Genomic DNA, 71,332 nt, shown 5'->3' with positions numbered 1-71,332 from the left:
ATGTTCAATTGTTAAAAGCAGTAAACTTACAAGTACTTTTGGTTCACGAATCTTAACGTTAACATTTAAACTAGTTAACCAAAGACAAGTCTTAACAAAACAAACATAGAACAAAAATTCATACAATGAAACTTATGGATGACGGCACATAAGCTCTTAAGCTCTACAATTTCATCTTATTCATATGTTTCATTAACCGCTGAACCTCTTCCTCCACACCAAAAATTCATGGTTGGCGAAAGTGGAGCCCATCTTTCTGCAAGTAAAACTCAGAATTTTGTTATATCCGCTCTAATGGAACATAATCTAAAATTAATTAAAGTTAGTCATATTACCTCGAAGTCCTTGCAGGTCAAGTATATACTCCCAGAAAAAGTATCAAAATATGTTGGATACTTTGGTTTTAGAGAGACCTCGTCGATGACTCGTTCACTACATAGGCAACGGTTTAGAATCCCGTAGTGGACATCGGTTACGTACAAAATCATGTCGAAGTGTTCATGCATCTTCTCCCTCTTGTTCATTTTCTCCTCCCATAGATCCATGACGCGAATTCTTAGATCTCAGTTCGTGATGCAAGAGGAGAGAGAGATGGAGAGAGAACCCTTGAAAGAGAGAAGTAAATGAAATGAACCGAAGAAGATAGAGAGGAGCAAGAGATTCTAACTTATGGGTTTCTTTTTTTGGGCACCAATTCAAATTTTCAATTCCCCCTCGAGACATTTTTTTTGTGGTAGAAGTTTTACAAAGTTTGCAGTTTTAAAAATATTTTCAAAGTTTCCCTTTCCAATTTCTTTTTTCATTTTTCTTAGTTGTATTGAATTCAAGAGAATTATTTTATGGTTATACCACATATATTCAGATTGATACAATCATTTCTCATCTAATCATGTAATAATATAGTTAATTTCATGAAATATATATATATATATATATATATATATATATATATATATATATGTTTTATAACTTCTAATGGCCAATATTCATAAAAAAATAACTTGTAAACAATCAAAAAAGTATCACAATTTTTAATATAATTATTGTTTTGAATTTAAATCACAAATATTTTTAAAATTATTAAAATTATATGTGTATACATACTTGTAAACAAGCAAACAAGTTTAAAACTTTATCTCTTTTTCAATTTTTTTTACCAGTTTTAACAAATTTCACTCAGTTATACAATCATAAAACACAACACATTAATAACCCCCACTAAAACATATATCATGAACTGCTATGTGTTTTCCTATCAAAGTTGTATGAGGAGCACTAATTTTTCTTTGAACTTACTATTTTTAGGAGGTTTTTGCACTCTCTCTCTCATCTTTTGACCTTGAGCCATCACCATCTATGTATTTGTTTACCTCTCCGGTGTGCAGTGCTTCTCACCATCACTGGGAAAAGATTCACATTTGTGCTCTTGTGTTTCCTCACTTCCTTTTTCTGTGAGATTATCAGTATTTTTTATAGATCAGGCATATTAATTCCATATTGTGCGGTTGTTTCTTACGGTGTTCTATGTTATTTCGGTCAATATTGGTCATATTTTTCCTTAGGTTTTGGATAAGGTTAGGAACTACATCTCGTTGGGTTGGGTAAGAGTTTAGTTGTCATTGATGTTGTTTTCCTCGTCGCTGGTTTGCCGTCAATAGTCTCTGCCCGTCTTGGTTTTCAAGATCGGAGTTTTGGTGATCCGACTTCTATGCTCTTTTTCACAGCTCGAGGATGGCTCCACGGTTTCTTGATTTCATTTTGTCTCTTTTTTTCTCTTTGTTCTCTCATCTCGTTGCACCTTTCATCGCTGATCACATCTCTTGTGGCTCTCTCTTTCGCCATATTTGCTACTCCAGGTTTGGATAGTGTTTTTCTTTGTGTACGTTTTGTATTTCTGGAAAGTTGTTCTCAAGCTTAAGTTTTGGTTTCTTGGTGGTTGGCTTGTATTCTCCCCCACTCAGATGTTTTATCTTCTTCTCATGCATCGCTTGATATGTTGGTGTGCAGAGTTAGTCTTTTGGAGCTTTGGTTTCTTCTATTCAGAGCTTTGTGGTTCTTCGTTGGCATGAGTACCTTGTATGTGCTTGTTTAGTTTGCGAGGTGATTCTAATCTCTTAGTTGGTGGTAGTGTTTTCGGTGCTTTAGACATGCGTCTTTTGTTTTCGTTGTGACTTTGTTCTTCCGATGATTATTCTTTTTCTGACCCGTTTTTTTGGTTTTTTGCGCTGGTGCTTGATCGCGATCCTTTGTGTTATGGGGATTGCATTGTCTCTTTTTTTAATCTTTTTACTTTTTTTCTGACATTTGCTTTTTTATAGTCAAGATATTCTATGGTAAGATGAGATAGGTTAGTCTTCTTTGTTGAACTTTTTTCAGCTTCAAATCTTTACTATGGTAATTTACTTTTTATCTTTGACTGTGGAAGTTTTATGTTTAGATTATGTATTGTACTCTAATTTCTTTTATTAGTTTGGTCATTTTATATTTTTAATAGTTAAGTAAATATATAATTTGTAAATTAAATAATAGAAAACGGTAAAAAATAATAAAATAACAAAAATTTATGTTATGTTTAGTTTTGAATAAATTAAATATGTAAAATATATTTCTATTATTTTATTTATTTCTTTATTCATCTTGAATTTTAGTGACCAATAAAATAGATTATCAAACTTCATACGATAATAGTTAGTGCAAAAAGAATTAGATAGTTCACGATTAGAGAGTATTTGGCCAAATTGAAATAATCTAAAAGAAGAAGAACCTAAAATGTAAAAAAAAAATACATGGATGACACATGTCGTAAAAGCTTCTTGGCACTTGTCAGAAGAAGGGAAAAAACCAATTTTATATATGTAGATATATAAGTTTTGTAATACAATAATTTCACTTCATTTCATTTTTCTTCTACAATTTTACTAATCAAGTTATACAATTTTTACGGTTTTATGGTTCAACCAATACTAAGACTAAGTTATACCAGCTGTACTAACATAGTTGTGTCAATTTATACAAAGTTATACCGTAAAAAGTTATACCAGTCGGAGCCTGATTATAAGAATATAATTGACTTTAACTGCATTTTTTAAAAGTATACATTAAATGAAGTGTATTATAGATTCATTAAGAGCATATTACTTCTTTTTTCTTTTGTCTTTAATAGCCTGAGAAACTTTTGTCCAATATAATATTTGATTTCAGCAAAATACTTCTGTTTTAGATCGACTAGTCTTGTTTCCATTTGATTTGGATTTCTGTAATTTACACATGTGAATTCATTTAGACAATTTTTAAAATTACGAGAACCGGATCAATTGCATTATTTCGACTCAGTTCTTATCGGATCAGATCGGATTATCAAATTTGGTTTTTATCATATAGTTTTGGTAATGAAAATTGAGGATAATGTACTCTAGCAGCAACCACCCATAACAATGTACTCTTAAGAAAACCGAAAACACAGATACCAGTTTCAGATTCACACAAATCAGTCATGAGGCCTCCCATTTCAACTTTGATTTTCTTCAGCCTGTTGCAGACGACACAGCATCATCCGAGTCCACCTTCAGCTGCAACAAAAACAAACACCAACCAACCCGAAAAAGAACATTCATTAAACTGATAAAAAACCACACAACATGACTTTCACTTCCCATAGCCCTATAATTGTTACTAGCAAATGTACCAGCTTTAAGTGATTGAGTAACGCTTGTTGGAGTTGTCCCTTAAGCTTCTGGCACTGCTCCAACATCCGTCCTGAGTTCATCGTTTTCTCTAGCGCCCACCATAGTCTTTCCACTGTTGTGTAAGGGAACCAAACCCCTGATACCTTTTTCCTTTTCAATACCTCTGCTGGTTTCTGTTTCACAAGAGAGCAAATAAAATATACATATGTGAAAACTCATGCTTAGTCATAAGAGAGCTTTTAAAGGGGTGAAATTTGCATCAATATGTTTTATTGATTTGTGCAGGCGTAAGACTCTAGCGACTAGATGTTTCTAACCTTGAGAAGCTGGAAACACTAGTGAACCTACATATCCCGTTATGGAGAAAAAACTATCCTATAGCGAGATACTTATAATCCAATAGTCTCTCTACAGCTGAAAGCCATAGATCATATAACTCACCGATGATGCAAATGATTCCATGTACTCCAATAGCAAATTAGTGGCCTCTGTAAGACGCCCATAGTCAACATATAACTGAAACAAGGAAGCAGGACTTGCTTCTTGCCCACCCATTCCCAAAGCTTTCTCCTTCTTGCCGTCCTGTCGAACAAACAAGAAATTGGTCAACAAGACTTGCATGAAACCAGAAGAGAACAACCTTCCTTATGATTGTTTCTTTCCATGGTGTAAATGAAAGCGACCAACCTAGTTATAGATTACAATGCACAGCAAGTATTGTACAGAGAGATTATAAACATCTTCAACATTAGAGTCATGCAACAGGAACGCATAAATAAAATCTACTCTAGAATCTGTATCTCAGACCTACTAACAGTGAAACAAAAGCTTACTGATGAAGCATTCTTCATGCATGCCAGTTATCTTTATCAAAGATGTAGGTATACTATATCATATACCAAAATAAAAATAAAAAATCAACTCAAATATCCCAAAATATTATCGAAAATTTACCTTGAACATGTGAACCAACCAAAGAGGCAATTCGATACAAGAATCTGCCTGAAGAAGGGTTGAAGCAACAGTAACTGGCAATCTAGCGTGTATATCTTTGTACCTCTTCTGCATTTATACACATAAATTGTTTCACAACCAAACAACGATTAAAACTTTCAATACCCTAAGCTAATCAATACTCCTAAAATCCAGAGTAGTAAATACTTCGATACCAATTAAAACTAAAAGTGAACTCCAATCAAGAATTCAGAAATTACTCACAAGATAAACCTCAAGAATTTCCCAGTCACCAGCCAAGTTGGAGCTTTGAGCAGCAGGGCTTCTCTCAGGCGAATGAGTGACTTCGTCTTCCGTAGATGTTAGCAAAAGATTAGGCCTGAGATAATTTCTGTAAAATGAACAAAGGTACATTTTTTTGGATAAGTCAGGCAAGTCAACAAGTAACCAAATGAAATACCAAGCAGCTAAGGTACATTCACTCACGATGACCACAGCGTTCCTTTAGCAGGGCAACATCTAATTGTCATATTCTCAAATATCTTTTCCAGCTCCCTGAGAATAAGCAGTATTCATTAAACCTATGTAATTCTCAAGAACCTACGTAATTCTCAAGGCATGTGACACTAGGAAAACAAAGCAAGAAATTTAACCTTTTCAAAGCTGAGCCTCTCCAAAATTTTAAAACAACAGTGAATGCCATGTCATACAAGTCTGCCTGAACAAGAAGGTCAACCAAGTCCGGTGGTGGCTTTTCGAGCCCTGGAGTGAAGACAAAACAACGCATATTTATAAGACATGATTGTATAAGATTACTTGGAAACAGTCAGTAGTGTCTATGAGATCCTTCTGAAATCATGCCTTAACGAAATTGCATAAAAGACATCAATGATGCACAAAACGACAACCAAATAAAGGAGACTGCCAATATATAATCCTTTCAACGGTTGTAGTACATCAAGCTCTTAATTTCCTCACATCCCATTCAGGGTGAAGATACCCTAGTTCTAAAGCACGGATTAGTTAAAGTTCCAACCGCCCCTATACTGCAAACTCAAAATAATCCATGGAGGAAATAAGAGACAGCTTACCTGAATATGTCCACTCAAAGTTTTTCAGAGAAAGCAAATATTCTGCTGTGGTGAAAACATACTCGTTTTGGATTTTCTCGATATCAATGCAACTCTGATACCCTTTTGGCTGGTCACTACTCCTTACTGCTGCAAAAGTAATTCAAATGTCGCTATCCATGGGATAATACATCAATATAACAAAATGACGCCACAGGGTTTAGAGATTGAGAAGACTAACATTGTTGTTCTTCTACTCTTTTAGCCTTTTTTGCTGGATAATGCATGGATTCTTCTGGTAGTGGATCAATCCAAGCATGCCCAGGATGCACAAGACTTAATGCATTTATAGCAGCAGAAAGTCCATTTAGCCTCTCTTGCAAAACTAGGGACTTGTGTTTATAATCCGTGGATGCTGCCTCACTTCTCAGACGAGCAGAAAACTGATACATGTAACTTGCCGCCATTCGCCAATTGTGTCGTCTCATCTCGTAAGCATAAAGCAGCTTGTATGGATTTGGCTTTATCATTATCTCAGACCGCCCAGCCTACAAATCGCAGAAGAAAATATAGTAAAAATAAAACAAGTGCAGAAACAAACCGACTCTGCTTCCCACAAAATACCTTCCAAAAGAGCTCTTGGGTGATATTATCCGATAAGCCGATGAAAGGCAAATGTCCCTCACTGAGGATCTGAAATAAAAGAGAAATATTATAAGAATTTGCTTTCTAAGTCATGGTAGTACAAACATCTTTGTGGAGGGCTGAACATTAAGATAGCACCCACACTAGCAGAGTCATTTTTAGTTCCAAACAAACTTACATCTAAGTACTAACAGCAAAGAGAAATTGCACATGAATTACACTATTTATAACAATTATGGAGATGATGGCCAGTCAAATGTTCTCGTTATTTGCCAAACACAGAAAGAATAATTAAGGAAAATAAGAAAATAAGCATTCTTGACCTCTACCTTGGTTTTGCCACATTCAAATAGAACTATGATGAAGCGCCTCAAACAGATGCGCTTAATTTCCTCATCAGGGTTTGAAATAATAGCGCAGTAAGCATCATTCAAGAGATTCAGATCTAACGTGAACTTGAAAACATTTGCCCACAGTCGTCCTCTACAGTAAGTGGCTGTTACAGGTGGATGGACGTTCTCGCTACTCTCCATGAAATTAATGGCCTCGTCTACTTGCTCAAGGGCTGCATACGCAAACTGACAAGCTCCTTCACTTATATTATACCGTTCAAAAATTTGCATAGCCCATTCATAGTAATGAAGTTTCCATGTTGCACAAGACTTTTCACCATCTGAAATACTGGCACCTGCTTCAACCAAATGGATGGTAAAAAAGGGATAAGGAATCAGAAAGACACAAAGCCTAGTTTTCGAGAAAACAAAACTGGCAAAGAACCAGAGCAAGAACAAACTTCTTGAGGAGCTCACCAATTGTGGAATGTGAAAATCCTGCTTCTTTAGCCAAACTGTGCAAAGCCTTCCAAGATCCTTCACCTGATGAAGCTCTGCATCGGTAACCAGGGTCGATACCATGAGATGTATGTTAAAAATACCAAGACAAATGTTCTTGAAGTGAAAATATTAGTAATTAAATGAACCAGAGACGTTGGCAAAAAAATAACGAGCTTGTCTTCTATGAGATTAGGATAAAACCCACAAATTATGTATTGGCACGATATACAATTTAAACATGAACAGGCTACAAAATTATCCGTGAAGAGACTCCAAATGATAAGCACCTGAAGAAGCAGCGGATGGAATCACTAATCTTCCTCTCTCTTGATATCCCGCATGCTCCACGTTGTACTTGATCAAGGAGGCAACAACCACGGAGATGTTGAAGAAGACACCAATCTCCGTTGGTATCTTGGGCATGTCCAAATGTTTTCTCCCCACGTAAACTTGCCTCCACAACCAAGAGGATTCGCTTGAAAATGGTAATTAAGAATATACGAAAAAACAAAACAGAGGAATCAGCAGTTAATTTTAACTAGCAATTAGCTAAATACTTTGTCACTAAGGAAACAGAGATAGTTGTTTACCTCAACCGCATCAGCCTGTCCATTCCTGATCAACCTAAGAGTAAGCTCAGTTGAGCGTCTTAGCAAAGAAGAAGCGTCTTCTCCTGTTTTACTATAACGAATCCAGCTGATAAAGTTTTGAACCAAGCTTGTAATGATTTGTGAACTTGGAAGATATCTTAAGTTAAATCGGCTATCCACAATGCAACTTCGGTCACTGAAAAGAAGAATATACGCCAATGAGAAACCGCATTTCCCAAGCATTGTGTTCCATGATCTTTTGTCAATGCTGCTATCTACAATGATAAGACGATTGTGTCCAGTGAGAAATATTGGATATAGGTATGAGCTTTGGGGAATATTTGCGAAGGACAAAAACCTACCAATCTGTAGAGATGAGAGCTTAGAGCTGAAATCATCCATTGAAGTCAATTGAGCCGGCGTGGTAACAAAGAAAAGAACGATGAGCCACTCTGAGACAATATCTTGGATCATCGGAAGCAATTCAAGCCGTAGCTTACATATGTCTTGCTGTGACATATTTACCTGCCAAAATAAAAAAGCCAAAGAAAAAAGAGGAAAAAGAACGTATGACTGCGTTTAAAATATAAAAAAAAAGTTGCAAGAAGTAGAGTATGTAAGATTAGCATCGAAATGTAAACTGACCTGCCCAGAGATGTTAAGCAGATAGCTGACGAGTAGGAAGATGTCAAAGGCAGACTCAAACATCACCTGTGCAAACTGAGAAGTCGCTTGAACGAGGATAGAACAACAGATATCAGATAATGTCTCGCCAACATTGTTATGCATAACTTTCTTAGGGACCAGATACTGCAAATAGTGCTCCATGATAGTAAAAACCTTTCCCCAAGATCCAGCCCTTTGACATAGAGCAGAGAGAGACAATAACATTTCAATGGAAAATGTCCTAAGATTTTTTTGAGCTTCCAGCTCTTTTTCCCATGCTCTATCAGTACCAAGATCCGACCAAGTACGCTGACCTATGGATATCGCATATCCCGACTCAAGGATGTTAACTAAGCGAGGAACAATTTCCTCGGATGAGATAACTGGCCTTCCAGTAACCGATTCATAATACATGGCATAAGGAGCAGCACCCCACTGCTTATTGATCTTCAAAGTACATCTTAGTACCTCCGACAGAATCTCATGTTCATTGATAGACATCCCCAAGCCTAAGTTCGTCAGGCTGCTGTGTTTGGAGGAAGATCCTATCAACAGACAGACACCGTATTAAATAAGTGATTATAAGCAATACAAGGAAACTATGGTCCTAGATAATAGATCAAGAACATACCTCCAAGGCTGTGCTCAACGTTCTCTAATCTAGAGAACAGTGATACAGAATTGTTTCTAACTAAACCAATAACATCTGACTGAACCAGCAACGTGCAAGGTTCATTATTGTTGCACCAGTGATCAAGATAGCACGAACAAAAGTTTTCCCACCAGTGAAAAACTGAAATAGAAGTCTCACCAGTAACCTGACATAAGCAGAGGCATATTTCAGCTTGTATGACCCAGAATAATGCCAACGAGCAGTCAAATGCATTGTATCTATAAGGTACTATAGAACTGTGCAACAAAACAAACCTCTTGCTCAACTAGTAAAAGAATCTCGCTTTTAAGCTCATCAAGACTTAAGGATTGAAATTCAGAATCAGTCCAGTGTTTGTTGTGGTCCCGTAAAGTTAGACGCAAGGCAACATTGTGATAAATTCCAGGACAAAGAAGCCTACGTACGAAGATTGATGAAATGAATCCCATAATTTGATCCTGCAAAGTGCAATAAAAGGTTAAGATGGACTCATACAGCATAAAAGGGGAAGCAGATTGAGTATATAATTTTTTTCCAACAAAATGACAGCTATGTTTTAGAATAAAGACCTTCGCGGATGAAAATAGTGAATGTGAAGTCAAAAGAAGGTCATGCGAAGAACTCCTAGCACTCAGAAATAACTGCTCAGAAATGTATTCCTCCTGTAAAGTGTAAGACCGTGCTTCCCTGGGTTAAGGAAAACAATTTAGAGTAGACCATTATCCACCATCAAGAAACAAACATCAAAGCAGTGAACACAAGAATGTCGGAAGTAATAAATAGCACAACCACTACTATAAAGATACACCAGAGTAACAAATCTCAGAAATGAAACCTCTGGGAAGGGTTTCGCCTAGAGTTCTGCACTTTTCGAAGAGGATTCCATCACCAGGAATTGTAACACAAAAATTCGACTACTATATATGTTGAATCAATGTTTCCAAATAGTAAAGGTTCCAACAGAAGAGGACGAGAAAAAAAAAGACGTGCACATATGTACATAACCTCCTAAAACATCAGTATAATGCCATTTTTACATGGAGTATAAAGATTCAAGCAAATCAGCAGAAACTTAAGTGTTCTAGAACTTACATGGTGCTAGATTTGTGGTACAACATGTGAGATGTCAATTCATCAGCCTTCAGAGTCCAGATCTTGTCGGATGTAAATCTGACATCACACAATTCCCCCTGCGAAATTCAGGAATCAGGGAAAACATAGTTATGAGCTAAAGAAAAACAGAATAGCATAGCATAGCATGCGTCACAACCAAAATACATACCCCTTCCAGTGAAATATTCTGTAGTCCAGAATCCAGAGACAAGGCTATCCCCTCCCCAGAACTAAAGTGCAGGCCATATACAGTGATCACGTCCACCACGTTGACATCCTTCAAAAATTGGGAAATGGTTATCACTTCAGAGAATGCAATAGAAAATGAATAACATAACTCCAGTCATTTGTTGAAATGCGTGTAGTAACAGCTTACCAAAGTATTTCTATACAAGAGAGCTAAAGGAATGATGCCAGAATCGTAATCAGGTTTGCCCAACCATAACCTGAGACACATAACCCCTAGTGAAAGAAGCATGAATAAAAGTTAATCAAACAAACTAAATTAATGGTCAGCGATGGAAGTAACAGATATTACCCTCAACGTTTTTAGCAGCTATACTCTGACACAAAACCCTGCGACAGGTAAAAATGTCCCAGACACGTAACGCCCCATCGGCATGAAGCACGCATATCAAATATCTTCCATAAACTTCTGATATAAACAAATCTTGCACAGCTGCAACAACTGTGCCCCTACATTACGCATTAAAAGTGGTTATATAGATGATGAAGAACATCGAAAGATATCACTCCATTAAAGTCAAGACAATTGTTTTATAATAACGGTACTACAATACGTGCCTTACAAAACCCCAAAGACGACCAAGTCCTGTATCATCACGTAGCTCCTGGTGGAAAGTTAATCCACGTGGTGGTCTCTGAGGCTGGAAGCAAGAGACACAGCCATCAGACCTCCCAAGGAAAAGGAACCCAGGCGATGCAGCCACACTAGTAACATGAGTTTCGTTCAAGTAAGGTCGAACATCCAAGTGGGTCAGATGGTCAAGCGGGAAGACTGAGCCGGACTTATAAGCTGAAGTATTATCGAGTTTAAGGAGGTAGACAACACCAGAGGGCGTGAGAGCGTAAAGAAAGAAGACGAGATCATTACCCTGCAATTCAATTTCGTAACTTCAATTCCAACATAAACTAAAAGTGGAGAAGAGAAGAGGGTTTCAATCTACCTCGTCGGCGAATAGAAAAGCGAAAGGGGAGAGGGTATGAGCGAAGACGAAGCGAAGCCCAGTTAAAGGAAATCCAGATTCAGAAGAGAGCTGAAGAAGCTCGAGAACGTTTGAGCTCGTTTTGTTGATTCTCCAAACGAAAGAGATCGGAGGTTCGCCAATTACACAGCTCGAAGCGTAGTCTTCTTCCGACCAAGGAAGGAGAACACATCCATTGTCCGGAGAAGGAGGAGCAGAGACTGATATATCGACCCATTTGACAACATTTCCGCCGCCTGCGACTGGAACCTCCATACCGGCAGACGAACTCAGACGATTCCTCTCCATTTTTTTCTTCTTTCAACCCTAAACCTTTCCTCACTCAGCAAAATTGTTAACGGAAAAAAACAAAGAATAGGATGATTCTCCGGTTACATGTATTTGGTCACTCAGCCCATTACTGATCTTTAATGGGCCTATAAATTTTTCAGCCCATTAAGTATTTGGTAATGTAAAACTCATATTGCTAGACTTCAATCGGGCGATCGATCTTATCCCCTAACGAGTTAAAATATCAGAGATTAGTCGGGGATGAGTCTATATAAGCATATATTATGTATATACATATAGAAATGTTAATTATGCGAATAAATTCGAAAGATACAAGCTACCTCAAACGGTAATTGGCTAAACGGTCCGGTGACTCAATGTCTAGCGCTTAGAACGACTGAACATACATCTACATTATTGGTTAAGCGGCTTATACGTTTACAAATTATTAAAACATACTAAATATATGTAATTTTTTTATATTAAAGTAGGATTGTGATTCATGCTATGCAAGGGCATAATAATGTTTATGCTATCCAAATCTAAATTGGAGCTAAATGAATTTTTTTATAAGAATATTATTTAAAAAAATTAACGATAAAACCCCTCAACTAAATTTGTTTTGGGTATAAAACTATAAACTAAATATTTAGTGAAATAACCTTCAAATTAACTTTATTTAATGAATTAAATTATTTGTCTACATTGTCGGTCATAATTACCACTACTACCAGTAAATCTTTAGTTTAAGGTTTTACATTAAATAAACACAGTTGAGGGGTTTTTCCTTTAAAAATCTAAAAAATTAAAAAATATGTAAAAATATAAATATATTATCTTAAAGTTAGTAACTTAAATTTTCAAAACTAGCATTTTGAAAGTTTTTATTTTGAAATCAATATTTATACATAAATTAATATTTTTTATTAGAAAAAACAGAAAATATAATAAAAATTATCTAAAGATTTTCCAGTAGTAGTGGTTCTTCTGACCAACACTACAGATAAACTAATTATTTAAAAATTAGTAATAAACATTTTCAAAATTAGCACTTCAAATAAATTATGCTGGATCGATGAGATAGATTTATTTTAAAATTCATATTATATATGACTTGATCACTATATTTATTTGAGTCAACAAATGTGTCTGGCAACTGCTTTACTAAGCACTATAATTGAATTATCTTTTTGGACTTCTATTTGACATTTTCTTTAATCCGAGGATCAATGATAACTCATATCAACTTATTTTATTTTCTAGCTTTTTATTTTCTCCCTCTCATGTTGGAAATACTAATTCACTTTTAGCATTCATATAAAGCCTTACTTATATCCTTCGGAGATGGCTTTAGATATTTAAGTAACAACATAGATTCATATCCAACATATATCTCCAACCTTATTAACACATCTTAACTAAGCTCTATGGTGGATCAACTGAAATGTATATTGCACATCCAAAATTCTTAGATGGAAAATGGTTGGTTTCTGACCCAATACCAATGATGGAGAGAATCAGTGATCACTTGTTGGTTTGATGCGAATCAGTGTTGTTCAAAATGTTTAACACTTATCCGAGTGATTTTTCTATAATCATCAAAGACGTGAATTCACCAAGATTATAAAGATGGATAGTGGGTGATCAGTCCACCAACATTTCTTTTATTCATGCCAATAACTGCCTTTGGCTGGTGAAAACTGTATAACCATTATCTTGTGAGCAAGCAACATATGTGAAATCATTCGTTACAATAAAAATATTATAGTCACAATATAGATATTATGACGAATTAGTGACCAAATGTTAATGGTTACAATACAGTCGTCACAAATATGTTTTGGTAACAACAACGTCACAGTTTTTGTGACAAATATATTCAGTAATGAATTCGCCATAAATGGTGACCGGGTGAAAAGGTAACAATAATGTCACAATTACTTACTAACTTAGTTGTCTCAACACTGTCATAATTTATTACTATTATAATGTCTCTAATTTGTCACTAATTATGACAAATATATTGTCACAAAACGTTATAAATAATAACAGAAAACTGTCTCAAATCGTGGTACCAATAATGGTCACAAATTACCAATACTGTTACCATACATTTTGATCACTTTATAAACCAAATTTATTTATAAGTTCAAATTAATTAAAAAGACTGAAATCATATTTAAAATTGGAAATTATTTTTATTTTGAATAATATTGTAATACTTTTTTTTGTGTCCACTAATAATATTGTAATACCATACAACAATATAAAACTAATTATATAAAAAACATTCACGAAATAAAAAAAATCATCTAAGTATAATAGCCTCAGCGACCACCACCACTGAAGCTTCGCTTTCTGCCAACATCATTCTCTTTCACTGTATCTTATTACCGATCATAGAGCTCTCTTTGACATCTTAACCGCCTGGATATTCTCGGTTAGAAATCCGATTTGGTATACCTGTTTGTGCATTAGCCAAAAGATTTTATTAAGATTTTCAGGATCTTAAAAGCTGACATTCCTGTGAAGAATAAGGTGGTGACTGATGATATTACCTTTAAAAGAAGAGCACTGCAAGAATTTTCATTCATGGTGTTTTCAACTCATGGAAGACACTTATACTGCTCGGCAAGTGCTGCAAGACACTTATACTGCTCATATCACCTCAAACGTTTCTCAAATCTTCAGGAAGTTGGCGAACGTCTCATCCATTCCTTTGTGTCAATCTAACAAAGAAAAAAGCAGAGACCTTTCTTCCTTTTTAAGAATAAACTTTTACAAATATCAAAATTTTGAACCTTATTTATGAAAGAAATCAAGAATCCGTACCTGGATATTCCCAATGAGATGTACAAAGAGAACAATACCAAAGATTGATATGAGCACATAAAACGTGATCTCACATGTGCTCATAGACAGTTTCTGCCTATAAGAACTGGGATATGATAGTAACATAAATAGATATCAGATTCGAAACAGAAAAGAAGAGAATATGACATCTAGGCTGAACTTTGATGATCTCTGTAATTAACTTAGCTTTTACACAAACAGTAGAAATATCTCTCGTTAAAGTTTGAGGACACTACCATTTTCATGATTGTGTTCTCGAACATCCCATACTTGAACTCCCCTTCCGTGAATAGTTGGAACCACCTCACGGTCAAAAACTCCAACGGACATAGTTGGGGCGGTACTACAAGATTGCCGCCGCATCTGCCCCTGAAGGCCAGAGTAATGAGATTTATGGTTCTGAGTCATCTCTCCCAGTAAGAAACATTTAATCACAATGAGACTAAGATGTTTCAATAAATAAGAACAAAGATTGAACGAACAAAAGTATACAACAATATCATTAGATCCCTTTTCTGTATAGATTGAAGAAACACACGACTCATCCCTGGAAAGCAAAATATGATAGCAGATTCTTTTGGCAAAATCTGCTTTATGTAATGCTCCTTCCATGTTATACTAAACTTTGGTTTATAATAGTATACCGTTCAGAAGAAAAGATTAATAGATTTTTTAATAATGTATTACAAATTAAAGTTACAACTTGTTTTGTCATGAGTTCATATCAATCAGTAACTAGCATTTAGTCTTTCTATCATCACAAACTGAATCTTGACTTTCAGTCACAATTGGTAACAATTGCCACGGTAAACATTGTCACAATTACGTTACGCATATTACGCTATATATTTCTGTCACACTTATGTCACTAACCGTGACAAAAATTGGTTACGTCTAAATGAGTCACAATATTGTGACAAACCAGTTACTGATTTGTGATGTATAAATTTAGTCACAAAATCGTCAATGATAAGTCACAAACTTGTTACGGATAATTTTAGTCATAAAATTTTGTCACAATATGTCAATTTTCTTGTAGTGATGATTCATCGATCTTCGTTTTAGTGAAAACATAATCTTCTGGATGTTTCACTTATCATAAAATGTGAGATTCTTTAACTCTTCCCCTTGAGATGATAATACTACATGTTTATCAATCTCGAATGAATCTCATTTTTTGAATCAACAACATACCCTACATGGGTTATGTTTTTTTCTTAGATCCTTCTAACTTTTGAGACTTATAAGAATACAATACCTTAAGAACTTTAAATTGCATTCTTAGGAATGTTAAATTGCATTTTAATGTGCACTAATACTATGTACTCTTCTGGAGCATCATATATATCCTCTTATTAAACATTCTATAAGGTTTTACTACCTTGTATTGTACTCACAAAAAATTTTCTTTCATCTTCAGATGAATGAATCATTTCTCTTCTTTATTACCATATTTATTTTCTAAATATCAAGTGAGAGTATGAGTTCTATAAGGAAACTATTTGGATTTTGACCTCATTTATATCCACGCTCACGTCTAAAACCACTTTTATGTTCATTTTCTTGACCAACACTATTTTGTGGTATAAATATCATATTCTCTTCAGGAGAATGGATCATAATCAACTAGACGTAATTTATCATCTTACGTCAATAGCTCATTATTTTTCTGAGTCTGAAGGAGACAAATTACAAGTATAAACTTTTTTTTAATCTCTTTTCTTAATCATGTGTCTGCTGGACAATATTACTTGTGTGAAAAATATATTTTCTAATATATATGCATCATTAAAAAAATTATTCAAGAAATTTTGCTTTTAAACTTAACATTCAACATAGTTGGCTTTATTTACAGACTTGAGGTCTTGTAATCCTTATATGCAAAATACAAAATGAGCTTTAGGTAATCACTTTAGGTGATAATATCTTTCTTTATATTATTCTCCAGGACTTATGGATCTTGTAAGGTCAAACCTTAAACTTTAAACCCTCATATATATACAATGGTAATTAAAAAAAAAAATATATATATATATATATATATATATATATATCATCTTATATATTACAAAGCTAAACATTACCATTAACTTTACTATGAATGAAAGATACTCATATACTATTCATCCGTCTTTCATCGTACATATGGATGTCGAGTTGTCGTCTTGGTTTACAGAGTTTACATGAGTATGTGAATGTTTGCTGTAAAAAAAAAAAATTCATCACATTCATTAATTCTTACTATCATCTTTATAGTGACTAACTTTCAAACCGTTCTCGAAACAAAAATTAGATGACATGTGTAAATTCGTTTATCTAACTGAACCAATGTTTTACTAAAACCAAAGAATATATATTGCATACTTTTATAGTTCTATGCATGTTTATCGTATTCAGTATTAATTTAGCAAAACTAACCTTTGTGGTTGCAGAGATAAATGCTACAAGGTGTCACCGCTGAAGACTGGAGATGATCTTTAAAGAACTTTATGTTTCTTGGCTAGCTAATTAGTATCTCAATATATAAAATATAACCCTGAATCATTCAAAAATTTGCTCATGTAAACATGGGAACATAATTTCTACTTTTCTTTCATTAATCAATGACTTCGTACAAACATAAGTTGACCGGTATGTACGGAAAGTAATCTTTGATTCATGATTCCACAAAATTAATATGGGGTTTATTATGTTTAAATTTCATTTTAATTTTTGTATTGCTTTCTGCATTTGTTTAAATTTTAATACAAAATAAAAATTTTAAAGTAATTTATCCTCCAAAATAAATATTTTTCATTCCCACCATTACTTTTTCATAACAATAATATAAAAACAAAGCAAATACATTTCAAACGTAAAACAAAGCTAAATGTCTAAATTTAAACTTCAAATGCTGAGGCTATAACATACAATTCACCATTTCCTTCCAATATATCTTCACACTACTAAACCTAATAGAAATTACCTTCACTCCTAAACCTAATACACATTATTCACAATTTTTACCCTGAATCTCATATACATTACAAAAAAAACAATATATTAAAAAACATAATTGTAAAATAAAAGTCGCACAATTAAAACAAAACTTAACATCATCGTGTATAGCAAAATGTTGGCTGCTGATTTCATGAAAAACTAAGCACCAATACTAACCTCCATAGTAAAAATGTACAACATAAACAAAATATTTATAAACACAATAAACAACCGCTCCGCACGTAGCACGGGCAAACCACTAGTATGTTAATAAATTAAAAGGTATGCTTTTAAACATAGAAACTAGACAACATGGAACAATACTAATAACAATATGCAATTGTTATACATGAAAGATAGAGCATTAGCTTATCAATGTCAACAAGATCGAATGATTTTCTCTCCTTGAAAGAAGGCCAAATCAGTATTGTCGACTAAAACTCTTAAGCTCATAATGTATATGAATCCACTCATACAAACCAAGAATTGATGATAAACATGATTTGAAGAACAATTAGACATATAAACTATAAAATAAAAATTTATACCTATTAGCTCAAGATCGTTAGAAATTCATGTTGATAACGTGTTATAAAGTAGAGAAGAGATAAGAGAAATTAGTGTGTATTATTCAATGAGTAATGATCTTTTATATATGATTACAATAGCATGGAGAAGAAGTAGAACTTGGAGAACAAGTAAATTTGACAATCAAGTAAATCTAATACATTTATAAGGAACATCACATAATATTCATAATAATACCCCTATTGTTAACTAATCTGTAATTAAGATTTATAGTTTAGAGCATCCCACTCTCGGAGAGACTCAAAATGCATATCTAAGTATATAAATATATCTTGATTATATAATTTAGTTTTAATAATTGTTGGAAAAAAAAACCAGTAACATGCGACCAGGCAAGAGGAGTTCAAAATCGGTTCTCAAAAAGTCTGGACAGAGAAATCCTGACACCTTTTTCTTATAACTCCTACCTATTTTTTTTTTCCTTAACTGTTTTATTGGTTGAGAACTCCACCTAGAATGTAATCGCTGGCTATGCTCTAAGAGCATCTCTTATAGGGGTTCTTCCCATTAGAGCTCTTAAAATATATATTATGTATATTTTAAGAGCTCCAATGGGAAGAACCTCTATTGGAGGTGATCTAAGATATAGAGTTTTGGAATGGAGTTTAAATTTGTTTGAAAATATTTAAAATTTCAAAAATATTTTTTTTAAGAAAAAATTTACAAAACGTTTGAATTTGAAAACATATAATTCGAAAACTTTTAAAAAAATTGTTTTCTATTATTTACTTAAATATTATTTATATTTATATATCTAAAAAACAATGGGTAGAGGGTCTTTTGCCTCTTTAAGGAAATCTCATTTAATGATTTTTCTCTTTAGGGGTTTTTTTTGGTGTCAAAATTTTTTTGAAAAATTATTTGACAGAATTGTCTATTAATAAACACACTAAATTAATAAAAAGGTCATGTGAATCGGGCCAATTAAAAATATGACACAAATTGATAAAATAATAAGATAATAATTTTTAGAAAATTCTATGTATATATATAGTCCCACTAAAATCATAAATTAATAATTTATATATAATGTTTGTATAAGTAAAAACAAAACATCACATTATTTTTTATATTCATAATGAAGTTAATCTCTATTTTTTCTTAACTTCAATATATTTTGATAATATTTAGTAAAGTTATATCTAAAACTATATTTAAATTTTGCGAAACATAATGAAGCATATTTCCTATACACCAAATATTATAACAAAAATGATATCAAACTGAATTTCTAAAACTTAATTAATATATGTATACGGAAAAATCAACTACTTTTATTTTATAAAAAAAATATGTTCTAAAATAAAGAAATCTAAAAAAAAAGATTTTATAAATTAATAACTCTATAAATTAATAAAATTCTATAGTTCCTACATTATTAATTTATAAAGTTTTTACTGTATAGTTGTATAGTCGATGAAAAAAAAAAAAAAAAATACTGTATAGTTGTATAGTGATAACTAAACTTATGTTTCATAACTAATCTTAACTGTTTCTTTCACCTATTTAGTATTCTACCGATTCAATTGTATCTCAAAAACCAAATATTTAATCCTGCTCTGTTTTTCTTCTCGCTTCATCCTCAGCCCCCTCCCTAAAAACCAAATATTTTTTCCCTTTCTTGCTAAAAAAAATGAAAACCGAGAACCACCACCCCCCCCTGCTCTAAGGAGAATTTTTTAGGTTTACCATTTTCACGGTACCACTTTTCATCTTTACTACCACTAAAGTGATATTTTCAAAAATACATTCTTCATTGAGTGGCAAAAGACTCTTATATCTTTGTTATATATGTATATATAATAAATAATTATTTAAATAAATAAAAAATGAATGACAAGCTCTTTAGGGAAATATACAGGGATCCATTGGAGTTAGTTGGTTATGCAGAGAGTGAATGTCAAGCATGGTTTAATGCAAATGAGAGGGTGCTGTCAATTGTACAAGATCACAACACTGAGGAACCTCAAGTCTTAAACTTGAACAATATTTGCATGATATATGGGTCATAGACACCCACAAATCAGTTCAGTGGATGTGGATGGGTATGGATGGACAACATTAGAAATGCTCAACTTATGGGGACACGAAAACACGTTCGACGTGAATCACCCTTGCATTCAGAAGGAAAAGCACTGCGATGGGCGATGGAGAATATGCTTCAACATTCGACATGTCAGAGCTTTGAAACAGATTGTAAGGAGCCCGGTGCATGGCCGAGCTTCGCAACAGAATTAGAAAGGATTGAGACTCTGCAAATATGCTTTCCGGACTTCAAGATCACCTATGTTCCCCGAACGCAAAATCAGATTTCAGACTCTCTAGCTAGCACTGCTAGGTCTTTTCATAGGGAACTTTATTTTATTGGTTGTTCTATTCCGGTTTGGTTACCTAGACCACCTCAAGTTTGAGTAATAGAATAGCCGTTCGTTGTCAAAAAATAATAATAATAATTTTTTTATGTTTTCGAATTATAGTTTTTCAAATTCGAATTTTTTTATAATTTTATTTTATTTTTTCAATATTTATTTTTGAAAATCAAAAACTATGTTTGAATTTTTTGAATTTTTTTTTTAAAATAAAAATTTATTTATATATTTATTAGAATCATAAATTTCACATTCCAAAAACTCTACTCCATCCCTCAACTCTAAACCTTAAGTCTAATTTAGTTAACCCTGAGGGTATAAATGTCTTTTACTTTTCATTAAAAGTAAGGGTAAAAATGATTAGTGGAAACATGAAAAGTGATATTATGAATGTGGTATTTGTGGCAATTTCCCTAAAGTCAATGGTCATCCCCTATATATTTATAGAGAAACATTAAAAAAGTTATAACATGTAGTTTGTACTAATTAAAAAAGTGTTCTCCTGAGTTGTCATGTAATTTGAATGTTAATTTTGCTTACGTGGCGGCTTGAGAATCAATTGATAATTTTGTTAGTTTAAAATTAAATTGCTAGGGAATTTTATATTATATAGTGTATCCATTATGGATCATTCATTTATCAAAGTGAAATTATTATATATTATTGCCTTAAATAAAACATACGGAGTTACCTAATGTAATTAAGATATATATGATAATTAATGATTTTAAATAATAAATATTTACTTACAATCTGTATACTTTCTATCATTTTTATTTAATTTTTGGTATTAAAATAAATTACACAATTACATTAATCATATAATAAAAATTTAGATTTTTTTGTATATGTTTATTTTGAATTTTTCAAAACGAGTATAAATTACTAAAACTGTTAAATTTTTACAGAAACTTTTGTGATCAAGGTTTAAATTTTTTTCTATAATAAGATACAATGATTATAAAATCATATGAATAAATAATTTTTTTTTAATATGTGGTTATGTTAATATATATATATATATATATATATATATATATATATATATATATATATATATATATATATATATATATATATATATATATATATATATATATATTTCATATCGTTTGAATTAAACTATACATCATGTGAAAACACATACTTATATTTTGATATATGCATTGAACATATATTGAAAAGTTAATATTTTAAATCTTCATTGTTTTTTTTAAATGATCATAAATTATTGAAACCACTAAACATTTCACATTGAAAAAAAAAATCATTGGTGTAAAATTTAGTTACACAAATATGCAAATAATCATAAAATCATATGAATAGAAACCTCGTTTAATAAATATTTATATTAAAAGTATATTATATATCTATGTTAATATCATGTAAATTTAATTATATATCATATTTGATAGATAAGATTGATTGTTTTGATTTATTTACTCTAAAATGATTGCAAATAAACAAGAGTGGTCGTTTGTTTTATATATGCACGCCAATTTATTACATAATAGTAACTAGTTATTTAATATACAATTATTATTTTATTATTTCATAATATGCAAAAAACATAGAATAAGTAATAAATATAAAATATTTATTCTGCACAAGGCGCATATCTTAACCTAAGCATGTATCTCTTTCATAATTTTAAATCTTAAACATTTTATAAATCTCAGGTCAAAACAAAATAACGAAATGAGAATAAACTCAAAAATCAATATTTATATCGAGCAGTAACCAAAATGAAAAAAACGACACAAAAAATGAGAAAAATATTGAAGATAGATAAGATTGGCACGTGAACGTAAACTTTTCATAACCATAATTAATTTTTAAATTTCTAAATCATGATATAAAATCGAGCTGACATAGTTTCATTGTAACCAAATAGTAGGCTTGAGATTCTTTGGCCTAAACGTTAGGTTTTTATGCAATAAGTAATTTTTTTGACCTAAAATATTTTAAAAAATGAGATCAGCTCATTAGTAAACAAATTATGTAATTAAAAATTAAAAAAAAAATATGTGTAAGAGTCAAAAATATTAATTCGATCAAAAATATAAATTTTATTTTTCCATACGATATTTTTTAAATAATTTTCATATAGATTTACCATGCATGTCTTATCCTAATAACCAATTATTCCACATCAACAAAAAGATCATTTTTATTACGTTTTGCAACGTCTCCTTATTCATTCCACAAAGCAACCAACTCAGATGAAGAATCGAAAATTAGAGAGAGGAGTGTCTCCTTCCGCGCAAGCGCGGTGCACACGTGTCATCCGGTCAACCGACTTACAAATCCCACTGCATGACCAATCGAACGACGCAGCACACACGTTCCCCGCCTGCGCTTTCCACTGACAATCCGGTGGCGTCCCGCAACACATTGACCTCTCGTCCACATGCTCCACCTCTAACCCTAGCATCCACGCTCCTAACGACACGTCCTCGTTCGCGTACCTGTGCAGTATTCCCCTACGTCCACACAAACCATTACTTCTAGCTCAAGAAAACATGAATTAATAATACTCTTATTATTGTCACTCACTGGTTAGTAGAGATGTACGCTGCTAAGTCCTTAGAGATTGCGTAGATCTGCCCTGTCGCATGCCTGAAGTACTTGTTCCCTTCTTCTCCGAACTTCCAAAACTCTGGCTCGTGGTACTTCACTCCCCTGGTTTCATACACTTTTCAGACATCCAAAGGTGTCAATTTTATATATTTAAGATTCTTACTTTTGTGAAAGAACTGGACCGGACTTCATGCATCCAATGTAAACCCTCGGCCTTGATTGATATCTTGCTAGTGTTGTAACGAGCATTCCTAAGTTGACATGAACATCGTCGTCTACCTTCACGTAGAACTCTGCGTCCCACATTGCTGCTGCTGTTGAGAAGTAGAGTCTTGTCTTTGTTGAGAGCTGATGATATCCTTCAATGTGTTTTAGTCTCAAGAAATCTTTATGCTCTGAATCTTCTTCATCTATGGCTTTGTCTAGTACTCCTCCTGGGGTTGCACTGTGTCCTATCACAAACCTGACAACAACAACAACAGCAAACTTTAGATGACTCGCTTTTTGATAATTATTGTCTTTTCCTTGCTTTACTTCACAACCTTACAACAATCCCTTTCTCTTTCTCGATTTTCTTCAGCTTTTCTCCTGTTGGCATCCATGTCTGCCTCACCGAGTCACGTCTTTTCTTGCTGCTGAATGCTGTGTTGATTCCTATCACTGCAAACGCTTTCTGCAGGCTCTGGTTTTTCGCGCTCTTTTCACTCCAGAACTCACTGTTTCTATGGCTGGTACGTCCTGCTGCTAACTCAAGCTCCAACGTTGACATTGTTCTCTCCAATGCTCTACACATTTTATTAACACTTTAAGTGTTGTTACATTGTCTGTCTTAATCATGTTTTAACAAAAAAAAAAAAAAATTGGACTATTACTTTACTGCTTGGTGGGTTTTTGATACTTCTCCTATTATGTCTCTAGATTTGCTTTCTATCAGTTTCTAATCAACAGAAGTAGAAAAAAAATTGTTATTAGTAAATATATATACATGAGCAAGTGGTTGATTATGTTTAGCAGGGATAAGTACAGAAGGGGTTATTACGCGTTTATGTTCATCGCAGTCCTTTTGAATTTCTAAACGTTTGGACAAATGCTTTGCGAGATGTTTATCCTCTTCTTCAGACACGTATGAGCGACTCAAAGATCGACTCATGAACAGTGAGCCTGCAAGAAAGCTGGCGAGGCACAGCACTATAATGGCTTTCCCTGAAGCAGCTTTAGGCCTCATCTCTAATCCGCCTCTTTAGTCCTAAATCTTCAGAACATCATATAAACTGATCATGAGGATGTATGCTTGTCAATGCATTTACATACACGCCGAAATGATCATGAAATTTGTGTATACATATGTTATATGCTCATGAGAATGCTTGAAATATTTAACTAAAACCATCTCTACATTTCTAATATGATCAGATACATGCCATTAGCATATTTTGTCATAGTCGAGAACATTATGGACGAAAAGCTATACATCAAGGAACTCAAAAGGTTAGATAAAATTTTATACAGCTTCTTAGGTGAATATATAGACTCCGGTTTCATAAACAATAGACGATCAATTTAACAAACTCAAGACTCTTAAGGTCGATGACTGAGAATCATGAACATACCTCTATAAGCGCCTGTGAGGCACCGAAGGGACTGAAGAGGAGAACTGTCGGATTAAGAAACAAATTCTGAAAGCTCATGAGATGTTATTTATATAAAATGAGCCCAAGAATGTAGTTGCTGAACGACAACGGCGTTGATGTTTTGCTTCTCTCTCTCTCTCAATCTCTCTGTCTTGTCATGCAATGTGCATGTCTCAACTACATTATTCCAACAACTTAGGCGCTTAGTGTGTTGTGTTCACAACACATGACTCAAGTTCTTGAACAGAATGTGGTACAGACGTTACACCATATGTAAATGCTTGTAAGGAATTACGTGAAAACTGTAACAATTCTCTCCTAAAGTTTAATGTAATTGTGAAATAGTAATTACAAGTATTATATATGCTGTAACATCGAGTTACATCTCTATAAAAATATAAGCTGTTACATCAAGTTACATCTCTATAAAAATATAAGCTGTAACATCAAGTTACTTCTCCAATTGAAACCAATACGTAGGTCTGTTAAAGTGGGTCGGTCCATTTTGTAGAGGTTTAAAAACATTCGTGAACCAAGCTGCAAGAAAGTATATCAAACTCAAGGAACACGTTAAATATGTCCTGTTCAATGAAGCATAATGAACATACGGAGCTATATATGATTTTTCTTCATCTTATCAAAGTCAATGTTAATGCTCAAATCACAATAACAGAAATATTTCCAGTGGTGACACCCGTCTCACGACTCACCTAACAACAATTTATACCTCAAAACTCAAAACACATTATAATAATGTAATAATTCCACAATTCAATAATTGAAATAGCTGAAATGATCATACGTGAAATCATAAAACAAAAAGTCTGAAAACAAAAATAGAAAACGTCTAAAAACACCATCCGTTCAATCAAATATCCTACTCGGCTCCCACCTGCAAAAAGAGGGAAAAGAAGGATGGCTTACATGTAGTCACTCAACAAAGCAGGGGCGGAAGTAGCTAACAAGGACGAGGGTCAACTAACCCCACTACTTTGTGAAAATAATTGTTTTGTTCACGTAAAATTTATATTGACCCCACTAAAAAAAAAAATTGACCCCTTTTTAAAACTTTAGATTTATATTAGTTTTAACCCCATTTTCTATAGTTACAAAATAATTAAAACTCTAGTAGAAGAAAATTTTTTTTCCTGATCCCGATACAAAAACTTTATGGTTCCGCCACTGCAACAAAATATAAAATGCTAATCACGAAATACATAGACTCGGATATATCAATTTAAATCTAACATGAATCAGCCACGTACCTAAAACACCCAAAGAACAAAAACCATGGTTCTAATCACATACTCGCACACACCAACACCCCCACATTGGATGGCTCATAAAGTCGGGAGAGTTTCCTGTCACCTATGATCATGAGAGTGCCTGGCCACCAATAGTCAGGAAAGTACCCGGTCACCTATAGCTGGGAGAGTGCTCGATCGCCTATAGTTTGAAGATTACTAGGCCATCAACACTCTGAGGATTTTACGGTCACCTATAGTATGGAGAGTGCCAAACTACCAATAATCAGGAGAAAGACCAATCAATTGCCGGGAGAGTGTTTGTTCACCTATAGTTTGGAGAGTACCAGGCCACCAATAATCTGGAGAGTGCAATGCCACCCTAAATTTGGATGAGTGCCCGATCACATACGGTCAGAAGAATTCAGCTAAAAGGTATACGTGCTTAAATATCCACATACAATTACCGTATTTAAATGAAAAAATAATGCTGAATCCTCTAACCTCCTATTTCAAGTTTAGCACAAACACTAACAACCTAACCCACATACTCCAAACAGATACAATTCAAGAAGACCGGACATATTAGAATTAAAATATATATATATTCGAAGTCCTAAACCGTATACAAGAAATGAAAAGAATAAAACTTACCTTTGCAACTGACTGGAATTGACAAACGGAAACATGCAGTTAAATGTAACACGAGAATTACCAATTAGGTTCAGAGGCTCCGGAAATAAAGTTTACAAAATGGAGACTTTCCTAATATTTAAACTTTCCTAAAATAAAAACTTCCTAAAATAACAACTTCCTAAAATATAAACTTTCCTAAAATAAAAGTTTTCCTAAAATAGAATCTTTCATAAAATAAAAGCTTTCTGTAAATGGAAACTTTCTCTAGGCAAAACTTTCCAAAACTAGAAATAAGGAGGCGTCAAACTTACCAGAGAACTTGACGGAAACTCGCTCAAAAACTCCACCGAAAATATTGCTGGAAAAAACATTGGTGACTCGTCGTAGGATAATTCAACAACAACTCGTCATATGCAACAGATTATGTGTTACTTGTGGTTCTGAATTCAAAACATAGGCGTTAAGCCTTGTCAGTGTCACCAGCTTCTTAACACTACAATACTTAGTTGATTTTGAGACATAACCTTCACCAATGCCACACACCCTAACCTAACAACATTTTATACAGAGAATGAGGACACAGTCAACACATATAGATTTCTACGTACAGTCAAAGTTTGAGGACTTACTTTTTGTGGTAACTACTTTTTGCATCACACTACTGGTCAATATAAAAATGAGTGATGAATGTTGATTAAGAAAGAGTTGGCACATTGTTTTAGAATTAATATTTTAGTAAATTAGATATCCATATTCCAAACTTTATTTATCACTTTTTTATCTCCAAGGTTCCCACTAATTTAGATTGATTTTTGTCACAACAACCACCTTAAATTCAAGAGCGGAAGCAACCAATTTCACATCTAACAACATGGCTAGCCCGTCGAATAAGCAGACAGTTGATTCCTTGCAGAGTAGATGCTTTAGAACATTATCAGTGTCGATATTTTTAAAGCACACATCTTTTAAGATTAAAATGTAAATAAATGTTGCATATTTGTTACAGACTTTTTAATTCATAGGATTGCCATGATGCTTTGAGTGCTTTATGTCTTATCGTTGAATTTGGTATTAATACCCATGACTTCCCTAATATATCAGCACACCAACATTAAGAATATGAACCTTAAATTTAACAAAGTAGTTATAAGAGATAGAACTTATATCGCACATGGGAATTCCATGTTTGTGTTGGATAGTAACATGAATTGACCGTAATTGTGGAATCTAAAGCTCTCCATCAGGATCGGTTGAGACGTTTTTGGTACCTCAACAAACAAATCTTTCTCAGTGAATCTTATTTCAATAGGGGAATTGCGGATCTCGAAGTTTGGGTTACTCCTTATATGCATCTGCTTGCCTTCACCTCAGAGAAATGGAATCGCAAATTCTTTATGATCAAAGAGATTCATTGAGGAAGAACACTAGATCTATATAAGAAAATGGAAAAGTTATTTGCTTCCGTTATCACATGGAGGACTAATATACATGATGAATCTGATGTAGCTCGAATTGAAGATGCATTGAAGAGTAGATGGTTGGTTTGGTTGGATGAATGGATTGATTGTAATTACTCCCAATCATTACATCATCTATGGCATTAAGCATCAATCATTAAACATTAATAAACAAATATCTCAAGCTTTATATAAGATAAGAACTAAGCGATCAAGTAACTCAAGCATCCACCCTTCATAGATGGTTAGATCATCACCGATCATCTAGGCTGCCTCTTGCCATTTGTTAGCCCCACCTTAAACATTTCCGCCAACATCAGGTATAGATAAAATGTCTCAGAAAGCCAACTGAAGAGGCATAACCACCCACATCGACCCTAGATACAAAGTCTCAAAAGTCTGACCGAAGAATATATATCATTACTGCATTGTTATGCAACTACATGGTCGAGGGTAGATATCCCTATCACATTATTTTCACATCATGACCGAAACTAATTTTGGTACGGCCCGGACAAGACACATCACTCAGGTGGGACCAATGACTCTCACGACACTCTATCCGAGTGTCAGATCCTCACATATCATTCCTACCTGGAAGTTTGTGGCCTGATGGGTTTCCCTCGTTATATCAAGCTCAAACATTTCAACCCTTCAAGCCAAGGACCATACGGTATAACACAATCACACGAGTATATGCATCATAACATCAATATCACAAACATGTTATACCTTCAGAGCCGATACCGGGAACGATATAAGCCAATATATATAACAAGCATCAATCATGATCAATATATTACTAGATGTGAAGCATAGCAATGCATCAGTCAATTATTTTGTTTGCAGACGCTAACTGCACACTCAACAATCAAAACCCATAACCGATACTCGGACAATATAGTGTTTTGGCTTTAGCACCAATATCCTTATTTTGACTCTACACCTCTATATCGCGGTTGGTACGGCTCAAAACTTCTATGAATGAATTCTAATACAAACGGATTCCCAATGTTCCCATATTTGGAACCAAGATATAAACCTAAATAGAAATAAGAATTTGAAACTAAATTGAAAGGGAAACTAATGACTAGAAGGTTTACCTTAAGAATCAAATATTCACTCAGGATGGTCAGGTTTTGGTGTGAGGAATGAACTAGGGAGGTGGGGGGGTTAAAGGTGAGGAGAATGATCTAAGCGGGAGGTTATGGTCGTGGGTAGCAAGCACGAGGTGGCTTGACCATTTAACCAGCAAATAGGAGAGAGCTTGGTGTCCAAACTATAATTATGTCCAATCAAAACAAGTTTTACTAGGTGATCCTAGCATGGAATTAAATATTTACAAAATAATCAAATTGTAATAGTTGTCGAATCTTCGCTTCCATTGTAACTTAGTAATTTTATGATTTATATTTATGATATATAAAAAAAAATTATTTAATATTATGTTCCTATGCATGAATATAAATATTACATGTTGGTTTTATAAGTTTGAAGTTATTTTAATTTATATTATAAAAGTAATATTGTATTAAGCATCATTATATTCTCCTTTTAATTAGATATGTGATTTTATGTATAATAATTTGGATTGGTTCAGGTATGTTATATTGATGTCCATGTATTGTTTTTTTTTTCAAATTAAACAACAATTTTTAGTTAAGTTAAAAATGAATTTTATTTTCTTAGCTTCTTTTGGTTTGATCATCCTCTAAGACTTCAAATATATCTTATAAATCTAATAAAATTTGATATATATTGTTTTAAAAATATAGAAAATAGAAATATAATGTTCGAGTTGCATTAATAAACATAGTCTGTAATATTTTTCTTAATTTAGTATGTGATTTGAGAAATGTGATATTAGACAATCAGTTATGTTGTTTAAAATTATTTTCTTTTTAATCATTTGATCAAATATATAATCCTACTAAAAATTTATTAATAAAAGCTCAAGTATTTTAATTTTCAAATTATGTTTAATATATATAAACTTATATATTTGAAAATTATAAAATATTATTTGAAAATAAAAAATCTAACTTATATTGTTTTCAAATTTTTGGAAATTATAGATATTTTCTTTTATTTATATTGTTTGGGGGAAAATATAAAGTAAAATATCGTTTTACATTTACAAAATCTCTACAAATTTCCTTTTTATTAATTATATGGTTATAAAAAAGAAATTAAAATTAAAAATATTATTGAACATTTACTAATAAAAAAGAAAGAAAACATTTTTTCTTGTAATGTCAATTCAGTGTAATTTTTAATTCATTAAGGGTATTCATGTAATTGACTTTTGTGAGAATGAAAGTGAGTGTGACATGTGAAAATTGATTTATCAAATAATATTATAAAGATTGCCAGTTATGAAACCAGCCAATAGGAATGAAACAACAACAGCTTGGAAATGGTCCATTCAAGAGGATACACATGTCCAACTTCTTCAAGGAAACAAGAAGGCATCTGCATTATTCAGAAGCTTTCAAACACATTCAACACATCATACATGGTTCAAACGAGTCATGTTCAATTCCAAATGTGTCGTTTTCTAAATGTTATATCGGAAATGGTTTTCCTTGGCCAAGACATTGCTTTTCCAGACCAAAACACTTCTACAATAATTCTAAGGTCATTCCTACCATCATAATTTAAATACATTTTCCGAGATTCTAGAACGCTCTAAGCCAAATGCGAGGGTTTCAAATCCGCTAAATTTTCCCGAAAAATGTTCAGGTACCATTACTTCTTCCAAAACTAAATTTCAAATTGAAGCACCTCTTACACCACCTTGTTTTCCATCCCATGCTATCTTGTCTTTCCATACCAGCGCTTCAAAATCATTTCCGATCTATCTAAGAAACAGTTTCTCGACCAATGTAACCTATACTCCAACCATAACTAATTTCTAAGTCTATTTTCCTTTGGACTTTGACTTCTCATCCTCAAAAACTTCCATTTCACTTTTTGGTTACTAGGTGCTTCATGAATTTTATGAAACCTTTGACACTCTTACGACCATTCAACTCAATGGATTATCCTCATGTCAAAATCATTCCAATGATTTATCCATGTTTATTTTAAACATTTGAATCTTATTTGGTCATCCTTTGATAATTTATGTGGCCATACATCAACAATTTTATAATAGACCATTCTTTGTCATTGTCTGCATCCTTACTCTTATTGAGGTTATTTCATTATAGGTAACAGCCCAACCCCTGAAGAAAGCCGCCTGATTTTCTCAAATTATCTTGGAGAGGATGAGTTGAACTCTCTTGGAGATGATCTTAGATATGTTCTTAACTAGATACTGCAGGGCATGATGGGTCTGCAGTCAGAAACTAGTTTCAAACCTGAAGTCTTCGGAATAAATATTATATGCATATGGTTGATGTTTTTGGATAGCAGACCCGATCTGAAGAATTTCTGGATTTCCTCTGTTACTTTTGGTCCAACTGCAGCCCAATTTTCTCGTAAGAAGATGGATAAGAAACCATCGGGACTCGGAGCCTTATCTGGGTGGATAGAGAAAGGTGTCTTATATTTCTCTGATTGCCGACATAGCATCCAGACCAGAGCTAATCTTTCTTGAGATTATTGGTTGGATTGCTTCCTTCATTGTTACTGCACTGTCTTTCCCATTTGTAGTAAAGAGATTGAAAATGTTTTGTGATAACTCCAGTAATCTCCCCTACCTTCGAAGAATGTTGTTCCATCTTTGTTTTCCATGACTGGAAATTTATTGGCTTCTCTTCTGTTGTTCGTTACTGCGTGAATTTTTTTTTCCCACAGAGAACCAGAGTGTGTATATATGTTGCCTCCAGTAGCCTTTCTCCTCTTTGTAGGATTTTTACAATCGAGCATTAATGGATAGGATTTCTTTTTCGCATGAATTTTGATAATATATTTTCTCCTTAAACTTAATCATTTTGCTTCTGATTATTTGTTGGCTGTACTCATGGTGTAGACGATTCCATGAGATGGCAGTCCTACATGTTGTAATTCTCGCTTTCAATGATTAGAGGTTTCCCTTCCGTACTGACGCTATCAAGCTCTTGACCTCTTTGTTCTTGCTTAGGTTCATATCATATCTGAACAAGCCATGTTTCCTGAAGACACCATCCTCCAGAACCGTTAAGTGTAGTCGAAAATCCGAGCCTTAAAAATCCAAATAGGACTAGTAACCTGTCGGGTAAGCTTCAGCCAAAGTGTTTTTGAGAGTGATTTATCAAGCCGACATTGCACTGTGTGAGTGTGCCTGATGCGACACCACAATAAGGAGTTGTCCGTGTGATGAAGATTGAAATTTTTTTTGGATAGGAACGATATAAACTTAATGAATGATACTTCTTCTCAATTATCACCTTCATTTTTCTCAGCATTATTAAGAATTTTGTTAAGATCTCATGTCAACAACCATGCGCATGTCCTCTGATTCCCTAGTTCAGTAAGCTGATGGAAGAATTGTCTTCATAGATAAACATGACATTGAAGGTTTTCTTCTTGTAGCAGACTACCACATCAAGAAAGTTGTTGTTCTGAGCCAGTACTTGAAGATCGAGATCCTTGTTACAAAACATTGCAAGTCATCCCCACCGGTGAGTGAGGCGGACCGAGTAATTTGTGCTCAAAATTAATTACAAAAGTTTCTTCATAACTGTCTCATTGGTTTTCTGTCTCTATGAGAAAGACGATGTCGAGATATATATCTTCAACAAGTTACCAGAGTGGGGGAACTGTTGTGGGATTCCCCAAACCACAACAACTCCAAGCCAACACTTTTTAATTAGGAAGAGGATCTTGAAAATTTTGGAAATCCTCCTTCCTCTTGCTAGAAGTATCATTTCCTGGTCCTTTAGGTCTGCTCGAGGACACCCCATTTGTAAGTCTGTCCGTCGTACCAAGGTTTGGTCTTGATATTTTGGGGCGATTACCAATAGTGTTCCAATTAACTTTATTTCTTGATGTCGTTGCCACTAATGCTTTTTGACATGCGGTTCTTAGTTTAAGGGTGTATAGTTTGAACTTTCCTCTTCCTTTATCCTGCTCTTGATCCTTCTCCAAGGAGCTGATTACCTTTCACGATCAAGTTGTTTATTGAGTTTGGTGGTCGTCCTTTTATTTTTGCTGCAGGAGGGGGCGGGGTTGTTCTCCTGAGTCCATAAGTTTGGTGGCCGAAGCGAGCTTAGGGATTCCAGATTTAATGGCATGGGCGAGGGTACTCACAGTCGTTTCTGCCATGAGTCTTTTGCATTCTCTTTTTAGGATTTTTTTCCTTTATGCCGAATTTTTAATGGGCCATGAGAATTTATTTACTATATTGTAATTTAGTGAAATTTTCCCATGATCTCTTTCTTAGTAAGTATTTGCAAGGTTGATTTATTTGCGTGGCTTCTCTCAAAAATTTCTTGGTGGAAAGATTGTGATGTTAGGGATACCTCATGGTTTCACTGGTATTATCTTCTTCTTTTTTTCAAACCAGGTTGGCTGATGTTGTTTGCAGTCAATAGGAGAGTGACCTTTTCCTTGAGTGTTCCTGCAAATGGCTGCTTCTAAATTCTCTAGCATTGTCTTGGGAGTGGGTCCTAGATCATTGGTAGGAGAAGGAGTCATTTATGGAGTTCCATACCTTTTTCTGGACTTGTGAGGTTCAAGTATCTGTTCATGTTGAGAGGTTTCCTTCACTGTCAATGTCCTTTTGAAATGTCTTTATGATGGTTATGAGCCAAACTTTTTGACATGCCGATAGATTCTTTAGCTGAATTGTAGTTGAGAATCATCTAGAATCCGAGAGTCCCTCAACGTAATTGGTCGACTTTCTCCAAGATAAGTGTTAAGTTGGTGGTGCATCTCCTTGACTCTTTAATTTAGGAGTAGTTAGAAGTAGTGGTTTTTCGTATTCCAATGATACTGTGATTTCTTCACCTGAAGCAAATTCTACAATAGTCTCTTTCTTCACCAATTGTACTCGTATTCTGGCAGACGCCTTAGTAAGTTCGTAGCACTCCAGTGAACCAATTTTTATACCATTGTTATTGAGCATCTCTGGTTTTTAGTAAGGTAGTGGAAGCTCTTTTAGTTGTATCTAAAACGGAATTTGTGATGAAAATGAACAAGAGTTATCAGTTCCTTCTGAAGAATAAACATCCATCTAGCATTGGGATATGGTATGTTGTCCATAACAATTTCTAACACAATTTCAGCTTGAGAAGAAATGCTCTTCATCTAAACACTGACTGTCATTTTTTCTTCTTATCACAACAGGGTATATTAATCCTCGTCTGTCTCAAAAGTTAAACTGAAACCTTTTTGTTTGACTCATTTAATCAGAAATGAAAGAGTAACAAGTTATACCATAACATTTCAATTTTTTTACACTGAAGTAACGTACATTATTAGGTAACCTGAAGTACGGAACTTGATGAATAAGAAAATACATAGGTTACCAAGATGCATAAAAGCAGAGCCACGAACATTGATATTCACTGAGCCAACACCATTGTTAAAACGCTCTAATCTACCACTATAAGACTGTCTAAAAACGAAAGAACAAAAATTGTTATGGGTAGACCAGAAGAAGTCGCAAAATCGTTTTGCAAAAGAGAAAAAAAAAACAATTGATGTGTGATAGAACCGGGCTTTATTTATCTAAGAAGCCACAAAGAACAAACACATATACGCCTGAAAGGCCCAATATTATAATCTGAGATCCTGTAGTAGGCCCCATGGTGAGCTGTAAATAACATTGCTAGGCTGTGGGTGAATGATGAGGAGAGGTGGACCATGTGGAGATGAATGTGTTAAGCTTTTCTGGTCTAAAGGCGTGGGAGAGACAGCTCTGCCTCTTTGCTATTTTTCTCTTTAACTATCTATTTTTTCTCTTCTGTTTCCATTTCAGTTATGCACCTTGCCCATATGTGCTTGCCTTGCCTCATTTTCAAAGACTTTTTTAAAAATATGCCGAACATAATACAAAATTGTATCTTAAAAGTTTGTTTTAGAGAAATCACTTTGGGACTATTTCGAAGATTAGACCGGCTTTTTGTTCTTGTTGTTCGAAAGAAGAATTCGAGACGCAAATGTATTATAGTTATCAACTAGGTGGTAATTCACAACGAGTGAATAGATTAAAAGAGAACTTTTAATCTATAGATATTAAAAATGTAGAAGATTGAACAAAATTGTGTATGTTTATATAAGGTAAGCTTCAATTTTTAAAATATGTGTTATTGGTTAGGTGTAATCAAATTATAGTTTGTGGAAGTAAATCTATAAAAGTAAACAAAAACTTATATAAAATTAGTTATGAATTTAAGATAAAAACAAAACATAAGCAATATAATTCTTGCTTTCATAATATAAATTATGGATATAAGATAAAACATAGGCAATAGAAATATACGGTAGATGAAAATATGGTATGATATATATAGTCATAATTGATAGGGTTTAGGCCACAATAATTGAGTCAATCACAAGATTAATGGAAAAATTATTCCTACAATTTCATGCATATATAATTTTTAATTGGTCATGAAAGATGTGTATAAATTAGTAGTAATTTTCCTATATTAACTGAAACCAGATTGCATTATGTCAATTGCGTATATCAGTTTTCTATATTTTGTCTATTGCATAAATCACAGTCAAACGTAAAATTAGTAAAAGGAATCAAGTAAATATAGGAAACCAATATTATTGGATTTGATATTAAAAGAAACCATCAAGTCCCCTATTTATTTAAATTCTAGGGTTGATTCCCTATTTAGTTACTTGAATCTATAAGTTTTGTCATATATAATAAGATTATATATATGTTTATTATATATATATATTTAGACAAATGATATATGTTTAATTACAACATTGTCCTGAACAAAAACTCCAACTAACAAAAACAATGTGTCTTTCTACAAAGATTAATACAAAGATGTTATGATTACTTTTATGTTCAGAGATACACATATGAGAAGATGAGAATAAGTAGAGGTTTTGATAACATTATCTTCGTGTACATCCGAGAAATGTAGCTACGTCTAGGATATTAACAAATCTGTTATAATGCTCTTTATATATAAATATGCATATAAAGGAAAAAAAACTGCAAACACATATATATATAAGAAGTAAAAACTCCTAGATATGAAACGTTTAATGTGAAAAATATATAGTATAATCACTATCTAGTTTTAAAATGCAATGACATTACATGTAATTGATCTAGTCAAGGAGAAGGCTTTAAAAAAAAAAAAGTGTGAGGAGGCTTCTCATGATGACACATAAACAATGCAATTGTGTAAGTCACAAATGAGGATAAGGTTAATAAATAAAAATGTTCTTCAAATAAATAAAAAGGGGATTGAAAGTATATTTATTCCATTATTTGAGAAATCACTTTCGTATGTGTTGTACTCACGTTAATTCTCACGACGGTTAATTATTTAATTACATTTAATAAATTAAAAATATTATATTGACTGCCATTAATGAATTTTTTTTTTATTTTTTCCAAATAAATTTAAATTAATTTTTTAATTTATCTTTTCCATTTTAAACACATAAATAAATAAAATATTTTTTTTTAAAAAAAGGTAAACATATAGATTTTTATATACAAACGAATATCAATTTTATTTTCTTAATATTTATCCCCAAAACATAAATAAAATAAAATATCTAGAAAATTTTACAAAATTATATTATATATATATATATATATATATTACATAAATTCACAAAACGAAATTGAAAAAGTAAAATAATTTAGACATTCATTAAAAAGATAAATATGTTTTATTATGAATATGTTTTTGATCAAATGATTTAAAAGGAAAAAAATTAAACAAATCATCGAATATCATATTTTCATAAAATTTAATTATATAGATAATTTAAATGAACTAAAATTATAAAAAAATACTATTACTGAAATTTATTTTAGTTATTGTTAGCAGTTGGCAGTTGCTATCACTTAGCAATTTAATGCGGTTGAATGTGATCCTCGTTAACTATAGTTCGTAGAGCTATGAGTTTAAGAGTGAGATACACATCTAAGTTTAAATGTTTACCAAATGGCGGAATGATTGCCCATTTGCAGTACAACATTAGCAATATACCTTTCATTCGTTTGAGTAATGCATGCCGCATTATCTTCGTACAAGATATTTGGTTTCATATTTACGCTACTCCCACTGTTTGATAAAATGTTTCGGCTTATTGACCTCATCCATACACATTCTATATTTTCTTTGTGGAGGGCAATCATCTCAACATAAGTAGCCATGAGTTTCTGCTTTTGAGAAGGCAAATATATGATTGTGCCTTTGATTGTGAAAAATATATCATGTTTGTGACAAAGCTTTATGGAAATATGATAAATATCATGCGTCATCAAAACCAACCATTTGACATTTTGTATTTTTAAAATAAAATAATTTTAAATCAATAGTCTTTGAAAATATCAAAGACATGTTTAATTCTACTGCAATATCTACGTGTAGGGGACGAGCTGAATCTTGCCAACAGATGAATAACACATGACCTATCAGTTCTAGTAAAATTTGAAAGATACATAAAATCTCACCTTTTCGACCAAGTATCTCTTCATTTTTCTCAAATGGTAGAATGGATCATTTTTAATATTAAGTGATCTAACGATCATTGGGTGTTTAGAGGAGTTGCTTTATACATGTTAAAACGCTCTAACACTCTTTTGGTATATGTAGACTAATATACAAGTATACCATTTTGAGAATATCTATATTATTAAAACTGAAATAACTTTTGGTACTGTTTGGAAACATGGATAATAGTAAAAAAAAATACTTCGTTTTATTTACATATTAAGCCATTGCATTTACTGTTGGGTCAAAATTGGTCGCGACGAAACCAACATCAGAAACTTTCGAAGAAATGTCCTCTTTGAAAAGAAGAAGTAAAATTCAGAAGAAAAGAGAAGTGTGAGAACCTAAATCGAAGTTCGTAACAATTCCGAAAAGGATTCACATGATAAGTCTTCGAGAAAGATTACACAAGGCCTCATACAACAAATCCCGGACAGCGAAACATCCACCGGAAGCACCAGGATTACCGACCACGCCATCCAATTCGCCGAACGGGCGAGTTAGATCGAGCAAGCCGTCCAACTCGCCGAACGAGCGAGTTGGACCGAACGTGCAGTCCAACTCGCACGTTCGATGAGTTGGATCGATCAGCCTGCCTTCGTCCCGTCCTCATAGCTCTCCCCTCCGAGATTAGATCGAACCTGCTCCTTTTTCATCTCGATCGGAGTCATCATTGAAACTTTACGATTTAAAAACCGCAAGAACTCGTTTTCTCGAATAACATTCGGATTGATCGTATAAAACAGCAACGATTAGCTGAACACCTAGAATTTCCTACGCTGTACGAGTGATTTGAATGTTCTTCGGAATCGACGTTGTTTCAAAAGCGCTCATTTTATAAAATCGTAAAAACGCCTAAGTCGGAAAATTGTCCGAAAGGGCCTAAAACGTGGCAAAGAGCCCACTTACGATTTTATACGAAATCAAGCCCAGTCGTTATAATGGTTTATCTTTGGTTACGCATGAGAAGATAAATGTCAAGTTCGGAGGATAAATGTGAAATTTTCGAAGATAAATATAAAGATAAAAAAAATGGAATATTTCCGGGTTGAAAACATATGTCAATTACAAAACATAAAAAATATACATGAGATTTTTTTATAAAACCAATGGTTTATGAGTTAACGTTGAACACAAGTTAAATTAAGCACCCGCGCATGAGCGCAGATCAAGTTCTAATTTAATTTATAAGCCTAGAAAATATCTTGTCTATCTGAGATCTTTTATCACAAATTCTCCTTTTAAATAATATGATGCATTTTTTATTTCCTATTGAGTTTGATTTAATATTAAAATCATCAATGTCACCGAGATTATCACAGATCCGGAAATTATGAAGATCAGGTTAAAAAGTTAAGAGAACATGTATGGAAACGTTTAACAAGATATGGTTTGGCAAGATCAGATCCGTGGTATATTATTGGGGATTCGAATGAAATCACTGGAAATTATGAAAAAGAAGGTGGCCCTTTGAGACATGCATGATCTTTCCTACCCTTCAATAAAATATGATTCGGAATAATGCACTTTTGGAATTCCCGTCTAGAGGTAATAAAATGTCTTGGCAAGGAATAAGAAGAAGAAAAAAGTGATTTGGTGTCGTTTGGACCGAGCTTGACCGAATGAGGACTGACAAGTGCTTTTTACATGTTCTTATACATAATATTTAGGGATGATAGGCTATGATCATCGGCCAGTAGTTGCTTATTTTGAGGATAAGGTACCTAGACAGTGGGAACGATTTCGGTTTGATAAAAAATGGATAGGATATGATGGTTTGTTGGAATCCATTGGGATAGGTTGGGTCATTCAACAGAGGGGAACAAGGTTGATTTTGAATCAAAAATTATTAACTATCTCCATTAAATTGCTCTTTGGCGAAAGAATAATGAGTTGATTACTCTTTAGGACACATTTTGAGTTTCTCTTACACTCATAGACACTTTCCACTTGTGACACACTTTTTTGTGGGGTTCATTGGATTTTTGGACAACTATACCCTTAAGGAAAAGAAAAGATTAGTTTTTTGATTATTTTTCTTATTGTACTTCATGATTTCATCTGCTTTTATCTCAAAATCTAAAATATATTAAATAAAAATAATTGTCATAATAAATTATATATAAAATTTTCTATCTTTTAAGATCCATTTTCATATATGTATTGTAAACAAAATTAATTGTGGACGTAGATTCCAAAGCGTGGATAGTAGAGTTATACACTAGTTGTGGACATGGACACCTTAGCACAGAGGTCATTTTCTTATACCTTTAAGAGCTTGTTCTTCGCTATAGTCTTCGGTAAGAAGAAACCCAAATAACCATGTTTCCACCGTTACTCCCACCGTCACCGGCACCGCTGATACCATCACCAGTTTTGGTTCTAACTCGTTAAAGGTCTCATCTTTCGATCCGATGTACATCGATCTGCTGGAGACTTCATCGTGACCATATCCAATACAACACAACTAGCTCTCGATCTTCGATAAGATATCTCGATCAGAGATGTCATATCCATTGGAGCTCGATCAGAGCTGTCTTATCAGAGATTGAGAGCTAGCTAGTTGCGTTGGATTGGATGTGGTCACATGGTAAATCTTCAGCATCCAAAAATGAGATTTTTAGAGACTTCGAACCACTTGATCGTGGTGGTGGCCTCAGCGGTGCCCGTGATGGTGGGAGTAACGGTGGAAACGTGGTTATGTGGGTGTTTCCTTGCCAGAGACTATGTGAAAAATAAGCTCTTAAAGGTATTAGACAACGACTTTCGTGTTAAGATGTTCATGTCCACAACTAGTATATAAATCGACTGTCCACGTTTTGGTGTCCACGTCCACACTTAATTTTGTTTACACGTTAATATATATATATATATATATATATATATATATGAAAATGGATCTTAAAATATAAAGAATTTTATGTATAATTTATTATGAAAATTATTTTTATTTAATACATTTTAGATTTTGAGATAAAAGTAAATGAAAACATAAAGTGGAACAAAAGAGGAGAGAGATTCATGTGATGAGAAGAAAACATTTTTTTATATTAAAAACATAAAGGCAATAAGAGAAAGAATAAAGTCTAGGGTCATAAGAATATTTTTGAGTGAAAAAATGTGTCTAAAGCACTAAGTGTCCTATAGTGTACTTGGAAAGTGAGAAAGTGTCTCTAGGTGTAAAAAAACTCAAGAATAATCCATCATATGCTAAAGAGAAAGTTGGTGAGCTTCAATAAGCTCTGGAAAAAGTACAAACATATAATAGCAGAACTCAGGAAGATATATACTGGAAGTATCCATGAAGTTACAGGAGGGCATATAAGAATGAGGAGGAGTTCTAGCGACAAAAGAGTCGGAATATGTGGTATACATTAGGGGATCTTAATACTAAATTTTATTATGCTCTAACGAAAAAACTTTGAGCTCGAAATAGGATTGTGAGTCTCTATGAAGAGGATGAAAACTGGATAATAGAGAACAAAGAGGTAGAAAAGGTTGCAGTAGATTACTTTGATGACATGTTTAGTACCACTGTTCCCTCAGAATTCAACAGCTTTTTGAATGAGATTACGCCAAAAATCACTCCACAGATGGATCAGAGGCTAATAAGGTTTGCCACAGAGGATGAGGTGCGATGAGACGAGCGCTGTTTACGATGCATCTAGAGAATGCACCTGGTCCGGATGTAATGACAGCTCTCTTTTTCCAACACTCTTGGCATATAAGTAAAAACAAAAAGACATTTTGGATATGGTCAATAATTTATTGACCACAAGGAAACTGGATACATGGTTAAACATTACAAATATTTGTTGATTCTTAAAACAGAGAGGCCCACAAGGATGACAGAGCTCAGGCCTATAAGTTTGTGTAATGTAGGCTACATGATCATATCTAAGGTTTTATTCAATGGTTGAAGGCTTGTCTTCCCACGCTTTTCAAGAAACTTACATGCAATTCAGGCTCTGGTCAATTCCCGTGATGAAAGATAACTGAAAGCATTCCGTTAAGTCGATCTCATATGGCAGATTGGAACAGATGACCCTTTACTAATAATGGGAAATATATAGGTAAATCTGGATATCAAGTGGAACAAGTGTACCCAGACAGAGAAAGAACCCTTACAGAGTATGGTCTTTCGGTCTTATCTCTAAAGGTCTTTTGCTAGAAAGTACAATGTCCACCTAAAATGAAACATTTCTTATGGCAACTGGTATCAAGGTGATACAAGTTGCGTATGTTGTGGAGCACCTGAAGAATCCATAAATCATGTGTTTTTTTAATGTCCACTGGTGGTTCAGGTATGGATTATTTATTTTGATATTTCCCCCACTAAAGCTCTCTTCACAAACATGGATTATTTATTTTTGGAGAATTATGGATGGATTTTATGGTACATATGGAAATGAAGGAATACCAAAGTTTTTTAGCAATTTGGATTTTGATCCTAGAAATACTCTCAAATTGGCTGAAACAGAATCATTACTTTGAGTTGAAGGACAAGTCTTAGGCACACATGAAGCTGAACAAATTAGATCGGCAGATGAAGCAACATTACTGACCATCCCTAGTAGGTGGTGTTTTATAGAAGGATCATGAAAAGCTCATGAAATTTTCCCGGGACAAGAGTGGTATAGCAGATTGTCATGTTTTGATGGTTTAATGGGGGCGAGGAACACAAGATTTAGTCATTCATTACTTCACTTGGAAGTTGAGGCTCTTATTTGGAGAATTGAATGTATAAGGAATTTAAAACAGTTTAATGTTATATTTGCAACATATTGTTCTCAACTGGCGAAGATGGTTTCAGAACTAGAAGAATGACTAGTCTTTGCAAGTTACTTGGAGGACATCAAAACCCTGAAGGGCAGTTTTAATAGCTCAGTCATTCATATACCACAAACACAAAATTCATGGACGAAAAGTCTAGCTAGTAGTACAAGAAAACAACCGTCGTTTGTCTGCGGAGCCACTAATTTGGTTTGCAGAGTTTATGAGTCTGTTTATGTTGATGACAAAAAAATAGAATTTTTTTAGTTTTATCTCTTTCATTTTGTTGGTGAAATTTTTCTCTCTTTCTTCACATTTTTCGATATACTAAATCACTAGCTTAAGATCCGTGCAATTGCGCGGGATGAATATTATATATAAAATATATTTTTATTATTATTTATTTGTATTTATTTACGTATTATGTGTATAATTAAATTAGAGAAAATACAGAAATCAAAACAATACATCTTTTTTATTTACGATACTTTTTTGGTAAATAAATCAAAACGATCATTTTATTTATTTTATATGGTATATAATTAAATTTCAATGACATAGACATAGATATATAGTATATTTTAATATAAATATTTATTATTGAGAATTCATACTCATATGATAAAAACAAAATTTTTCTAACGTGTGATTTTTTTGAATGCAAATTTCAAAATTAAAATATTAAGGTCTTAATACTTGATCAATACAAATTTAGAAATTATCATATTTAAGTTTTTTTTTGTTAGATAGTTTAATTTTAAACTATATTAATATATAATATGAATGTCTAGTAAATGAGACTTCATATTCATACGATTTATGGTAATTTGTATTTTGTTATTACCAAAAAAAATAAACCATTGATCACACATTTTCAGTGTGAGACATTCAATGTTTTTAGTAATCCATAGTCGTTTTAAAAATTCAAAATATAACATAACAATTTTTTTTATTATTATATGGTTAATGTGATTCTTTAATATCTTTTAATAATATTAGATTAAACCAAAAAAACCTAAGATAAAATATTTATTATCAAATATTTATAATTCATAATCATTGATTATCATATATACGTTAATCATATTAGAAAATTATGTAGCTTTTATTTATGGAAAATGCGTGAATATTCTTTTGTACACTATTTATCAATTTTGTAGTTAGTTTAATAATAAAAAAAATATAAGTTAAGATATACCAACATTTTTTAAAAAAAAATCTGAATTTCATTCACGTGGTGATACGTGGTTAGAAAACAATGTTATAATATTTTTTAATTAATATATAAAGGATGTGAATTATAATATTTATGCAAACGCAAATCTATTTACAGAGTGTATCCGACCAAACAAAAAGTGTACATGCACAGTGAGCGTACAAATAAAATGTCATTGATACTTGCGAAAAGCGAAGATAAATAATTGAATGAGTGTGTCCCCCAACTCTCTTTCCTTTTTCCACTTTTATTATCCTGACTTTTCCTTGAATACTCTTCCCTCCTCCTCCTCTGTTCTTTTCTCTCTCTCTCTCCTCTCAACAACCGTTTCTGCTTCTGTTCCCAAAGTCGGCAGCTTTCTTTCGCCAACATCGTTGAATTTTCTTGTTTCAGATATCGCAACAAGTAATGGAAGACACGACATTTACAAAGGTGTTCGTTGGAGGGTTAGCATGGGAAACCAACAAAGTCTCTCTCAGGAACTACTTCGAACAGTTTGGGGACATTGTTGAAGCTGTCGTGATCACTGATAAGTCCAGCGGCAGATCCAAAGGCTACGGCTTTGTAAGTGTTTCTTCTCGTATTGTTGTTTACTCGGAGATTCTTGGCTTTAAAGCTCATGGTTTCTGTTTTTTTTTTTTTAAGGTGACTTTTTGTGATCCAGAAGCAGCTCAGAAGGCATGCATAGATCCAGCTCCTGTCATTGACGGGAGGAGAGCAAATTGCAATCTCGCGGCTTTTGGTGTTCAGAGATCTAAACCTTCTTCTCCAATTCACGGTATCTATAGCTTTCTTTATGTTTTGATTGATCTTTGGAAAACCCTAACAAGAATACTATGAGTATATAGGATCTTGTCTTTACTAAAGAGAAAAGCGGTAACTGTATGTTGTGAATCACCTCGCTATATATATTTTGGATGTTATCTTAAAACTTCTAGGACAAAGATAAATGTGTTACTTCATTGTCTGGAGGGTATATGCTTCATATTGATCCCTAAGTTGATTGAAAAGCCATTTTCATGCCCTTTACTAGTAACAGTCTCCTTAAATCCTTATACCCTAAAAACATAATGCTTTGCATGAATTTTGTTAAATAATGTCATGTTTTTGTTTTTGCATAAAGCAAATGTTAAGAGAAGGACGTTCTCATGGTGTTGTGTGTTTGGCAGGACACGTAGGAGGAGGCAGAGGCGTGAAGGTAACAAGCCCTTTCAAGACACACTTTGGGACTGCAGCTGCTCTTCCTTCCCCAATTCCATTCTCTCACTACACACTTCCTTACACTAATCCTTATGGGTACTCCACCTTTAATCTCTTACCTCATCTCTCTAAACAGACTTATAATCCTCTGTTTAAACTTCATAGGTTCTCTTCGTACTCAATGGACTACAACTACCCCACGGTATGTATATTTTGTTTTTCTCCATCTAATTCTATAATAAGTATTGAGTATTTTCTCTACTCTCCCTCGTATCTCATAAAACTTATTGGGTTTCTGTTTATAACAGAGCTACTACAATGTTTATGGAGGGGCAACTGCTCAGCATCCGATGTATAGCACCGGACCAATGACTGGTGTCGCAGCAGCAGCAGCAGCAGCAGCAGCAGCGTACTACCCATATCTCCAGTTTGCTGAAGGAAATGGACCCGTCACTGGTTATGCTCCTCTCCACTACCCCAACCACATGTTTCACTATTCCACTGGGGGAAACTACCCACACCACAATGGTTCTCCAGTGTCTCTTGCACCTTCACCAGTCATTCCATCAGGTTTGTGTATCTTTTATCTGTCTTCATTTCGTTTGTAAACAATTTTGAAAACCAGAGGTGCTGATGATCTCAGCAGTGTGCTTTGCAGTTCCACAGGCTTGACCGCCAAGGCTCATGGTTTACTAGTTTCATCTCCACAAGACCTGTGGCCTAACCATGGTTGCCCTTTTCCCTTTAGGCAAGAGCCCATACATTTGGAGTGTGGGCATCTTTGCAAGTTCCAGTTAAGTCTCACATAGGGGTTTTAACTTGGACCATAGTCACATTACTCATCTTTTCGCATTGCATCACGCGCTTCTGAACAAAAAGGTTTCGTTCAGAACAGCTTGTACAAGAAGTATAAACTTAAGTAAGAGTTACCATGTCTTGCATAGTGCCCCTGAAAGGCAAAGCATTTTTTGTAGAAAACCTTAGGATTGGCTGATCAATAAGAAAGGAAATAAGGATTTCCCGGGAAATGAATTGCCACCACCTGGAAGTGTTTGAAGTAGTTTGTGTTGGTGTGCACACTACTTCACGCAGTATCCAATTTTAATGTTGTAGTCTTTTAGGATGATTAGATCTAGGACTATGTAGCTAGAACAAGGACAGAAAAGAAAGACACCTAAACTTCCTTTTGAGGAGAAAGGAAGTAATGTTGTTTGTGAACTCAGTCATGTATATTCTCGGTGGCTTAGCTTTGGAGTTATAGCCACACTTGAAACTAACTTTTTGATTACGATCATTTTTAAAAATTTAGATTGCTCATCATAGTTTCAACCAACCTCCACTGATGGAATGTGGGGTCATTGCATTTGCATTTTTTTTTTTTTTTTGCCTCTTGGGGAGATATTTTGGTTCCCTTTAGGTTCTTCTCTTAAACATCAACTAAACCAGTTCACAGCCAACCATGGTTAGGATTCAGGTGAGAGGTACTTATCACCTCCTTATCTCTCTTTTACTCTTTCCTCTGTTTCTTCAAGACAAAAAAAAAAAGCAAACTCTACAGACTCTTTAATGTATTTGCTGTTTATCTTGTAAGCGTGTGGTTCTGATTCTATGTAAGAAAACAAAACCTTCATTTTCTATCCACGGTGGATGGAAAATGAAATGTGTGTGATTGCACTATTTCACTATGATATGATATAATCCTCTCTTATGACTTGTGACAATGTATCTTCATCATATTATTCATCATCTTGATTGAGAGGCATTTACTATTCTGTATGTTGTAACCAAATTAGATCTGTGTAGTTGTCTGAATCGAAAGTGAGTAATCAGAAACAGCTCAGAACAGAGAATACAGTTCTGATATAATGCATAATAGTGAATAATATTGACTGAACAAAGGTGTCTCTCTTACTCTGTATCAAATTGGTTTCTTTATGTACACTAACGCAATAACTTCTTCCACGGATCATTAAATCATACAAACACAATCATCATATCATACATGCACAAACAAAGGTAGAAGCTCGAGCTTCATACCTTATTCTCAAAATCAACAATGCAGTCTCTAAAACAGAATTTCAGAAGAATAAAAAACAAAGGAACGTGAAAGAGTAGATCTATATGTCATATGAAAGTGAAAGTAGAACTTGAATATGGAAGATGGTTTTGCGGAAGAGGAGAAGAGGCTTGTTAATCAAGAACCTCAATGCCTTGACAAAATATCCAACCGAACGCCAAGTAGAGCTAAGCAAATAGCTTGCATCAATGACGAAAACAATCTGCACTTGAAGCCGCCACTTCCTTTCAATGCTCTGAGAACCACTGGATCGTCCTTTACTTGGAACCTACGTTGCTGCACATGACGCATTCTAATATTCAGTAACGTTTCCTGTATCAGTAGACTTGTGTTGTTCCTCTTAACTCAATGCCTCTTTAGTGTGTTCACATCATCTTTCCCTTTCTTGTTGGATCTTCCCAAAAGCGGGGCTTTCACTTTGTCCAATGGAAGGTGATGACAAATGAGATGATTATTCTCAGCAACACACTCTAATGAAGGTGGTCTTGAACATTGCTAAAATTGATACACCCAAAGAAACTTCCACTTGGATTCTTCTTACATGCTTTCTTTAACTCATCTCTTAGATTCTCCAGAAACTCAAGAACCCTACAGCTCTTGAAAACCTCATCAGCAATGGCAATCCAAGCTCTGCTTTCTTTCAAGACCAAAGAAAGTAAATCGGAGATTGCTTATCTGATTTCAAGCCTCCCTTCTGTTTTTTCTTCTCTTTGTTATTGCTTTATCTAAAGCCAATACAGCATGGCTAAGATCAAACCATTTTTTGAATAATACTCCGTTTCAGCTCGCAAGCAAACAAACATAGAGGATGATCATAAGTCAAGTTTCTCTGGAAAAGGATGCCACTTTGCTTCTATGAATCAAGCTCTAATGCACTAATGTTACAAGTTACAAACTTTACAGGTACATCAAGGACTGAACACTATCTTTAACCAAGTCTACAATTACAACAATCACTTGATGCCCCAATCAGTCAGTCGCATTCGGATTACATTGGCCATCATATCCGTGGTCTTCTGGATGAGTTTCAGGTTGACTAGGGGTCCTAAGATTCGGAACAGGAAGATCTTCTTCTTGGGTTTGATGGGAATGGCTCGGGATAAGAGTGAGACGGCAGAGAGGGCAAGTGGAATGTGAAGTTAAGCCAAAGATCAATGCAGTCCATGACGGGATCTGTTGAAGCTTCTCATTGGTGCATTTGGTAGTTAATTTATTATTTACCCATTTGGTAGTTAGTGAATCATAAGAATCCCGTAAACGCATTAATATTTAACCGTTGTACCAGTAGTACAAATCTCTTAATAACGTTTAGAACGGCAACCACCCGCAACCGATGCGGTTACACCAGTTAGACTCTCAAAGACACATTTTCAATAACATCTTCTTCATTATGAGGCAAAAAACTCTTACACTTTTGTTTTCTATATATATAATAAATAATTATTTAAATAAATAAATATAAATGAATGAATATAAAATAATAAAATATTTTTTTTATGTTTTCGAATTATATTTTTTCAAATTCGAACTTGTTTATAATTTTTTTTTAACTTTCTTTCGAATTTTTGTTTTTCAATTTTTTTTTTTGAAGATCACAAAAATATTTTTGAAACTATTTCTTTAAAAAAATAATTTTAAAATTTTTTTTTATTTATATATTTAATAGAATCCTAAATTTCACGTTCCAAAAATTATACCTCACCCCTCAACTATAAACCCTACGTCTAGATTAGTTAATCCTAAAGTTATAAATGTATTTTTAAAAGTGATAGTAACAATGATTAGTGTAAACATGAAAGCGATATTATGAATCTGATATTTTTGGCAATTTTCCTTAGCTTTTAGTAGAGGGCAAGTGTATGTTTCTTCTTCAATATTTTATTTGATTTTTGTTAAGATTGAATTAGCATCGATTGTTGTTTACGAGAAAAATTAGATAGTACATCTTTTATATACTAAAGCGCAAATTGTCCGACGAATCAAATACTGACATGTAAAAAAGTTTGAAAAAACAATAAAAAACAAAACATCAATTGTCCGCATATTCTATTGTTGGCGTTAAAATCAGGAAGTTGTTAACTTCAGTTCTTTAATAAATGTTGCTTTGCAACCAAGTGGAGACACATACATGATACAAGACTTTTTTTTATTTTATTTTGGCGTTAATTATATGTATTTTTAAAAAGGGTTTATTAGCGTAATAGCCATTTTTCAGAGACAAATTAGGTAACTAACACTGATTTTGACATAATTCAGTGTCTGTCTTTTTGCTCACCTTTTAGTCGGTTATGTCCTTTTAAGTTACAAGTTACCAGTTACAATAGTTAAAATAGGCGACGTGGTGCTTTTGTGTCAAATATAAACACGCACATACATATATGCAGGGAGAAGCCAGCTGTAATTATCACGTATGATAGTGATATTACGAAGAAAAATGAAGTAATACTAAGTGTACACGTATTACAACTTATGGGAACGTAACAGAGAAACCAATTCCTTAACATTGCTACTCATAATGACGAAATAGAATAGGTGAACCAAATAACATGGAAACTAAACCCTTACCTAAATATAAACTCTAAATTCAAATATAAACTTTAACCCAAATAGAATATAACAAAATAAATAACATAGTATATATTGGTGAAATTATGAAATATCTATGATTGCAAGAAAGAAGTTAATGATGACCCCAAGTCCCCAACCATATACCCTCTCACTTTCAAAATACTAAACCTTAAATTATAATCACTAAACCCTAAACCCTAATATAAACCATAAACCCAAATATAAACATGAATTCCAAATAGAATGGAACAAAATAAATAACATAGTCTATATTGGTGAAATTATAAAATGTTTATAATTGCATAAAAAAAGTTAATGATGATTCCAACCATACATTTTTGCCTTCTAAATACTAAACGTTAAACTCTAATCACTAAATCTTCACCCAAATATAAACCCTAAATCCAAATAGAATGGAACAAAATAAATGACATAGCACATGTTGGAGAAATTATGAAATGTCTATAATTGCATGAAAAAAATTAATGGTGACCCAAACCATACTCCCTCACCTACTAATACTAAACCCTAAACTCTAGTCACTAAACCCTAACCCAAATATAAACTCTAATTCAATGTCAACCCCAATCTTTTATAAACTAAACCCAAATCGAAATACCAGTAAGATGCATTTCCAATTCTACATGAGAATATAGAATAGAAATGTGACAAACGATATAACACAACACATATTGTTCAAATGTTGAATTGTCTATAATTGCAGGGAAGGAAGTAATGCTTACACCAAATTCAGATTGATTGTAGCGAAGGAAATGAAGACTGACGACATTAAAGAAAATAGGTGGAAGAGACAACATCATATGAATATCATTCTCATTCAACATCACATTGTATTTTGTTTTATTTGATGTCATAATAAATTTTATTCCATTTAAGTTCAATATATTATTTATCTATGCAAAATCATATACACACTAATATAAAAAATATATATACACTGATACAAAACTCATATCAAGAGAACATGAAATAACAATGAACAAGATTAAACCCTCTAATGCATTCTTGATCACCTCAATCCAACGGAGGTTGAAATAGTTGTTAATCTGTCTTTCCAGTGGGTTCAAAACCTGTCCCAAACAGTCTTCTAGGAAGGCCTAAATCGTCCATGCCAAACCTAAAGAACAAAGTAAGAAGGAAACATGGTTATGACAGAGTAATTCATTCTATTTTATATAGAAAATAACCTTTTATATTACAAACAGTATTGTTGATGAAAAATGGTAGCGCATACGTTACAAATAATTAGTTTCTATCTCAAGTAGAATAAGTTGTCAATAGATTCCATCTCAAATAGAATAGTTTGAACATATAGTTTTTCTGTTCCATCTCAAATAAAGTTGGCGTAGGAGATCTCACGCAGGCAAGTTGTATTACAGATGTTATTCCATATAACAAATTATATTACTATACTATTTACTATGTATTTTCCCTAATGATCTGTAATGTATCGGAAACTTGAGACCCTAAAACAAATTGGAAAGTGAAAGAGACTAATTATGTATCGGGAACGATGGGATTTACGCGGACGATGGTACAGACTTAAAAAGTATAACACCCTAATTCTGAGAAGAGCCCCAACTTGAAAGAAAATAAGCACAGATGAGGAGACGGTGGAGAGAATCTACGAAAAAGAAGGAGAACTTACGGGAGGTTGAGAGATCTGAGAAAAAATCGAGTTTGTGAAGTTGGGTTGAAAGGGTATGTTACTAACCGCTGCTGAAACCGTAACGCAGAACCCTGACGCCGAACACGATTGAAAAGGGAGGAGGCAGGAGATGGAAAAGATGTTGAGTCGTTGGAGGAAAGCGGTGCCGGAAACTGTTCGACTGCAACAAAATTACCAGATAAATGAAAAGAGGAAGATGTGAACAAGGGTAAGACACGAATGACTTTTGTGCTGTGAATAATTAAGATATTTAATTAATTTTTGTAGCAGGTTGTGCCGGTTGAGTTTTAGGGGTATTACAGTATTTTTATATATATGTAGCAGCGTGTATAGAATCGTTAGGGTAAATAGCTAGAAGATTCATTACGGTTTTTTTTGTGGTCATAGGCTCCAATTTCCCTTTAAAAAATATATAAAAAACAAAAATTTATGTTGATATTTTAGCTTCATCTATGTAATGTATCTTTGCTCTCCTTTCTCTCTACAAAGCTCCATTGATAAACATCAACATAATCTCCATCTTCTCCAATCTTCTGCACCTATCACCATTTATACATCCTCGTGACTACTCGACTCTCTTTATGGTGAAGTTTTTCTCTTCGTTTTCACCTTTTGAGCTTAGATCGAGTCTGAGTTCTTTTATCTGAGAATGAAACTCACCTTTTCTGTTTTGTTTTGCATGTTCACTTTATCGGATCCACTCAACGCGAGCTCCACCTGTACAACACATCTCTGCATGTCTACTTCATGTAACTTTATTCTGAAATCTGACCTTCTTCATTGCATGCATGTCTTCCCTTTAACTTATCGCTCATTGTTACTATAACCAATATCTACCATTTCTTGTTTCTCAGTTAGTAGATCTAGTGATCCTTGTAAATTTTTGACCGATTAAACTTTCTTTACCATCTCAAACTTAGTTCGACCTTTTTGATACCCACGAAGCATCACTACCACGACCGCTGTGATCTTCTCCCATAACTCCACCTTTTCATTACTTTTCATGCACTTATATATGTACCGTATATCAACCATATAAACTAACTCAATAATTTCAACTTTGTATCCGAGGGTCAAAAACATGAAATTACATGGATTCTTCTTCACACGATGTTGTGACTTGAGACTATCGCATCACAACTGGAACTGAGAAGCATGCAATGTTTTAGTAAAGAAATTTACATGATTCTTAGAGGTATGTATTTTAGATAGAGTAACTTATCCTTTAGTTATGATGTATTAGATGAAATGAAACTATGTGTTCATGTGTTTAGTCCTTTCGTGATGAACTGTGGTTTCAGATAATGCAGCTGCATTTTGAGAATCGCAGTGTACCCTTACACTGCTTCTGCTCAAATCTTAATGTTGTGCAGAAACCCGTTAGCCAAATAGCTTCTTTCACAACCAAAGTTAGAGCTATGTACGACATGATGTTTTCTCCAACCTTGAAGACAATTTCTGAAACTGATCTTTTTTATCCAAGTCTGTTGCTTAATATGAATCCTAAAACCCCTCAACGCTTAATTCTGACCATTTTTCTTGAATGTCATAAGCTCATTTAACATATCTTAGAACCCATTTAGCTGCTTCCCAATGCTCTGTACTAAGATGTGACATGAATTTGCTGATCAAACCAACGGCAAATCCTAAATCTAGACGATACCAACCAAAGCATATATTAAGTTACCAACGACACTTGCAAAGAGATATCCTTCATGTCTTAAACTCTTTGCCCTTTCATTATGATGTAGACTATACAGTTTGAAATGCCAAGCAGTGGGAGTAATCATTAACTTTGGCTAAAACATTCCAATAGTTCATAAAACCTTTTACAAGTACTTATGATGTGACAGTATCAATGTCTCTTTTTCTCTGTCACAGATAATGTCCTTACCCAAAATCATGAAAGTCTTTCATCTTGAATTCACCACTAAGACTGTCTATTAGAGCTTTATTCACCTTTTTGTTTCTAGAAGCTATAAGCATGTCGTCTACATAAAGTAAAAAGTAAATTGTCGTCTATGTGTAGACACATGAATCATACTTCTTTAAAAATTCTTCTTCTACATAAAACCATCAAATTTCAAATCTCGTTGCCTCAGAGATTGTTTCAAGTCGTACAATGATTTCTTCAACAAGCACATCTTATTCTCATCTCTTTTCATGATAAAACCCTCGGGGCTGTTCCATCAAATGGACAAGCAGAATCCACCAACAAAACGAGAATCAACATGATCAAAAATCATATGGAGAATGCCAAGGAAAGTGTGTAGAAAAACTACCATGAATCATGTGCACGTACCAAATATTACAAAGATAGCAACAGGTGAAACATCATACTCCATGATCTACAACATGGAAGTAGTACTTTCAGTAAGGTACAAGTAACGACAACCGCCACTGGCCCTCTCTCTCAAGAAGAAAATGAAGAGTTGATGACTCTGGAACTTTATCTAATAGACGAACAAAGAGAGGTCCCCAAGATAAGAAATTAGTGCTGCCAATAATAAATAGTCTTCAAATATAACAAAAAGGTCAAAACCTTCTAGCAAGGGGATTGAGTCACTCGATAACACCACGAATAAATCAACTGAAAATTTGGATCTTGGATATGAAGGACCATACAAAGTGATCGTGGTGCGGAGAGCAGGAGTCAACAACCTCCAAGAGGTATAAGATGGTGTTATATTGATGAAGTTTGGAGGTAACAAGATCAATATTCAGGTCAAGAATGAATTTGTAGTAAGGGAAACATAGATAACCATGTTGTAATGCCTATGAACATCCGACAAACCGTATCACTGCTACATGCATAATTCAAAGCGTTGAAATGGGCAATGAAATGCATGAACACTTCAGATTTCAGAAATAGTGTTTATTTTAGGTTGCTCTTAATTGGTGAAGATAATAATCAATTTTCACTATAGACATGACAACATTTAAAGGTTGTAAGGATTTCTTCATTAACTTTACAATTCAAGGTATACCAAGAATGCATAAATAAACGGTTGGCAAACTTATACATGATTCAATATCTCGCTAGTTTGGTTATCCAAATTGAATTTTTTTTCTTTTAGTTAATGTAGGGACGATCTTGAAATTTTGATGGTTATAAACAGTATAGTAAAGATTTTTGTAAAAATAATTTCTGGGTCTATTTTTATATAAAATATTTCTTAAATTGTGGGGCAATATGCTAATGTTTCACTAAGTAATAAGTATGCTTGATTCATGGGTTAGTGTCATCTTGAAAAAGAAACCCATTTATAAGAGGCGGAAAATAAATACTCGACAACGGAGCAAGTATCGGGTTCAGGCAAACGGGTCAAAATAATTTTTAATGGGACTTTATCAAGTTCAAAATTGAAGCGGGTTGATCCGATAGTTTGAAATCTCGCCGGCTCGCGTAAAGCTCTACAGATTCCGTTTGTTCCTGAAGCGAACGGTTTGGATTGTGATCGGAAAGTGAAGGAAGAGATGGAGGAGTATCTGCAGTGTATGAAGACTCTCCGGTCTCAAATGACTGGTATAAATCTTCCTTTTCGCTTATGATTTTCCTGATTCCAGCTGAAATTTGATGTGGCGATTGTGGACTTGACTTTGTTTATCATGGATTCGACTGAGGATAGATGTGGAGGATCACGCGGCGAAGGTCTCCGTCGAGGAACAGATGCAGATTACCACAATCGATACCTTGCAGAAAGATCTCGATCATGGTTCGTCTCTCTCTCTCTCTCTCTCTCTCTCTCTCTCAACGCTTTCGGATTCAGTAGTTTCCATTGAAATGTATGTGATCGCACAGCAGTTTTAGGTGAATTGAAAGCAATTTCGTTTTGAATTTCTCAAGCTTATTATTATTGATGTCTTCGCTCAGATTAGGCTGAGTTGTGATCAACTATTGAGAATTAGAGTAACAGTCCTTTGTTCAAATTTGGATCTGCGCTTTGTATTCATCAGATTCATACTCTTTATCTTTTTATATCAGCATTGTCTGAGACAAAGAGACTCAAAGAAGAGACGGATCAGAAGACGAGGACTAAAGGCGAACTGTGCTCACAGATACTTGGAAAGCAGAGAAAGATTTCGTCAATGGAATCTGATTCAGCAAATCTTGCACAGGTACACTTGACCTCTTACGTTAGCCATGAATATGAAACTAGTATAAAAGGTCTTCTTATGCCTTTAGAAGTTATCACACTGTTGTTCGCTTTGTGTGCTGCTTGCACTGAGTGAACTGTTGTTTATTTTGTGTCGTAGAGTCTGGAGCTTATCCTACAAGAACGAGACAGTATATCTGCAAAGCTTGTATCCAAACGGTAACTCAAAAAGACCTTACCGCTAGAAGTGGATTGTGGTTCTGGAATCACCTTCCGACTGTCAATTCTATTGTTTATAATTGCAGTTCTAACTATATAAAGACTGCAGAGGAAGCTAAAACCAAACTAGAGGAGCAGAAGGTTTTTTATTTGCATCCTCTTGTTGTGATTGTGTTTACCAACACATCATTAACCTTTATGTCGTCCTTATTTTGGCCAGGGCTGGTTTGTTTCCCATATGAGCAATGAAACTGGCCAACAAAGACAGGTTCGTTCTCCTATGAATCCTTACATACCTATTCCATTAAAATAGACTTCCAATATTTGCATAGTAACTGAGGTAAGGATGTCTCCTCACTTTTTTTGTTGGTCCTTGATACTTTAGAAAGAAAAATCAAGGAAAAACCTGATGGAATTATCAGATTCTGCTAGAGCAAAGCTTGATCAAGCAAAACAGATGAGATCCGAAGTTATCCAGGAAAATTCCAAGGTTATTATCAACTTGTTACTGTTGGTTCTCGAGATAAACTTACAGTTTATTTTCCTAGTCCGGTAATGCTACATGATTTATATCTTTGAGCACCTTTCTGAATTACAAAGTTTCATTTCAGATCAAGCTATCAATTGAGAATGTGAAGAACAAGATTAATGATTTCAAGGTAATTGTTCTCTGGGATCTTTTCTACCATTTTGATTTTGCATGAGTGCATCATTTAGATCTTTTGCTCACAGCAAGAGAAATCTACTCTGCCTTTTTATATTCAGTTATGTATGATTTTTTCGTGCACCTGATACTATACTATTTCCTCAACTCGTGAACAATGCAGCCAGAGTTAATGTCATTGGATATTAAGATTCTAGAAGAGGAATACACAGCTCTCTTGTCAGATGAATCTGGAGAGGCAGAGTACCTACACTCGCTGCAGAGTCAGGCTGAGAAACTGAAGGTTACATTGATACTTATAAGCTTGATTTTGATTGATAACTATGTGACGATCATGAACACCTTCCACTTGTTGCAGGAGATTTCTTACATTGCTAAATGCGGTTGTGGAGAGAAATACAGTGTTGGTCTACTCTAGGCCAAAGTCATGCATGCATATTATCACCTTTCAGGTATATGAATATGTGAACACATCGAGAACCAAATAAAGTTCTTGTTTAGTTTGTTGAGATACAACTTCAATACTGTCTTGTTGAAGTATATAAAGTCTCACAGTTGGCAGAGAAGAGCACTTTCTCTAACATTCCGTTTAAATATATATAGATATGTCGGATAAGAAGCAGCAAGCAATATGAACCGTGATTGTCATCACATTCTTGATAACGTGTACTTAAATAGTTTGTGAAAATCTAAATCTATAGCTGATACACAATGTCAGAAGACGAACTTGCAGCTCGTACAAACTTACAATTTGGGGGAAACTTTGTCAAATTAGAGAAAAGAAAAATGCAATAGAACTGGTTTCTTTTGTTTCCTAAGCAGCAAGTATTATAAGTCACTCCAGGTTCAGGCCAATTACCATCCGATAAAGCGTATAAAATGTATATAAAGTTTAGAATCGATGGTGAGAGTGAGTAAAAACTTATTCTTAAGCTAGCAAATTCTAACGTAAATATACCACCATGTTTGTTTATATAAACTTGATCTAAAAGTGCGCTCATCTTCCGAGTAAAATTCATCGATTAGTTCTTTTAATTCAGACCAACGTTTATAGATGTAGTGAATAAAATGGTGCAATACCATGTACGTACTCTTACAAATGGTACAGTGAGTGCAAATTACTGGAAGACAGACACTGAAGCCAATGTCAATTTTGTCTGTAAACTCAACAAACGCATAACTCCACCGAGGTTCCTCGTAAATCTGCAAGCTGCACCTCATCTGTCACACATAAAATATTGGTAGAGTTATTGGCATTCAATCCTCAATTACACCGAGTTCAGCTTCGCCAAATCAAAAATGGAAAATAACTATCTTATTCAAAACACTTCCCGGTTTCAAGAAACTTATGCAGAATCACATAGGAGAAAAACATTTCAATATTGTTACTCTGTTTAAAAGCAACGCCATGTGAAACTATTGGTCTATCCAATAAGCAGAATTGCAAGGAAAGAAAATGAGGTAGTTGCAATACCTGAAAGTAAGCAGGTTTAGTGTATAGTTTCAGTATTCAACATCATCCATATCGCCCATGTACTCAGCAACTTGTTCAAGTCTAACATCAAGCATCTTGTGGTTGTCTAAGTCACGAACCACACCAGTTTCTTTATCCAAATCTTTCTCAACCAAATTCCCATAGACGCCCTTATGTTTCCCCAACAGAATCAAAACCGGTCCTCCTCGCCTAGGCAGTGCCGTCTCCAGCAGCTCCTGATCAACCCCTTGAACCAACTCTTGCGTCTCATCCATCATGATATCGCAGGTCGTTGGTCCGACAACATCAACAACTTTCCCTTTCTTAAGATACAGCCTCCCACTTTTAAAATCCTTGCTCACTATTCTCACCTTTATATGACTCCTGAGCCATGAGGGCTTCTTCACTCTCCTCTCAGCTCTATCATGCTTCTTCTCAGTGACTCGAACTTCATTTCTACTCACACTCTCTGTTCCTCGGCTTCTTTTACTCGCTTTCTTACCTTTCTCCTTGTGTTTCAACTCCTTTAAACACCTTTCTTCTTCCTGGGAACCCAAATCTGCTACATCACTCAAACCAACTCTCACTTCATCTTCACTTCCAGAGAGCTTCAGAGCAAACAAATCATTACCCAGCTTCTCCACAATCTTACCCCTTAATCCCATATCTCTACCAGCAACGATCCTAACTTCTTTTCCAACAAAAAACAGATCTCCACCATTAACATCAAGTTTCACACTTTCTTTGGCTTTAGCCTTGTTCTTATCAACAACAACCTTAGACTTGTCAAGATCGAAACCTAAACCTTCCTTAGCAGTCCACCGTTTGTACTCCTTAATCTGGACATCTTCTTTAGCGTTCTTACCAATCCCCTTGCCAGGCTTCCACCCATACCCAGCCATCAACGCAGCTCCAAAACCCTCCACAGGAACGCTCTCGAAGTCCTCTAAGGTCGGGTCATCAGCAAGCGACTCCAGATCTTTCCTCAAACTCTGCATCATAAGCTGCTCTATCGGAGCTAGATTCCGATCTTCTTCTTCGTCGTCCTTTGCTTTCTGACGCAGCTTCAAACCGTACGTGATGTTCTCCTCGGAATCGGTTAAAGGAACCTCGGCTTCGAATTCGAGACCCGAACCGGTGTTGCCGGATTGGAGCGGGAGATCGAGATTCTTCATCTTCTTGTGAGGCCTCCATGTGTTCTCGATCGGAGGGATGACGTGTTTGGGAGTGGAATCAGCTAGGGTTTTCGAAGGATCGAATTCCGTGACGAACTCTTTGCTTGTACCGTCATCGACGGCGGCGGCGGCGGCGGCTGTGACTTTGGGTTTCGATTTGGAAGGGAGAGAGAAAGAGAGCTTCATGATTGATCGGTTTTCTTCTCTCTCACGAGCAGAACCCGAATGAATGTCACAAAGACGCTCCGTGGGTCGGAGATTACATACTAAACAGATGGGCCTATTAAGTATTTAGTAGGCCAATGGGCTAAACTTAGAGGCTAGCCCGTTGGTAATAGTGATAAGCTTAACAGATATTCTAATCAGGTTTTTCTCTAGACATGACACGTTTTAGTCACAATTTGATTACGTAATCCAACCCGATTTCATTTTTTTTTTTTAACACCGGATATATTATGCTATTACAAACTCAGAAAAATATTACACACGATTGTACTGCCGACAATTCTACCTACCTTATGAAGATTAACGTATGACTGCATCACCTGAGCCGCCCTATCGGATCCACCCTTGACGGTACTCATTGTGCCATGCTGCAAATATCTTGTAAGTTGTTTCTCCATTAATTCGCATAATTCCGCTTTCTCTGGGAATCGAAACCTAAACTTGCTGGTGTAGAAGCATTAATGAATCCTTGGTCAAACTACTGGACCAATGGGACTTCCACAAAAGTGTCAAACTCATGGCTCGAACCAATTTTTTTTTTTTTTTTTTTTTTGAGATGGCCTTTTTTTAGGCCTCAGACTTATTATCCGGGATTCAGATTTGATCCGAGATACGTTTTGGATTCGCTTCGAAAAGAAAATATAACTTTTAGGTTCAGATCCAATCCGGATCCATATTTTAAAAATATATTAATATTTATATTTGATATATTAATATCTATACATAAATTAGTCTTATAATATTATATATTATTTTTAATAATATTATCAACACACACATATTTATATATATTTATAAATCTTGTATAAATATTTAACTTGTCTATTATTTGTAGAATTTTAGTATTTTAAAAGAATATTTTTGAATTATTTTTACGGATCCGGATTCGAATACCCATGGATAATGTTATATTTAGACGGATATCCAGAAACCATGAATCCGGATATTAAATCCACGGATCCGACATATTTGAATCCAGATCTGGATATTTGGATCCGTCTCAGACCTACTTTGTTATTAAATCAGATCTAGGAGTTGCCCATATATTTTAAAATGGATTTAGTTGAATCCAAAGATATGTATGCCCCAAAAATAATGTTAGTAGTTTAGTGTCATAATTTGACTTGACTATAAGAATATGTTAAATGACAAAACAACCATTAATGAAAAATCTTAAGAAGAGTAAGAAAGTTAATAGTTAATTCGTTTAAAAAAACAATGCAAGACAGTGAAATTAAATAAAAATCAAAACAGTAAACATATGGTGCGTGTGAGATTGAGGTTGGTAAAATGACGATATTGCCATGTATAATGGAGGATTTGTCTTACGTGCCATAGGTGACGTACAACGTTGTCGCTGGCATTAGAGATTTAGTTTGATTTGTTGGTTAAGATTTTCTAAACGACAAGTGTACGACATAAAACTAAATAAACTTTTTTCACCATTGTTGTTTTTTTTCCATTCTCTCTTTTCTTCCTCTGTTTCTTTTTTATTCTTCTAGTGAATTCAAGTAAACCAATCAAATGTGAATGGTCTTCATATGCTAAAACTTCTCAATATGTGATCCTCTGTTTTTACCAAAATGCTCCAGCTTAAACAGGAAATAAAAAAGTCTAAGAATTAATGGAATTTTTTTTTATTTTATTGGAGGATAAAATACAATTTTTGCTTTTGAAGATAAAATGGCAGAAAAATACAATTGGGTATATGTAAAGGTGTGTGACTATTGCATGTTCAAAAGAGAGAGTAATAGACAATGGAGAGAGAAACACATGTTAAAAAAATTGAAACTTTTGATCTATTCTCTTCCTTCCTTTCTATATCCGATAAGATTTTAACTGAGATGATGGTGGGATCATTAGCGAAAAAGATGAACACGGCTGTGTGCATTGTGCACCTCGTTCCTTCTCATTAATTCAGTTCTTGTCAATCCACGCAAAACCAGCATTGAAACATTCAAAAGTTGAACCAGATGTTGTAGATATTTTGATTCATGAGGTTGTTTACTTCACCAGCCCTCGCATGATTCTTCCTAAGTTCTAAGAGTGCGAGCCGTTACAATGATCCTCCGTAGCTTCCTTGTGCAAATTGACGAGCGAGATCTATCATACAAAACCTCATAATGTGAAATGTTGGGGGACAATAAGCGACATGATTCAATAAGGTAATTGATTTTGTTATTTGATATTATTAGTTTGATGTGTAAATATAATATATGTTATCCGCACAATAGTTTTAGTATCCCAGCTACAATATATATTAATTAGACAATATATTTGGTACCCCAAACATAATAAAAAATTAGCCGAACAATATTTTCTTACAATATGGATAGTATTTTTGACAATAGTTCTGGGTGTTAGTTATTTACCCAGCTAAGTGAAATATTATATTTTTCAGTTGCAGGTGCATAGGACGCTTGCTCGAAGTAACAACAATGACTTTAACTTTACACTGTCAAAGGTGGAAAATGTAGATGTATGAAAAACTGCAACCATGAAATATATACATGTATTTCTATTAGAATGTTTATATCAAGGATTTTCTGCAAAAAACCTTCAATGTGTTTTCTTTTTTAAATTAATCCACAAACTCATAAACCCACATGTCAAACCTCCAAATACCAGTCAAACCGCAATATAAACAACTTGTGTATTGATGATATGGCAGCTGTTTACTATTTAACAGAAATCAAAACTATGTCGTTTTGATATCAAACATTAAACTAAAAATATTGCGTCCGGCGCAAATCGAACCCTGCACCCGATCCATTATAACCAGCGAGAAAACCAACTCACCAAACATGATCCTTATATGAGTAGGCGTCTTAATATGAAAGGCTCACTAAATGATGTTGAGGATGAAATGATATTGGGAATGAGAGTGCTAATGAAGATAATAGGGTAAATGACTCTTATGGTAGTGATTCTGAGGTTGAAGAGAGAGGTGGCGTGATAGAGCAGGATGATTCTTTTGGTGTTAGTGATAGTGAAGGTGGTGATTCGATCGTTGATGTAATCCAACAATATTCATGTTGGAGCAACAGTTTTCAAAACCGCAATAACGAAATATGCTGTGAGGAAGAGGAGGGATATCAAGTTTGATAAGTTTGATGGTAAGCGTGTTGTGGAAATTTGTTCAGAAAAGAAATTTCCATGGAGGATCTCATGTTCCATTAATAATAGCATCACTTGAATGTCTAGAGTTGTTGTTAGAGCTTACAAAGAGGAGCACAATTGCACATGACAGGGGTAAAGTGTATTTCCTAACAAATAGTAAGATTGTAGATATCTACATTGAGGAATTCAGAATTAATCCAAATATCTCAACTACTCAGTTGCAGCAAAAGCTTCAAAGGCGCAACATTAATGTTCCAAAAACAATTTGTGAAAGGACAAGACTAAAATGCTTGTAGCAGTTTGACGATGAGCAAGCTCAGTCATTTGCAAGGTTGTTTGACTATGTAGAGGAGTTGAAAAGCATAAATTCTGGATCTACAGTTGAATGTGAGGTGAGGCAGACATGATTCTATAGGTTTTATGTATGCTTCCAGGTGCTTAAAGATGGGTGGAAATGTGCTTGTAGGAAGATTATCCACATTGATGGTACATTTCTGAAGGGGAGAATGAATGAAATGTTATTAATTGCTTGTGGAAGAGATCCTAATGAAAAGACTTTCCCTATCGCATGGGCCATTATTATGGAGGTTGAAAATAAAGATAAATTGTTATGTTTTTTTTGAGCATTTGGTCGAGGACCTAGGCTTAGGGATAGGTAATGGTTTAACTCTAGCAAGTGACCAACAAAAAAGTCTTATATTAGCGGTTCAAGATGTGTTTCCATATGTTGAGCATAGGATGTGTGCTCGGCATGTGTACACCAACTGGAAAAAAGAAATATGGTGGGGCTGTGTTCAAAGATCTGTTCTGGGGTGCTGCTGATGCTTACTACATAGCACGTTTTGAGAGGCAGATGGAAGAACTGAAGAAGATTTCAGTCGCTACATATGATGATTTGAAGATTTCTCAGTCTTGTTTGTGGTCAAGGGCATTTTTCACAAAATACTCATCTTCGGATGCTCTTGAGAACAACTTAGGGGAGCCTTTCAATGCAGCTATAAGGATAGCAAGAACAAAACCGGTTGTGGAAATGCTTGAAGATATAAGAAGAAAGGATTACAAAACCAGTGAGCAATCACAAAAAAGAGCTGAAGCTGATAAGTGTAGGGCAAACTACATTTATAAATCAGTTGCAAAACTCGAAGAACATATTGAACTTGCAAAGAATTGCAGTCCTTTGAGTTGTGGATTAGGAGACTATGAAGTTGGGTACTTCAATGATAAGTTTTTGGTGAAGATGAGAGGTGACATTTTTTGTAGTTGTAGGATGTACAAGATCGGTGGCATTCCTTGCTGCCACATTGTCTCAGCCATGCGTTTAGAGAAAAATGCTGACCAAGATCTGAAAACACTTATCTAATTGGTTCACCATTGAGAAACTGGAGATATGTTATGCACATCCTCTAAAACCAGTTAATGGCATGAACATGTGGAAGGTAATAACTAATGTGTGGATCAATCCACCTCTGTTTAAGAAACCTCCAGTGAGACCACCAGGTAAAAACAGAAAGAGAGATAGAGGTGAACCTAGAGAACCACCAAAGAATTCAAAACGAGGAACAAAAGTAGTATGTATCTTCTCTTGTTATGCTTGTTTTGTTGTTTGTATTTCTTCTCTTGTTATTTATGATATTTATATTATTATTTTTTCATTTACATCACTGTGGGAATTGTGTCCAAGCAAGACATAATAAGATGTATTGCAAGAAACATCCTTTCTCAAAATCACCCAAGAATCGACCTGGAAGGCCACACAAGGAAGTAATTCCACATGTTTCAGCTGGTCTATTTATTCATGCACCGGAAGGCACACTTGGAAGGAAATGGTTTGCCTCTGCCTCACAGCCTAAACATAACGTCCCAAGTCTCTCATCGGGACTCCCAAAACGAGGGCCTGGAAGGCCTAGGAAAAAGCTCTCAGAAGGCGTCTACATCATCTCATTTTGTAGTATCATAGGTAATTTTTGGTTTTGAAGTTAATGTATGAGATTTATATTTTTGTATTTTATTTTATTTCCAATTGTGTTTCTTCTATTCATTTTGAAGTAAAGCATATAAAGTTTTGTTTAGTTGTTTAGGTTAAATAGTTAAATCTTTTAGAGAGAATTTTCTAAATATACATAACTGGTGTCAAAATTAGTAATATACACATGATTTAACATGTGTAGATTGCTCTACAATTCTTACTTTGGATTTTTAAAAATACTCTTTCTTAAACTCTTTTTCTTCTTACAAAATCTTACACTCTCTTTCATCTTTTACATTCTTACACTCTCTTTCTTCTTACACTATTTTTCCTCTTATATTTTTACACTCTCTTTCCTCTAACACTTTCACATCCTTTTTCATCTTTCATATTTATTCCCACGACTTTAACTTTTATCTTACACTCTTCTTCTTATTTCCTTCTCTTTCCTCTAACCGAATATGTAAAACAAAAGAAATCTAAAATTTGATAAAATTGAAAATAAATATTATTGTGTAATTAAGTAAGTTAAGTGATATTTTTGGCACGTTAACAATATATACTATATGTTAAGATGCTTATTTGAATAGCAAGTTAACTGTTACATGTAGCGCGTTAAACAAATCAGTAGCATAATAAAAATATTTATAATTTAGTATTAGTTAGTAATCTAATATAATATTTACCATGTAATCGATAAGTTAGTTACTAAAGTTTAAATTAACGAGTAAAAAACAAAGTTAGCATGCAATAATCGTTATGGTAAGTTTTTAATAATTGATGTATCATTTAAAAATATAATAGCTATTAATATATGTATTAGCTGTTAAATATCATGTAGAACGTATAATAAACATACATATTAACATAGATATAATATTTTGTTTTACAAGGTAACATATATTAGCTAATAATTTTCATGTTGCTTTTACTCGAACATAAATCATATTTGTATGTGGTAACTAGTTATCGGCTATATATCATTGTTACACGTTAAACTTTACTACTATGCCTCTAACAGTTCTTTTTTTTATCAACGAATGCCTCAAACAATTTTAATAGTAAGGATTTAAAACATTGTATTTTTAATTAGTTAATAATATATATATTATTTAACAAAAGAAAAATAGTTGCTATCAAATTTGAATCATTGAGTTGGTTTACTCGTCTATATCATGTATTTTCAAGAGAAACAGATGAGTCCCGTTGATTGGTTTAATTCTCTGGATAAAGTCATGTTTTGATGGTCTCTCTCTCCACTTGACTCACAGTTTCCAGACACTATATAAGGGTTAGATTATAGGTTATATAGGTAAAACTGTAATCAAAATTATTTTCTAGTCACGAGGGATACTTCTCTAATTATGATGACACCAAGGACTATGGGAGCCAATTATAGAATTTGCTGAATATACATAATTGATATCAAAATTAGTAATATACACATGATTTGATATATGTGTAGATTGCTCTACCATTTTTACTTTGGATTTTCAAAAATACCCTTCTTTACACTCACTTTCTTTTTACACATTATTACACTCTCTTTCATCTTACACACTATTACACTTTTTTTTTCTTACACTATCTTTCTTCTGATATTTTTACACTCTACTTTTTCTTACACTTACCCTTCACATTCTCTTTTCTCTTTCATATTTCTTCCCATGATTTTTACTTTTACACTCTTCTTCTTATTATTTTTCTTCTCTTTCCTCTAACAAATGTAAAACAAAAAATATAAAATTTGTTAAAATTGAACATAAATATCATCGTGTAGTTAAGTGATACTTGTGGCACCTTATAATATATATAGTAGGGAAAATTGCCAGAACAAAATAAAAATTCAACATGGTTGTCCTTTTAGTATAATACCATCATTAAGTTGTCGTTTTAGTATTATCTTTTCATAATCCCAAAACTAACTTATGATTAATCAAATTAATAAAAAGATACATTCTAAAAGCATTTAAATATTAAAAACGAATTAAAGTAAAAATTTAATTAAAAAATATATTTATTTATATAATTTTAAGTCAAAATTTTAGAAAATATTTTATAACCTAGAATTCACTTTCTACTGACCCATTTTTCGTAGAAGATGAATTCTATTTTTAGTAGAACGTAATTTTAAAATTTAATTTATCATGTTTTTAACCAAAAAAAAAATATGTTTGTGTATATGGGTGTTTTATCAATTGTTTCTACTTTTCAATTTTTTTATTCATAAAACTATTTATTTCATTAAGTTTTAGAATTGGAAAGGGTAGAAGAGAGAAAAAGTAAACAAAATTTTTTTTATACCAAAAGGACAACCATGCTGAATTTTTGTTCCGTTTTGGCAATTATCCCTATATACTATATATTAAGATATTTATTTGATTAGCAAGTGAAGCGTTACCTATGGCGCGTCAACAAATCAATAACATAATAACAATATTTATAATTTAGCATTAGTTATTAATCTAATATATTATTTATCCTGTAATAGATAAGTTAGTTACTAAAATTTAAATTAACGAGTAAAATAACAAAGTTAGCATGCAATAATCATTATTGTAGGTTGTTAATAATTTGATGTATCATTCAAAAGATATAGTAGCTATTAACATGGGTATTAGCTCTTAAATGTCATGTAGTACATATAATAAAGAAACACACATATTAACATAGATATAATATTTTGTTTTACACGGTAACATATATTAGCTGATAATTCTCATGTTGTTTTTCACTGGAACATAAATCATATTTGTATGTGGTAACTAGTTATCGGCTATCTATAATTGTAACACATTAAACTTTATTATTATGTCTCAAACAGTTTTAATAGTAAGGATTTAAAATATTATATTTTTAATTAGTTAATAATATAAATATTATTTACCAAAAAAGTAAAATAGTTGCTATCAAATTTGAATCATTGAGTTAGCTTACTTGCCGAATATCATGTATTTTCAAGAAAAACAGATGGGTCATGTCGATTAGTTTAATTCGCTGGATAAAGTCTTTTTCTGCACTTAACTGACATTTTCGAGACACTATGTAAGAGTTAGATTATAGGTTATAGGGGTAAAACTGGAATATAAATTATTTTCTAGTTATGTGTGGTACTTCTCTAATTATGATCATATCTAGGACTATGGGAACCAATATCTCAATATTTTAAAACTTAATATTATTAGTATATTTAGTTAATATAATTACTAATATATTTCGGTTTTTGGTTCGGTTCGGTTTAAACAAAACCAACCGAACGATTTGGTTGATAAAATCTATAACCAAATGGTTTAGACATATGTTTTGGTTTGGTTTGGTTTGGTTTGGTTCTGTTTTCTCGCCTCCTACTTAAAAGTGACCATTTTTGCAAGTTTTCTCTTTTTTTCATTCATTTATGTTGGTTGCCACGGCTAAACCTACTTCTTATACAACAAAATAACCTTTTTCGGGTCGGGTTCGGGTCGGTTCGGATCTATAATTAAAATACCCATAAATACCCGTTAGGCCTGGGCATTCGGGGTCCCAATCGGGTTTCGGTTTTATCCAATCGGATTTCATTTTTTCGGGTTTATCAAAATCAGCCCCATTCGGATTATATGAAAGTTCGGTTCGGGACCGGTTCGGATTCTATCGGGTTCGGGTCGGGGTTAGTAAATCTTCAAAGAACCGGTACAACCCAATATACTTTCGGGTTCGGGTCCCAATTGGTTTTTCGGTTTAAAAGTACTTGATTTTTATTTATTTTATAACCAAAACATAAGTAAAATCAGTTTTTCAGTTTTAAAATACCTGATTTGTACCTATTTTGTAACCAAAACTTAAAAGTAAAATCGATTCAAAAATAAGGAACATCAACCGTGATCATTCAAATTCAAACGAAAAGTACACATATTTACTGATAAAAAGAAAACCAAATAAACAAAAACATAAAACGAAAACCAAATTCTCATGAGATGAGAAACATTGTTTAACGAAAACAAAATCTAAATCTAAATACTTCAAGATTCAACGGCCATCTTTAACCATCAACCTTCATGTAATAGAACCACCAACCTTCATGTAATAGATAAGTATTTTAGATGTTCAATATTTCTTAGTATATTTTGGATACATATTAGGAACTGAGATCATGTTTGGTACAAGATCTTTTCGAGGTTTTGAATGTTTCGGGTTCTATCGGATATCCATTTAGATTCGGGTTCGGTTCGGATAATACTCATAACCCGAAATACCACAAAACATGACCCATTCGGTATTTACGCCGGGTTCGGATCGGTTCGGATTCATTTTTATCGGATCGGATTCGGTTCGAGTTTTCGGGTTCGGTTTATTTGCCCAGCCTCTTTTCGCACAAGTTGCTGCATAGGATAATGAAATCAACCTTTCTCTCTAAAGACAAGACAACGTGGCATGAGAAACGGACATACCACTTTCTGCCACATGCAAATGAATAGGTCAAAATCGTGGACTTTGACTTTCCAGCTCTCAAGTCGTCTCCTTCCCTCTATAAGTAGATAACAATAGCTTCTCTCAATCCCCAGCTCTCAAGGAGTCTCCTTCCATCTACAAATAGCTAACAATAACTTCTCTCAATCCCACGATATCACCATGAACTATTGCTCCTTCACTCTCTTCGTATTTGCCGCCACTATCTTTCTCCAGTGTTTAAACCCCAGCGGAGCCGCCACATGTCATCCTGATGACGAGGCGGGTCTTTTAGCTTTCAAAAAGGGTATAACACGAGATCCTTCTGGCATTCTCAGCTCATGGAAGAAAGGTACTGCTTGCTGCTCCTGGTACGGTATCGCTTGCGTTAACGGTGACCGTGTCACCATTCTTTCACTAGTCGGATTTCCCAAGAAACCCGAACGCTCCCTTTCCGGCACTCTCTCGCCTTCGCTGGCTAAACTCCAGCACCTCGAAGTGATTAGCTTAGGAGGTCATGGGAACATCACTGGATCTTTTCCGCAGTTCCTTCTCCAATTACCGAAGCTTAGATACGTTAACATCGAGAATAACAGTCTCTTTGGTCCCCTTCCTACCGACATCAGCATGCTAAGCCAGTTGGAAGATTTGTTTCTTCAGGGAAATAAGTTCACCGGTCCAATACCGAATTCTATATCAAATCTGTCTCGTTTATCTGGTCTCTTTATTGGCGGTAATCTCCTAACCGGAACTATACCCTTAGGGGTTGCTAATCTCAAGCTAATGCAGAATCTGAAACTCGGCGGCAACCGCCTCTCCGGCACCATACCAGATATTTTCGAATCCATGACGGAGCTCAAATTTCTCGATCTCTCCGGCAATGGATTCTCCGGAAAACTTCCTCGGTCTATTGCATCGCTCGGACCGACACTCCTGCTCCTTGACCTGAGCAAAAACAATCTCTCTGGGACAATTCCAGAATATATATCAAGATTCAACAAGCTCGAAAAGTTGAATCTCTCCAAGAACCGGTTCTCCGGAATCGTCCCAAATGGTTTGGTCAATCTGACCAATATAAATAATCTTGATCTCTCTCACAATCTTTTAAATGATCCATTTCCTTCCTTGAACGTTAACGCCATCGAGTTTCTTGATCTCTCGTACAACCAGTTTCACCTCAAAACGATTCCAGAGTGGGTTACCTCATTACCGAGCATCTTCTTGTTGAAACTAGCAAAATGCGGGATCAAGATGAGCATAGAAAATTGGGAGCCAGCGGCACCCTTATACTACCATTATATTGATCTGTCGAAAAACGAGATCTCAGGGAGTCTAGAAAGGTTCCTTAACCAGACAGAGTATCTGCTTGAGTTTCGAGCAGCGGGAAACAAACTTAGATTCGATATGGGGAGTTTGACGTTCGCAAAGACGCTGAAAACCTTGGATCTGTCAAGGAATTTGGTATTCGGGATGGTGCCAGAAACTGTGGCCAGTCTGCAGAGACTGAACTTGAGCCAAAACCATCTTTGCGGAAAGCTTCCAACAACAAAGTTCCCGGTTAGCGCATTCGCCGGCAACGACTGTCTCTGCGGCGCTCCACTCTCTCCTTGTTTACTTTAGAGGCAAGAAAACTATATATTTGCAATGTATTTGCATTCACCGTGACATTTGAAGTTTGCTCCAAAAATGATTGGTATTTGTAACAAATAAAATAGAATTTTAAGTTCTCAATATTTAATCATTTTAAAGATATTTCTGTTATGAGTACAAAAATGAGATATTGAAGAAACTAAAATAAGATTCATTTATATATTAATTTAAGAAGCATTACAACATTTAAAGTGGTCATTTAAAGTGGCTATGTGTCACCATTAAGATAATTCTTAAAATCCTTAGGTTTGTCCAGATAAACATATATTATATTTTTTATCAAACGAACTATCAAACTGATTAGTAGTGTACGAACAATATTCTATATTTTCCTTAAATTAAAACTATGAAATTAACTAATATGATTAATATATATATGATAATTAATAATTTTGATAACAATTTTTGTATTCTCTATCATTTTTGTTTAATTTTATATTATTAAAAAAATTTAACTAATTACATTAACCATATACTAAAAATTAGATTTTTTTCTTATATGATATATTTGAATTTTTTAAAACGACTATAAATTACTAAAACTGTTAAAATTCTCATACTGAAATTTTTGTGATCAGTGGTTTAAATTTTATTTTGTTATAGCAAGATACGAATGATCATAAAATCATATGAATATGAAATCTCATTTAATCGATATTAAGATTAAATATATATATATATATATAATTTAATATTGTTTAAATTAAGCTATATACCATAAAAATACAAAAATATGTTAATTTTAAAATTTGCTCTGAAAAAGTATTGAGACCTTGATATCTTAATTTCAAAATTTGCATTGAATTTGTTTTCAAAATTATAAATTACTAAAATTATTAAAAATCTCACACTGAAAATTTTGAGATTGATGGCTAAAATTTTGTTACGGCAAATATAAAAATGTTAATAAAATCATATGAGTAGGAAGCTTCAGTTAATAAAAATTCATATTAAAATATACTATATAACTATTTTAATATCATATAAATAATTATATACTATATAAATAAATAAACTTATTATTTAAATTTTTTTACTCCAACTTAATTATATAGATAACTATTACTCGCTTCCCAGTAATTTATATATATATATATATATATATATATATATGTTATT

The 71,332-nt window shown here is 33.8% G+C and overlaps 6 protein-coding genes across 10 annotated transcripts; 3 read left to right on the top strand and 3 right to left on the bottom strand.

The window, feature by feature from the left end:
• Positions 1-3,329: 3,329 nt before the first annotated feature.
• LOC106294907 (nuclear pore complex protein NUP160) lies at positions 3,330-11,775 on the bottom strand. Of its 2 annotated transcripts, none has more exons than XM_013730611.1 (25): positions 11,397-11,775; positions 11,014-11,324; positions 10,748-10,905; positions 10,586-10,671; positions 10,379-10,486; positions 10,189-10,286; positions 9,666-9,783; positions 9,372-9,554; positions 9,076-9,262; positions 8,424-8,989; positions 8,141-8,303; positions 7,779-8,053; positions 7,476-7,663; positions 7,165-7,241; positions 6,685-7,043; positions 6,335-6,403; positions 5,952-6,258; positions 5,732-5,860; positions 5,294-5,402; positions 5,127-5,195; positions 4,905-5,031; positions 4,641-4,748; positions 4,128-4,268; positions 3,686-3,859; positions 3,330-3,569 (listed from the first exon to the last, which is right to left on the bottom strand). In XM_013730611.1, exons 1-25 carry the CDS (start codon positions 11,721-11,723, stop codon positions 3,525-3,527), a joined length of 4,482 nt encoding a protein of 1,493 aa, XP_013586065.1. In that variant the 5' UTR covers positions 11,724-11,775; the 3' UTR covers positions 3,330-3,524. The 2 variants fall into 2 exon arrangements, with proteins under 2 accessions (XP_013586065.1, XP_013586066.1); XM_013730612.1 differs by having other exon boundaries at positions 5,732-5,857.
• A 10,871-nt stretch (positions 11,776-22,646) lies between these two features.
• On the bottom strand, positions 22,647-24,774 carry LOC106293435 (probable beta-1,3-galactosyltransferase 8). Of its 2 annotated transcripts, none has more exons than XM_013729112.1 (7): positions 24,685-24,774; positions 24,114-24,326; positions 23,947-24,011; positions 23,617-23,859; positions 23,238-23,537; positions 23,051-23,176; positions 22,647-22,977 (listed from the first exon to the last, which is right to left on the bottom strand). In XM_013729112.1, the coding sequence occupies exons 2-7, from the start codon at positions 24,297-24,299 to the stop codon at positions 22,713-22,715; spliced, it is 1,185 nt and encodes a 394-aa protein (XP_013584566.1). In that variant the 5' UTR covers positions 24,300-24,326; positions 24,685-24,774; the 3' UTR covers positions 22,647-22,712. The 2 variants fall into 2 exon arrangements, with proteins under 2 accessions (XP_013584566.1, XP_013584567.1); XM_013729113.1 differs by having other exon boundaries at positions 24,114-24,320; positions 24,685-24,724.
• A 19,130-nt stretch (positions 24,775-43,904) lies between these two features.
• Positions 43,905-46,576, top strand: LOC106343127 (RNA-binding protein 24). 3 transcript variants are annotated; one of them, XM_013782265.1, is made up of 6 exons: positions 43,909-44,227; positions 44,309-44,441; positions 44,833-44,959; positions 45,029-45,065; positions 45,172-45,433; positions 45,522-45,717. In XM_013782265.1, exons 1-6 carry the CDS (start codon positions 44,072-44,074, stop codon positions 45,533-45,535), a joined length of 729 nt encoding a protein of 242 aa, XP_013637719.1. In that variant the 5' UTR covers positions 43,909-44,071; the 3' UTR covers positions 45,536-45,717. The 3 variants fall into 3 exon arrangements, with proteins under 3 accessions (XP_013637717.1, XP_013637719.1, XP_013637718.1); XM_013782264.1 differs by having other exon boundaries at positions 43,911-44,227; positions 45,510-46,576; XM_013782263.1 differs by having other exon boundaries at positions 43,905-44,227; positions 44,833-45,065; positions 45,510-46,576.
• A 7,896-nt stretch (positions 46,577-54,472) lies between these two features.
• LOC106295680 lies at positions 54,473-57,090 on the top strand. The gene is made up of 10 exons (XM_013731650.1): positions 54,473-54,724; positions 54,828-54,914; positions 55,184-55,317; positions 55,456-55,514; positions 55,601-55,655; positions 55,735-55,782; positions 55,900-56,004; positions 56,126-56,173; positions 56,342-56,461; positions 56,537-57,090. The coding sequence occupies exons 1-10, from the start codon at positions 54,676-54,678 to the stop codon at positions 56,594-56,596; spliced, it is 765 nt and encodes a 254-aa protein (XP_013587104.1). The 5' UTR covers positions 54,473-54,675; the 3' UTR covers positions 56,597-57,090.
• A 90-nt stretch (positions 57,091-57,180) lies between these two features.
• Positions 57,181-59,068, bottom strand: LOC106295679 (protein MOS2). The gene is made up of 2 exons (XM_013731649.1): positions 57,653-59,068; positions 57,181-57,399 (listed from the first exon to the last, which is right to left on the bottom strand). The coding sequence occupies exon 1, from the start codon at positions 59,011-59,013 to the stop codon at positions 57,682-57,684; it is 1,332 nt and encodes a 443-aa protein (XP_013587103.1). The 5' UTR covers positions 59,014-59,068; the 3' UTR covers positions 57,181-57,399; positions 57,653-57,681.
• A 9,623-nt stretch (positions 59,069-68,691) lies between these two features.
• Positions 68,692-70,289, top strand: LOC106293661 (leucine-rich repeat receptor-like protein kinase PXC2). Its single transcript, XM_013729327.1, has one exon. It carries the CDS (start codon positions 68,747-68,749, stop codon positions 70,181-70,183), a length of 1,437 nt encoding a protein of 478 aa, XP_013584781.1. The 5' UTR covers positions 68,692-68,746; the 3' UTR covers positions 70,184-70,289.
• The last annotated feature ends 1,043 nt before the right edge of the window (positions 70,290-71,332 follow it).

This window comes from Brassica oleracea, chromosome C5 (assembly GCF_000695525.1).
Source record: "Brassica oleracea var. oleracea cultivar TO1000 chromosome C5, BOL, whole genome shotgun sequence".
Lineage (NCBI taxonomy): Eukaryota > Viridiplantae > Streptophyta > Magnoliopsida > Brassicales > Brassicaceae > Brassica > Brassica oleracea.
This window is presented reverse-complemented; position numbering and strand designations above follow the sequence as displayed.

What these genes read in the sequence shown, in the direction of transcription:
- LOC106295679 (XM_013731649.1), bottom strand. Translation starts at nt 59,013, where the DNA reads ATGAAGCTCTCTTTCTCTCTCCCTTCCAAATCGAAACCCAAAGTCACA.
- LOC106343127 (XM_013782263.1), top strand. Translation starts at nt 44,072, where the DNA reads ATGGAAGACACGACATTTACAAAGGTGTTCGTTGGAGGGTTAGCATGG. An exon ending in GATCCAAAGGCTACGGCTTT is followed by an intron (nt 44,228 to 44,308) that starts GTAAGTGTTTCT and finishes TTTTTTTTTAAG; the next exon opens with GTGACTTTTTGTGATCCAGA. An exon ending in TTCACCAGTCATTCCATCAG is followed by an intron (nt 45,434 to 45,509) that starts GTTTGTGTATCT and finishes TGATCTCAGCAG; the next exon opens with TGTGCTTTGCAGTTCCACAG.
- LOC106293661 (XM_013729327.1), top strand. Translation starts at nt 68,747, where the DNA reads ATGAACTATTGCTCCTTCACTCTCTTCGTATTTGCCGCCACTATCTTT.
- LOC106295680 (XM_013731650.1), top strand. Translation starts at nt 54,676, where the DNA reads ATGGAGGAGTATCTGCAGTGTATGAAGACTCTCCGGTCTCAAATGACT. An exon ending in AAACTGGCCAACAAAGACAG is followed by an intron (nt 55,783 to 55,899) that starts GTTCGTTCTCCT and finishes TTGATACTTTAG; the next exon opens with AAAGAAAAATCAAGGAAAAA. An exon ending in ACAAGATTAATGATTTCAAG is followed by an intron (nt 56,174 to 56,341) that starts GTAATTGTTCTC and finishes TGAACAATGCAG; the next exon opens with CCAGAGTTAATGTCATTGGA.
- LOC106294907 (XM_013730611.1), bottom strand. Translation starts at nt 11,723, where the DNA reads ATGGAGAGGAATCGTCTGAGTTCGTCTGCCGGTATGGAGGTTCCAGTC. An exon ending in CGTTGAGCACAGCCTTGGAG is followed by an intron (nt 8,990 to 9,075) that starts GTATGTTCTTGA and finishes GTCTGTTGATAG; the next exon opens with GATCTTCCTCCAAACACAGC. An exon ending in ATTTTCACATTCCACAATTG is followed by an intron (nt 7,044 to 7,164) that starts GTGAGCTCCTCA and finishes TGGTTGAAGCAG; the next exon opens with GTGCCAGTATTTCAGATGGT.
- LOC106293435 (XM_013729112.1), bottom strand. Translation starts at nt 24,299, where the DNA reads ATGAGGCCTAAAGCTGCTTCAGGGAAAGCCATTATAGTGCTGTGCCTC. An exon ending in GGTCCAGTTCTTTCACAAAA is followed by an intron (nt 23,177 to 23,237) that starts GTAAGAATCTTA and finishes GTATGAAACCAG; the next exon opens with GGGAGTGAAGTACCACGAGC. An exon ending in GCGTACATCTCTACTAACCA is followed by an intron (nt 22,978 to 23,050) that starts GTGAGTGACAAT and finishes GTGTGGACGTAG; the next exon opens with GGGAATACTGCACAGGTACG.